At 33.3% G+C, this 71,255-nt stretch overlaps 7 protein-coding genes and 1 non-coding gene across 14 annotated transcripts in view; 5 read left to right on the top strand and 3 right to left on the bottom strand.

Moving 5' to 3' along the window:
- Nucleotides 1–2,714, bottom strand: part of LOC140886586 (systemin receptor SR160-like) — a 4,032-nt gene extending 1,318 nt beyond the window's left edge. Inside the window, exon 1 of the mRNA XM_073293246.1 lies at nt 1–2,714. This exon is cut by the window's left edge and continues 1,318 nt beyond it. Coding sequence (XP_073149347.1) covers nt 1–2,546 — 2,546 coding nt within the window. The 5' untranslated portion in view covers nt 2,547–2,714.
- A 10,128-nt stretch (nt 2,715–12,842) lies between these two features.
- LOC140889929 (nuclear transcription factor Y subunit C-2-like) lies at nt 12,843–18,831 on the top strand. 5 transcript variants are annotated; one of them, XR_012152168.1, is made up of 12 exons: nt 12,843–13,066; nt 13,600–13,731; nt 14,437–14,854; nt 14,936–14,996; nt 15,966–16,107; nt 16,188–16,299; nt 16,369–16,439; nt 16,938–17,132; nt 17,252–17,368; nt 17,956–18,056; nt 18,365–18,457; nt 18,617–18,831. XR_012152168.1 is itself a non-coding variant. In XM_073297675.1 (12 exons), exons 5-12 carry the CDS (start codon nt 16,003–16,005, stop codon nt 18,617–18,619), a joined length of 759 nt encoding a protein of 252 aa, XP_073153776.1. In that variant the 5' UTR covers nt 12,843–13,066; nt 13,600–13,731; nt 14,437–14,854; nt 14,936–14,996; nt 15,966–16,002; the 3' UTR covers nt 18,620–18,831. The 5 variants fall into 5 exon arrangements, 4 of the variants coding, with proteins under 4 accessions (XP_073153776.1, XP_073153773.1, XP_073153775.1 ...); XM_073297675.1 differs by having other exon boundaries at nt 16,188–16,284; nt 17,979–18,056; XM_073297672.1 differs by having other exon boundaries at nt 17,979–18,056.
- Nucleotides 18,832–22,354: 3,523 nt separating this feature from the next.
- LOC140891195 (uncharacterized) lies at nt 22,355–25,767 on the top strand. Its single transcript, XM_073299556.1, has 3 exons — nt 22,355–22,600; nt 23,142–23,222; nt 25,126–25,767. The coding sequence occupies exons 1-3, from the start codon at nt 22,442–22,444 to the stop codon at nt 25,459–25,461; spliced, it is 576 nt and encodes a 191-aa protein (XP_073155657.1). The 5' UTR covers nt 22,355–22,441; the 3' UTR covers nt 25,462–25,767.
- A 1,112-nt stretch (nt 25,768–26,879) lies between these two features.
- Nucleotides 26,880–29,648, top strand: LOC140886649 (cyclin-dependent kinase A-1-like). Its single transcript, XM_073293346.1, has 7 exons — nt 26,880–27,188; nt 27,557–27,841; nt 27,941–28,258; nt 28,449–28,670; nt 28,882–28,976; nt 29,070–29,178; nt 29,304–29,648. Exons 1-7 carry the CDS (start codon nt 26,880–26,882, stop codon nt 29,646–29,648), a joined length of 1,683 nt encoding a protein of 560 aa, XP_073149447.1.
- A 2,568-nt stretch (nt 29,649–32,216) lies between these two features.
- On the bottom strand, nt 32,217–42,866 carry LOC140886647 (crossover junction endonuclease EME1-like). 2 transcript variants are annotated; one of them, XM_073293344.1, is made up of 13 exons: nt 42,547–42,866; nt 41,884–42,024; nt 40,965–41,123; nt 40,761–40,867; nt 38,860–39,033; nt 38,609–38,762; nt 38,339–38,448; nt 37,529–37,704; nt 34,541–34,604; nt 34,325–34,443; nt 34,102–34,191; nt 33,146–33,260; nt 32,217–32,617 (listed from the first exon to the last, which is right to left on the bottom strand). In XM_073293344.1, exons 1-13 carry the CDS (start codon nt 42,860–42,862, stop codon nt 32,435–32,437), a joined length of 1,908 nt encoding a protein of 635 aa, XP_073149445.1. In that variant the 5' UTR covers nt 42,863–42,866; the 3' UTR covers nt 32,217–32,434. The 2 variants fall into 2 exon arrangements, with proteins under 2 accessions (XP_073149445.1, XP_073149446.1); XM_073293345.1 differs by having other exon boundaries at nt 38,339–38,424.
- A 9,650-nt stretch (nt 42,867–52,516) lies between these two features.
- Nucleotides 52,517–58,561, top strand: LOC140891203 (protein BONZAI 3-like). Its single transcript, XM_073299569.1, has 16 exons — nt 52,517–52,739; nt 54,471–54,518; nt 54,603–54,751; nt 54,882–54,930; nt 55,572–55,628; nt 55,706–55,879; nt 55,978–56,112; nt 56,326–56,387; nt 56,482–56,581; nt 56,670–56,784; nt 56,882–56,958; nt 57,441–57,578; nt 57,665–57,829; nt 57,917–58,030; nt 58,110–58,209; nt 58,301–58,561. Exons 1-16 carry the CDS (start codon nt 52,593–52,595, stop codon nt 58,414–58,416), a joined length of 1,746 nt encoding a protein of 581 aa, XP_073155670.1. The 5' UTR covers nt 52,517–52,592; the 3' UTR covers nt 58,417–58,561.
- A 4,714-nt stretch (nt 58,562–63,275) lies between these two features.
- LOC140890071 (ubiquitin carboxyl-terminal hydrolase 27) lies at nt 63,276–69,480 on the bottom strand. 2 transcript variants are annotated; one of them, XM_073297828.1, is made up of 11 exons: nt 68,966–69,480; nt 68,709–68,838; nt 67,585–67,685; nt 67,275–67,505; nt 66,924–66,992; nt 66,705–66,833; nt 66,412–66,549; nt 65,215–65,277; nt 64,825–64,924; nt 64,538–64,746; nt 63,276–63,928 (listed from the first exon to the last, which is right to left on the bottom strand). In XM_073297828.1, the coding sequence occupies exons 1-11, from the start codon at nt 69,257–69,259 to the stop codon at nt 63,662–63,664; spliced, it is 1,731 nt and encodes a 576-aa protein (XP_073153929.1). In that variant the 5' UTR covers nt 69,260–69,480; the 3' UTR covers nt 63,276–63,661. The 2 variants fall into 2 exon arrangements, with proteins under 2 accessions (XP_073153929.1, XP_073153928.1); XM_073297827.1 differs by having other exon boundaries at nt 64,538–64,924.
- Nucleotides 69,481–70,559: 1,079 nt separating this feature from the next.
- Nucleotides 70,560–70,675, top strand: LOC140893678 (small nucleolar RNA snoR99). The gene has a single exon (XR_012153271.1). It is a non-coding gene; the product is annotated as a small nucleolar RNA snoR99 (small nucleolar RNA).
- Nucleotides 70,676–71,255: the final 580 nt, after the last annotated feature.

Below are 71,255 nucleotides of genomic sequence, written 5' to 3'. Positions count from 1 at the left end.
GAGTTGGAGTGATTCTCCATATAAGCCTCGAGTGCTGCCTCCTTTTTCTTCCTCCTTTTTTTTGTTTCCACAGCGACGATTATCAAACCAAATATGCAGAAGAGTGAGAATAATAACCCCATCGCCACACTGCCTGCAAGGGATGCTTGTCTACGGTGAGATTTCGGATGCTGGCCAGTGTCCGGGGCCAATGCCGACCCACAAGGTGGAAGAGGGTATCCGCAAAGTCCTGAATTATTCGCAAATCTAGAATCAGGAAATGTATCGAATGGTGCTGATTCAGGAATCGGTCCCGAGAGATTATTGTTCGACAAATCAATCTCTCCAAGCATTGCAAGGCTCTTCAATGCCACGGGAATCGTCCCATTCAACTTATTGTAAGACAAATCAAGAATAGCAAGACTCTTTAACCCCTGAAGCTCTTCAGGAATGGGGCCGGAAAGATCATTGTGTCCTAAATTTAGTATAGACAAGTAGAACATGGACCCAAGCTCCTTTGGTATGCTACCCTCCAATCTGTTGTAAGAAAGGTCGAAAAAAATCATCGAACCATTGTTGTTAAATGTTGGCTTGGTGACGCCTCCGTACACTCTGGTAAAGTTACAAGGATGCCTTGTTGAAATTCTGGGCAATTGTTCCTGTCGAATGCCCCCAAACTCAAGCAGATTGCCAGCTCCGTGACACTGCTCGCTTCCGTCATTCTTTATATAAATATACCGTTTCCCGGTGAGCAATGCCACATCAATATTGCCGGATTGCTTGGAAAGAGCAGGTGGAATGGTACCGTTCAACAAATTCGTATTGAGATCCAACCAAATCAAGCTTCGACAGTCCCCCAACTCGGCCGGAATACTACCCGATAACAAATTGTTCCCAAGTTTGAGAATGGCTAGATTAGCCAAAAGGCCTAAAGAAGCTGGAATTTCACCGGTCAATTGGTTATTAGACAAAGAAATCCAATTCAGATGGGTGCAATTGCTAAGATAATCTGGAACCGGCCCTGTCAAATCGTTGAAATCGAGGATCAAGTTCTCCAAACTCTGCAAGTACATGAACTCCTGAGGGATCTCACCTTGCAGTTGATTCAACCATAAGATAACATCCCTCAACTTCGACAAGGATCCAAGGCTAGGTGGGATTGAGCCATTCAAATAATTGAAACTAAGATCAAGTGACTCCAACAGTGAACAGTTGCTCAGACTCGAGGGTACCGTGCCTGTGAACATGTTATTCTGAAGGTACAGCTCTTTCAAACTGTTGCTAGGATCTTGGCAAAGCCCAGAAGGGATCAAACCAGAAATTTTATTGGAGCTCACATCTAATGTTTCCAAATTTACCAAATTTGAAAAAGAATCAGGCAACCCACCCACAAAATTATTGAAAGATAGAACCAAAGTCTTCAAATTGCTCAATTTCAAGAGGGGTCCAACAGGCAACTCACCAGCGAAAGTGTTGTTGGAGATATCAAGTAACTCCAAAGAAGAGCAGGTGCCAAGACTTTCAGGCACAGGATCTATCAAATAATTGTAAGACAAATCCAACTCCACAAGGGTTGCACAGAAATCAGTTAAATTTTGAGGAATAACACCTTGAAACCCATTTTTTTGGAGGTAAAGATACTGTATACTCCCAATTGGCAGCATTGGAACATCTCCTGTGAGCAGGTTACTGGTGAGATTGAGGAAACTCAACTTCCCACATGACAAAAGTGAGTTCCCAACTTCACCGTAAAATTTATTAGAAGATAAGTCCAGGTGTTGCAGATTGGAGCATTTCCCAAACGAGGGAAAACCCGTGGCGAAATTGTTGAGGGAAAGATCCAAATGCATCAGATTGTTGATGTTTAACTTGGACAAACTCTCCCCCAATTTACAACCCTTTAAATACAGTCGCTGCAGCTCAGAAAACCCACCCGAAAAAAGCCAAGAGACCACGTTCGAACCGGGAATGCTGTTGTAAGAAACATCAAGAACTTGTAAAGATGGCAACCCAGAGCCCCCGGCAACTTCTTTCAGCGGGGGGCCAATCGAATTCGTGGAGAGATTAAGAAAAACCAAACCAGAGCAAACCCCAAAGGCAGAGATATCAGTAATAGGACCTGAGACGGCGTTTCCAGCTAGATCTACAGAACTCAAGACACTGCCGCAGGAGAATCTTGAAAGGGAGGATATTGGACCAGAGATGGCAGCTTTATTAAGCACAAGAGACTCCAATCCCGGCAAAGAAAGCAAGAAACTCCCGACTTTCGACAAGTCCGCGTTGAGGGTGTAACCAGAGAGGTCAATAGAGGAAACTCTAAAGTTTTTACACGAGACACCTGTGAAATTGCAAGGGGAGACAGTAGGCTGCCAGCTGAGGAGCAGGTCGGGGTTCGGAAGTGAGTTTTTGAACGAAATGAGCAGCTGGGAGTCTTTGGTGACTCCATTCGCGGCGACAAAAGCCAGCTGCGGAGATGATAGAGTAATCAAAAGGAAGAAGTATAAGAAGACGGTGATAAAACGGCGATAACAGAGGAAGAAAGATTCGGCAAAGAGGCGTTGTTTCATGTTCAAAGATTGAATCTTGATGGTGTATTTTACTAGTTCTGATCAGGAACTGAACTGGGCTTTGGTTTCTTCCATCGCATAGAGGAAGAAGATGATGTGTATGAACAGAAATGGGAGTGAAGGTGAAAATGAAAGGAGTCAAAAGGGACAAGGTAAGGGACGTAGGATGCCTATTTATATTTTTGCCCAAACCTCTGTTACTGTTCAGTCTCAATGCCTCGTGCAAGGGATGATATATGGCATCCCCGTTGGAGTAAATTACATGTTTCATTTATTTTTATTTTTTTGATTTACAAGTGTGATAGTCTAAATATTGGTTAAGTCGATCTCATCCATAAAGTAGTGTATTGTTGTGGGTGGCGTGACGGATTTTGATTAATTAAAATCAGCGGGTTTTATAGGTTACATATCGCCCGCAGAGTACTATCCTGCGGACGGCATGAACAAAACCCTAAATATTTGAGTTTCAGGGTATCCGCTGATCATTTTGACCAGGTTTCGTGTATAAAGATTTTGCGGATCCGTTTATTCATAACATAACTAAAAAAAATGATATTTTAAACGTAAAAATTAATATTTTAGTCGATTATGCCTAAAAATTTCATCTAAATTTGATTCAATCGTTTTTTTTTATCTCCACTTTTTAAAGTAAAATATATATAATTTTAATATATATATATGAACTCGATAACTACCTTTTAATCGAGTCGCCTCTTATTATGTGACATTTATTACTGATTTTTTAAAATTATAGTAATATTGCTTCTTTGTTGGAATAATCATCACTAAATCCATCTTGCTCCAATTCATACGTGGGATTCTAATTTAGATAGCATTTTAACATTTTTCACATTTTATACTTTAATGAAGCTTCCTTTTGTTTTTATTTTAAATTTTATAAAATGATTATCTTTCTTCTTTGTACTTTTGAGTTCTACGTTAAGGACGGTGATTTAATTAATTTGTATTTTTTCAGGAATTTTTTTTTAAAATAAAAATCTATTTACTAATTCCTAATTAATAAAAATACATCGCTTTATTAGATTTAATGATATAATCAAATTTAGACTCCGAAGTCCATCAACATGTATGGAATTGGAATAAAGTTATACAAAACTTTATTAGTTAGTTATATATGACGCATGCGGATGGTCAGGTACATCAAACTTTGGAATTTCTAAATATATGAAAACAGATATTAAAAATCAGTAATATTAACACACACCAGAAAAAAATCATTCGTAAATAGCGGGAATAACACGGATTAATTTAGCGTAAAGCTTACATAAAAAACTTCACAAACCGCATGAAAAAAAATGCGAAAAGCACCAGTTTCATCAAGTAAATTTTATAGTTTATTTTATTTTTCACATGATGCTATAAAATTTTTTACACAAATTAAACACTCTAAAAGGCATCTAAATAAACATGACCCCAACCCTTCATGTCTTTGCGAGTGAGACACAAATACAATACTTGACCTAATGACGATGGGCGAAAATTTTCCTCCACACAATAAATAATTTTGAGACTTGAATTTTTTATAATTTGAAAATTTATATTTATTCTTAATCAAATTTAATGTCTAAGTGCTATATATAAATAAACTGGACGAAATCCTCTGTTACACTTGGTGCTACAAACCGTGTTACACTTTGCTAAAAACAACTTCGTTTGCACAAATGATTAAAAATTAAATTCATTAAATAATATGGATGAACAAAATATAATTAATCATTGATAAAATTTTTGATTCACCTATTTTTTCAATTAAAAAATCATCAATAAATTGTTTCACTCATTTATCGTGCTTGGGACACAATTTATTGCCTATTTTAATTGAAAAAATAGGTGAATCGAACATTTTATCAATGATTAATTATATTTTGTTCATCCATGTTGTTTAATGAATTTAATTTTTAATCATTTGTGCAAACGAGGTTGTTTTTAGCAAAGTGTAGCACGGTTTGTAGCACCAAGTGTAGCAGAGGATTTCGGGATAAATAAACATGTTGATTGTCTTCATATAATTGAAATCGTAATAAAAACTAAAAAAAAATCTTCTTTCACGTTTAACATCACATTAAATCTGCTTAAAATTATAAAACTTAAGTTTGATTTTCACATATTAATTAAACAAACTCCACGTATAGACCCACATATATTACATAGTGTATAAAATAAAATGTGTATTTTATTATATATAAATACATAGTTGTTCTACATATATACAAATAGAGCTGTGTTTGTTTACTGGAAATGGAATAAAAAAATTCAGAGAGTTTAAACGAGGAGATGGGAAAGAGTTGAATGGGGAGTGGACACAGCTGTTTTTTCACATGGCGTGTGGCTCCCTTCTCTCTAATTTCCTTCTCTACGCCATATATTTTTCTTGAAATTAATTCTCAACTTCCTGATTTTGAACATATTTTTGTTTTCAAAACTCTTATTATAATTGGATTTCAAATTCGACATATCGTTCTAAATTTGAAATTGTGATTTTTCATATATTTCACTTTTAGTATATTTAGTATATTTTAGAAAAATACTACATGTATACGGAAGATTACACGTTGGGTTACACGTTGCACTTGAAATTACAAAATTATCCTTCCATTTGATTTGAAAAAAATCTTTTCAAAATACATTAAAGATATTTATGTAATTTCAAGTGCAACGTGTAACCCAACGTGTAATTCTCCGTGTACATGTAACATCATCCTATATTTTATATCAGATAAAAATTTATAACATACGATGAAAATAAATACATTGAATACGAATTCATTTATTTATCAAATGGAAGAGAGAGTATAGGGTGGGGGGTGGTCGGAGGTGCGAATTGTTTGTCTGTATAGGTTTGCGTCCGTGTGATTAAGGAATGGATCCATCATTGTCTGTTATTAATGGTCCAGATTCCTTTCCCTTTATTTAATTGTCTTCATTCATTCTCTTCCTCGTCAAATTTAATTTAATTTAATTTAATTTAAAGCAACTAAGATTATGTATACCTATATATAATATATTCTTCTATTGTATATATACATTCAATGGCTTTCCATCCATTTATTTAATAATAATGTATATTATATTATATATTACCTGTATTGCCTGTAATAAGTTTAGGAAGAAATTAAAAATCTATCTCCAAATTATAATGTGGGATCACAAGCATCCCATATGATGTTTGTAATCTTGTTCATGATTATTATAATTTGAAATGTAAATGGAAATGCATTATCTTATCATTATTAAGAGTTTTTGTAATCATTAAAAAAATATATATATGAAACCAGATTTTGCTTTTAACTTTTTTTTAAAAAAAAGTTAATTGAAATTCAAGAGATCAAAAAATTAATATTAAAATTACTTATTTATCATACGATTGTGGCTAATAGTAACAGTATTATATGGTACGTACCAAAATAATGCAGGGATAGTACTGTTAAGTAATGGCCCCACGATTAGTCAATTGAGAGCATTGACGGACAGGATTGGACAGTGAATGCTGTCACACATTTGCATGTGTCCAAAACACTATCCTTCAGTAAATCTAATCTAACCACGCTGCGCTGTAAGATTTACTTTTCGAATTTGAGTTAGATTTATTATAACTGCGTCGTCAACATAAATTCTTATCATAAATTCGAGATTTTAGTGTTGAATGAGTTACAAGTTATCAGTTATATATCATTATTGCTAACGAATATATATATCATACTGTGTGCGAGTGCGACAATGATTGTTTGTGATACTAGGAATTGGAAAAAATGCAAAAAGAATTTACTATATTATGATTGATTTGGTAAAATTATTAAAAATTTGTCTAAACAAAGATAAAACGTTGATTTTGTTTAGAAAACAATTACAATAATTTTCAAACATAAATTATTTATGTTGCAATAAAATAACGGAATCGGACGTTATGTTTATACTAAAAATAATGTTAAATTATTGTTTGGGACGGTCTCGTAAATAATATTTATGGCATGAGTAAATTCGATCTCATATATAAAATATAAAATAATATTTTTCATATATCAGATCAAATAAAATATTCTATTTTATCAAATTCAATGTTTTAAAAAGTTTGATTAAACCTCGCTTAATCTCGCTTAAACTTAAAGCTTCTCTAAAACGCTTCGCTTCGGCCAAAAGAGGTAAAAAGCGGTCATACATAGATTGATTATGTTAAGTGTCATTAAATACACATAAATATGATTTTTTAGAAACCAAAATTGATTAATAAGACGAAAATATATCATAAATTAGCGTTTTTACTAGTGAGTGATCGTTAGCAATGTATAATATTGTATGACTAAGTGTAACGATGATGTGAATGCAGTACATATTGAGGGATTTTACAGCTAATGTTTTAAATTAGACCAATTAATTTAGTTTATGTTCGATGACATGAGATATTAAAATGATGAAATAAATTGAATTAGAATCTCACAAAAAATTAATGCATTACGCTTGATTTGTTTGAGATGACTAAAATTATAATTTAAATTAAAAACGCTTTCTTACGCTTAAGCGTACGCTTAAACTTCCAATAAATGCGTTTAAGCTTAAAAATCTTAAATTTGACTCCCACATTTCAATACATTTTACGCTTTTTAAAACGTTGATCATATCCAAACTTTTCAATACTTATCATGGTTTTGTACTTTCGGGGGCATCTATTTTGGCTCTACTTGGATGCCAAATTAGTAAAAATAAATGAAATATAATACATACAAAACAATAAATACAGTTAGTGGGTGTGGTTGGTTTACGATTGGGGGTAATATGGTAAATGTGGAATACGGAAGCGTGACGTGAAGTCGTGTGATTGTTCTGTTAGAAACAGTTCTTATCAGCTTGTAGTCTTTATATGGAAAAGGTGGTGGGGACATTATCGTCATTTAACGTACGCCTTTTGTCTCGATGCGGAAAGACTTCGCACGTGTGACCATGCTGTCACTTTCCTTATAAAGCATTTTTATTGTTTACCACCACTGTGAATTTGTCCTCAATTTTTTTTTTGTTTTTAAAATAAATTCAGTTGCTTTTAAAAGTTTAAACAAATAATGTATACGAATATATTTGGTTTGCTTACTTTCGGAAATTTTTTTATTAAGTTTCAAGCCAATGATTGCAAACACTACCTATATATATTTGTTTCAATTGTATAATCGTGTTTCATTTTTCACACCGATTAATAGATTTATTAGGAATATAAATTAACAAACAAATTTATATTTATTCAATGAATTTTTATATAAATGATTTGTTATAAATCGTTATTTAATTATAAATCCTCGATTTAAATAATGATATATAAGTAGAAGATTGTAGATTTCAATTTTGATAGTCTAGATGGCAAAAAAATTAAAGGATTTCACGTGGCATCAATTTTAGAAAAGGCCTCGAACTTTGGCGACCTTCTCAATTCTCTATTCTTTTCGAGTAATAATTGGGCACTAAAAATATTGGAAGGTATGGTGTCTTTACTTTATTTATGCAATCATATTTCTTAAATAAAATTCACTTTTTTGTGATGATTGCATATATTGATATACGGGGAAAACAATGCAATGACATTTAATGATTCCACGTTGTTATTATTTATTATTACTCGCTCCATTCCAAAGACAGCGTTTTTTTTTTATTGTTCCAATTCCAATTCCAAATATATAATATATTTTACATATTTGGTTGTTTTTTATCACTAATATATTTTTATCAACTAAGTTTTGAAAAGTGTATGACTATTCAATTAGAGATAAAATAGAAATTTATATGTAAATTTTTTAAAAATTATTTTCCTAATCTATATAAAAACAAATAAATCTCTATAAATATTTGAAATGGAGAATAGTTATTATTATCGTTATTATCACGCGTATAAATTGCTACATTTCCGGATAGTAAAAAGTTGAACAAATATACATTAAGCTTTCGAATTGACAAAACCATATTGTAATGTACATAATCTCAAATTGGAAAAAAGTAGATTTTTTTGGGCTGGAATTACTAATATTATTTAAAATAAAAATATTATTTTTTTTAAAAAAAATCATGTATAACTTGGAACTACAAGAATAATGAATGATTTAAGAACACCACACATGCACAAGCATGAACGTCATATATACTTAAATATAATGAGCTTATAGAGGTGGGGTGGGAGGGCCCTATTGTCTTTGTGATTAGATGATAATATTAGAATTGATCCACAGTTTAGGGGAGGTGTTGGGGGGATGATGGACAAACTCATAATAATGAATTATTTAGGGATAAGGTTATTAAACAAATTGGATTCACTATATATTAAGTATATTAATTCATTTATAATTAGGTTTGATTCGTTTGAAGACATAATTTGTGGGCCATTTTTGCTTCTTGGCCTTATAATAATAATAATTCTTAATATATGTATAGATAGATGGAGTTATGTTATCTTAATCGGCATGAGCACCATTAGATGTGCAACTATAATATCGTAAGATGTTCGTGCGAATATGTTAGTGAAACTTTATATTAGATTTAACTTTTTGCAAGACGTTCTTGAGAATATTTCATGGATGTTAATAAAATATCCAACATAAAATGTCTAACATATCAAAATTATATATATTTGTGTATGTCGCTGATTGATTTCTATGTCGGTTAGCGAAAGGAAATTAAGGATAGTGTAATAAACTTTAATGAGTCAAATGCAGGTACAACACTAATTTTAATTTGCTTGTAAAATATTATTAATAACAAGGAATGACAAGCATTATCAAATAAATTTTTTATTAACTCAATATACAAACTAGCTATTAATCTTAAAAAATAAGGCCTGGATATTAATATTGGCGTTTATGTGAGTATATTCATACATATAATTTCATTTTTAAAAAAATTTGGTTTCCGGAGATATTATCTTCCACACAAATGTAATCTCAATGTACAATTACAAACGACTCTTGACCCCCCCAAATCAATGCAATTTACTATGTATAATTTGATATGGAGTACTTTTTCACATTTCAATATCGAAATCGATTTAAACTATAACTGATAACATTTGGGTGAAAATTATATTTTGCATACAACAAATATCCTTAATTGGGAAGGATGACAACTTCATGCTCCCAATTAATTCCTGACATGCATTTTATGATAGATCTCGTGAAATTTACTCATTGTATTGATAATTAAATTATGAATATAATTAATGTAGTTATGTTGGTGAAATTATATTATTGATGCATGGGAAAAACAGAGTGGGCTCCGATGGGCAGCTGTAGTCTGTGCATCAACACATTGTCATTTCTTCAACAAATTCATTAATATTCATAATGCTTGCTAGCTAGCTAGCTATCCCTTTGCTTCTTTTTTTCTATCTAATCCTCATTTTTCAAATTTCCCATTGGCTGGAGTCGGCTTGCTCAAGACACACAATTAATTCTCATAAATTCACTCATTTAGCCTTAGTACTACACGTCAACTTTCACACATGCACACACACGCATACATATTCATAATTATATATTAAAAAATCATCACACTAAAGTTCATGCCATTTCAGTCACATAACTAAATCAAAATTTTCAAAACAAAATATTTACCAGACATATTGATATCTTACATCACATACATAACGTATACGTTTAGTCGATATATAATATATCTAATGTGTGACAACTACGTACCAATTCATCCGGAATGCTACGTGAAAGGTTGTTTCATGTACATACATACATAGATACATACACACATACACGTAGGATCGAGGGGATTATATATTCATGCATGTTGGAAAGACGTTAGAGGCATTCGCATGCATGTATGTATATACACACATTAAATTAAGTACTATTTAAAACTAAGATTGATTTGGACTTGCCATCGTGTGGAATTTAAAGCATTCATCTGCGATATATATATTAACAACGCCATAGCTCACACGCATGTGTGATTCCACCAATTAAGTACGTATACATATATAGATGCATGAATTAATTATAAGCATATGCATATTACACACACACCTCTCTTAAATCTAAACATCAACATCTCAACTACCGTAATTTTTGGAAAATATATATGTACTGTATTTATTTTGTGTTGAGTCTTGATACACAAATTAAAGTTAAACTAGTTGATTGCATAACTAAGTACGTCGGTCGAATATACAATCAATTTTAAAAATTCCATTTAATGAAAGCAAGTTGAATATAAATTTGACAAGCCATCAAATGTGTAGATGAGGTGCATGCACATATATTTATATATTGTTGCAGGGTATATACCATCATTTTATTTTATTTTAATTATTGGGTACGTGAGACAAGACATGACTGCACATATATATAGTCATATATGAGACTTAAATTATATTACAACTGCATTACCTAACTTTGATTTGATTTGATTTTCTATGGAGTTGCATGTAGCCTACAGGCCCGGATCTGGTATGAGGTGAGTGAGTTCACCGCCTCAGGCCCAGGTTCAAGAGAGGGCCCAAAAAATATATATAATACTATTATTATTGTATATGACTCATAAAATTTTTTAATTGTTGTAACTCTGTCCAAAACAGGCTCAGATTATATAATTCTATTATTATGTGACTCAAATTTCTTTGCCCTTCCATCTTCATCGTTTACGTCTTACGGACCTATCTTTCTCCCCAAATCACAGTTTGCATCCTATGATAACTGGTGAACAACTCTTGGGTTTCAAGACTTCCGTCACTCTCTTACAATATTGATTCTTTGATTTTATAGACATAAGACAATACATCTATACACGATATTTATTTTCTTTTTTTTTCTTTAACGTCACTTTTGTATGTTTTTTTGTACATTTAAGTCTAGAATAATTTGTATTTTTCTGTTGAAAGATTCTCTATAGTAATTTTAAAAATTGAAATATTTATTTGAGGGGCCCAAATTTTAAGTTCGACTCAAGCCCTGAAATTCGTAGGTACGGCACTGCTTGTAGCAAATTGAATTGGCATAATACGATTATATACATATATATACATATACATAAATATATATACATATATATAAATATAATGAATTTCGAGTTCACAAGCATCAGTAAATTAAACGTACGTAGTGTACATGTGTTTTTCACCCCGCAAGATTGTGACAGTACCAATAGAACAGAATATGAAGATTATTAGAATATGGTCTTCATGTGGCCTAGCACTTAATTGGTACGAAACGTTGCCTGAAAGATATTGAATTGGCTTAGAATTGTTCCTTTAATTTGTGCGCCAATGGAACACGCCATTATATTATTGCATAGACATTTGCGAATTGTTTAACAATACTAGCTAGTTCAAATTAATATATGCGTGTCATGATATCACAAGACACAAAACACAAACGAAAGTATCGGACCATCAATATTCATCATGGGTCATTCTTGAGTTCGAAAAATGTTTTAGTTAATTTGTGATCGACATATATATGAGCAATGTTTCATTCGTTCAAAATTCTATCCCATGGTTTTCGAGCTAATTTCTTTACATACGTCCTTGTTAGGTTCAATGGTCTTTAATTCTTGTGCCTCGATCTTTGGACTTGTTTGCACGTACGAGATTTTGAGGATCGGGTAGTCTACCATGATAAAAAATGAGTTCATGAGATGAAATGATGAAATTATCTATCTATGATTTAGAGATGATAAATCAATAAATATGGATAATATAATGATGAATTCTAATATATCTTTATAATTATTACGTATGTCCGAGTACTCAATACACACACATATATATATTTTGATAATTTGGTATAGTTGTACCTAGATATCATATGTTAAAATCATATTTCAATGTTTGCACCAATTTTCATACGTGAAAAGACAAATATGTCAGTAATATTCATATTTGTTATACATGCTTGAGCATTCAAAATCATACATTAGCACCAACTTTGAAATCACTAATGCTCAAATATCATATATACTAGTACTCAGATACACGTGTTGCATGCTTGCATAACTCATTTTTTAATGAAAAAAATAAAAATAACATTGTCATATATAAATATCTACCAAAAGAATATAACATTTTCATAATTAAAGAACTATCAAAAAAATATTAAATTAATGTATGATAAATTTGATATTACGATAACGGACCATGAAATTAAAATGTTTAAAGTTAAATAATGTAATATAGATTAGTACAATGATTTAAATATTTTGTACCTATTTTCATAGAAAAAAAGATTTGTGAGCCGAACGTATAAAAATATATTTCTGGCGGATGAGGGATACAAACAATTACTTTTGTCACGGGAAAGTTTGGCAAATTTACGATAAAATAAAATAAATTGTTCTAAAAATTCGACCCCGTTCTTCATTTGGACCCTCTGTAATCTGCTCCGTTCATGGAAAAACAGGGAATACTTCGTTTGCCAACAAGATTTTGTTCATTTATCATGCCGGATTTTGCTTTCGTCGGCGGCGGCGGCGGCACAACTAGTCAAGCATCAAGTCTTCTTGGGCTTGTGTTATTCCATCAAGAGGTATTTTTATGTCTTCTCTCTCTTTTTCCGCCGAGTAATGCTTTTCAGCGGTGGGTATTGGTGATGGGTGGAAGAATGAGCAGAGATATACCAAGTGCTGGTTTCATTAAAATATTGAGCGATTATTGGAAGAAGACGGGCGGGTGACGACAATGGGGAGGAATTGGCAATTCACCAATGTATATTTTACGGCCCATAGAGGTCTTAAAATTATGCACAATGTGTCCGGACTCCACTATAAAAGAAACTAGAAGTTCCCCGATTTATGTAACTAATTTTACTATAGGCGAGGATAAAAGAAATAATGTGTCTGGTCGAGCTACTTTTAGTTGAAACTCAAATATTATTTATCCAGCTCAAAAACTTATGATGCCTATTCAGTTGGTGCAGTGTAAAACCACTGCTGGGTCATGACTCATGTATTAGAACATTACAAGATTTCCATAAGAAACATGTTTATTGCCATAGGGGTAAGCCCAGATGTGTCTTTTTACTGCCTGCTACTAATGATTAGTTGTAATGCTGTTGTTTAGCATTTTGCCAGCTGAGTCCCAAGAGGGTCACTGTAGCTGCTGCAGTTGACATGGTGGTGTTGTTCTAGTGGACTAATTAGTTAATTATCACTGAAGAACTGTGGCTGGTCCTTGGAATGATATTGAACCAATGTATGTCTGTGCCATTGCTGGTTTGCGTATCTGTCTCCGCACTTTCTTACACAAAAGTATCTGTCTCACAAAGAAGTATCTATGTTCATTTAAAATCATCAATAACAGGATCGATCAGTCAGGAGTTCAGATTTAGTTTGAGATTATGCATTAATGTAATTCTGCCTTAAACTGTCGGCTCCATCATTAAAATCAGGGGATCCATGATTTGGGATTCTAAAACTATGTTTCCCGCTTTGATGTCATGAAAGCTGGTGAGAGAAAAAATTATATTAGCAGATGAGGCTAAACACGGCCTGTTATACAAGAGATTGCATGTATATGCTGATTTTTCTGCTAATTATATTTTAAGTAGGAAATAAATCAATCATAAACTATTTCTTACTCACTTTAGGATGTCAATTATATAGATTCCAATATAACAAACCAAAATCATTGGTACATGCTATGCTGCACCAGGTGGAGTTTGCCAAGTGAAACTAGCAACGTTGGATAATTTGGGGCCCCAGATTTTCATGGGGCCCTAGCCCGTGTTTTGGGGATCCAGGGTGGGTGAAATCTCCATGGATGTAAAACATCCGGTGGAGCATGAATGTTACCCAAATGATGTCTCTGTTTTCCGACATGTTTACTCTATTTTTCAGTAGCATGTTGTCTACTTCAATAACTTCATGGTTGAAGACAAGCTATTCTATTCCTGTTCAGGCAAAACCCAGAGCTTCTCCACACAGAGTGCTCCTAACAGCTATAGAAAAATCGTAAAAGAACAGAATCATTTCTCGGATGATATCATTTGGAATCTTTTATTGATCTTGTAAGGGACCAAAAAATCCTAATTTAAAGAATGTGAAGAAGAGCTGGGGTCTGTGGCAGATTCTTACCTTGACACTCCATCAGGCAAGTGGTTGGTGGATTTTAAAAGGTGCATTTGGGCGGTGAATCAAGTTGCCAGGATAACTTGTACTGTGGGAACTAATTCAAAGCCAAGAACTTAGAAATGCTATATATTACTGTGCCTGGTATGAGGTTCATTGGTGAGGAAAGTACTAAGATTATGAGATGTACTCAGATTATCAATATTCTTTGTTCTAAGACACTGTTATGGTGTTCGGTTGCTCTGCAGGTAGTTTTGACTAAACCCTTTGATTATTTCGGTTAAGTTTCCATGATTGTCTTGATGCTCTTTATTTCACCACAATTATAGGGTGATGGTAGAAAAAGGTTGATTCCCGATTGTGCTGTTGGAACCAATGTGATGAACAACTGTAAGTTTATATAAAAAATGTTTTCTCTCTGTGTTTTTCCTTGATTTTCTCCAATGCTTGTGGATAATTGAACCAGTTATTACTATAAAATCGTTTTTATTAATATTCATATTTGTAATAGCGTGTTTATAAATATTTTAGCTTGTTTAAGTGACTCATCTATCATCTAGCTTCCAATGGTTAAGTTTTGTTTTACAAGGGTAAAACTTAATGTTAAAATGTAGGAGCAGCCATAAATCTCTTGCAAGGTACTGAGGTTATGTCATATGGTTAAGTTATGTTTCCTAGTATAGCCACTCCATGCTCCACTTCAAACATAAAAGGGATCTTGTATTTCTTTTCTTTCTGTTACATGGAACAAGTTCTTCAGTTGAAAGCTTTGAGTCAATAAAATGCTAGCTCTCTCTGTGCACGTGTGTGATAATATAATTTTATGTTATCATTTTATTTTTCAAGTGATCATCACATGTGAACCAGAGAAAAAATTACTTTTGTTTTGAATCATTGTATATAGATTTGTTTGAAATAGAAAATAGTGGAACAAATTCTTACTTATTAATTGTAATTGTGTATGGAAAACTTTGTTGGGACTAGTGGATACATTTTTGTCGTGAAATGCCATTACCAAAAATCGTACTATTTCATTGGTTGCGTTTTCATTTCTAAATTAAAATTATAATAGACATTAATGTTTGTTTATCATTTCTTTTCATTTGGAAATCTAAATATCTTCTACTTGACTCAGAAATTTCATTTAATTTTTATTTGAAGAATTTTGGCCGGTTTTTCATAATTATCCATTAGTAGTTAGAGCCGAGATTCTTTGTCCGTATTGATTGCTATTATCTGTCCCTCCTATATTTTTGTAAGTCTTACCTGTACTTGACATTACAAAATAAAATTACTTTAAATATTATTCCAGATTTAATTCTCGTCTTTCTCATTCCCGTTTGTCCTTTGATTTACAAGTTCATCGGACTTTGACAACCACTAGCAGAAATTTACCATGGACATGAATAATGGTATGAATTTCTCATCTGTGTCCAACGCATCATCGCAAATGCACGAGTTCATCCCAGCGCCTCCGTTGTCATCACTGATTAACCATCAGGTAATCGCTGAAATAAAATCCAACAGAATATTTTTGCTGTCTTATCTTGTATCAGAAATTTAATGCAAATGTGTGCGCAGGAAGGAGATGGCACTGATTTCCGTTTGAAGAATCTTGTTGCGCAAAACATGGAAAAGTTTTGGATTGAACGGCGCGAGGAAATATTCAATGCTCCAGGTCTTATAAAAAAAGGTCTAGGTTATACTTGTTTTCACCTTTATTTCCATTAATTGATTGTGATTGACATAATTTTTTTTATAGATGCTCGCCGTCCACACCCTCTCCCAATAGCTTGCATAAAAAGAATCATGAAATCCAATGAGCAAGTTAAGGTATTTTTTTCGTTACTGATTTTTGGTACCTCGAAGAATAACGCTATATTTCCTTAAATATAAATACGCAAGCATAGGTGTGTATGTGATGTGATATTCTAACATCAAATCATCTTATTTTAAGTCATTGATTTAATATTTAATTTTTTTAAAAAAATTATTGGCATACATTTGGGACTATTCATACAAAAAAATTATGTTTTTTTTTTTTTGTGGTAGACTAAAATGCATGTGTTTATATGCAAGTATGTGAGACTATGCATAATTACCCATGTGTGATATCTTGTTGTAGTCAGAATTATTTTTGGAATTATAAAGCTGAGTCATGGCGATGTGCATTCTTCTACCAGTGACCATTTTTATCCTAAACCAAATTATTTTTTATACATGAAATTTTGATAAGCATCTCCAAAAGCATCGGAAATAGTTTCTATTCATTATTATGTGTTCAAAAGACATGACAATTGATCACAGTTGCTTTGAAAATAAATATCCTAGATGGTCAGTGCTGATACACCAGTGCTATTTGCTAAAGCTTGTGAAATTTTCATCATGGAGTTGACCCTACGTGCTTGGGTACATGCTCGAGATAATAAGCGACGAACGCTACAACGTGGCGATGTTGTCGAGGCAGTAAGGGAAGAGGACCAATTAACCTTCCTCACTGACTTTGTCCCCATGGAAATGCACCTGGTTATTCTTTATTTTCTGATTTTTTTTAAGTTTTATGTCCTTTTCATATTCAAATCAATCTAATTATCCTATCCTTACTGAATTCATGCCTAAGAATTTCTATTGATCCCTGAGTTTAGGAGGCACCATTGGCACCACCGAACCATCCTGGAGTAAATGCTCCTCTCCCTGTACCAGATGCAAGCCCAACTTATCACCCAATCTTTCCTATGAATATGCAAACCATGAATCCATCAGTGAGTATACAATAACCAAAAACATTCATTTATTCCTTGAAATTTATATTTGTGATATTTTAGTGGATAACGTATGCAAATTGTTTCTCAATTTGGAGGAACAAAAGATTTTAACATGATTCTCCACATGCAATATTGGTGGTAGTTAATGAGCATGGATTGAAGTATCCAAGGATGAATTATGTCGTGTGAATTTCAAATCACTCCTTTGTTAATTTATGTCAATGTTGTGATGGATTTGGGTGCCATTTCAAATCCCTCTCCAAATTAAATGTCTCCTTTCTAATCAAATTTTTTTTATCTGAGCGCAACCTATGAGATGACATGTTAATAATGTTATTCGTATTTTCATGGAAAGTGTTGTTAAAGCACTCTACTTTAGATCCTCCAAGAAAAATTTCTCATTTGATGACACGTTCTTCTGTTACCAAAATAATTATTGTTCAACTACCAGTGACGTAATCTTCTCTCAATAGGAGACATACGTTGACAGTTTCAAACCCATTTTAAAGCAAAACCAACCCCCTCCCTCCATTAATGTGGTAAAAAAATATCATTGTTTCACAATTGCGTTTTCAATCTAATAGATTTGCACATACAATGAAATTAGGACATCGCGCAAGCAGGCCATGCTGTTACAATTGATCCACGCTTGGTATACGAAATGAATGTGCACAACATGAACCATGTAAGTATTATAATTCATAAAGATCAAGTGTGTGAGGATAGGACCGTAGCCTACCTCAACTAAATATTTGTTTTAGTTTCACTTTTAATTTTTTTTAAAAAGTAGGACCTTCTGTTTTTCCTTTTTTTTTAAAGAATTTTTAGTTTAATGCACACACCACCAGGTTTTATAGAGTTTACCTGTTTTTACAGTAAATAAGTGTCGCACATTGTGCTATTTTGTCATGAAATATTGATGTAATGTACCTTTATGACATAGTGATGTCACTGTTTCTTTGGGTTGACTTGTATATCTATTTCTCTCAACAGGCTTTTTTCATGAGCCAAGAAATGCAAAGAGGTTTCACCTTTCCATCGCCACCACCATCTTCTGATGAAACCAATCCTTACTATGGCTTAAAGGTTGGATTAAAAAACCATTTATGGCATCTTACTTCACGTTCTCAGTTGGATCTTATGTTCTTCAGTTTGACTCTCAAAATCTCTAAGCTGTCTTGCCAATAATTATAATTTCAAACCATTTGACTTGACCTAATTCTAAATGTTTTGATGTATGTGCAGTGAAATAGTGCTCATGGAATGTGGATGAGGCATAATAAATGGAACAAGGACCTGGATCCGAGTTTATTTCTTGTGTGTTCTTTGTTTTTGTTGTGGGATACATATTCATCTGAACTATTTAAACTTGCCGGAAAAAAAAGTACTTTGTGGTGTGTGTGCTTGTCTCTGCAACTATTGCACTGTGATTTCTGCTATGAAAGCTTGTTTCATGGTGATTTTCTTTGAAATTCTCTGTTTTCCATGTTTTAAACCGTCATTTCTTCCCTCATTTAGAATTATATTTGCTTTGGGTTAGTAATCTTCTTCCAAGCCTGTCATTTCCCTATTCTTCTACTCGGTTCGTGTGTTACTAGTGGCTTAATTAGCTTAGTTCTCGGTTTGCTATCACATATTTATTTATGGATGTATTTATTTATTTATTTAATTTTTGAGATAGAAATTATGGTTGTATTGGGACCCTGTGAAGCATCATTATATGTAGCATTCAACTATTAGTATATACACTTTGTTTCAATTCTCCGATCAACAAATTAATACTTATTCAACACATCACAAACAACAATACTTGTGTGGGTACTGGGAGGGTGCTTGCTGAGACCTCGCAAAAATTCAAATGTAGCTTTTGCAATTTCAATTAGAGTTCACGTAATAACAAGTGGCAACCATATATGAAACTTTTTCAATAGAACATATATGAAACATTCTAAAATAGTGTTTACAATCTTTAAACACAAGCGATTATAGATTTTTTTTAACAAATTTGTTAAGAAAAAATTCATAATCATTTTTGCTTAGAGGTTGCAGACACTACCTAAGTTGATCTTTGTAAATTAGTAATCCCGTTGACCCTATTAATATCCATTAGTTCTGTCACTATTTTTTCTTCTATGAAATAATACAATCTTTCTTTATAGTGACACTCTGACCATGATTTTTGGACCAAGCACTTGCCGCTTTAACAAAAACTATAGTTGTGGTAATAGTGCAACTCAAATATTTTAAATCACATGCAGCTCAAATCTAATCTTTTAAATCGCACATCAACTCAAGCGTCATGGTTCAATCGCTCTACCCAGCATGTACAATTGTTGCACTTCAACAATCTTCCTCCCAATAATTGAGATCCTTGCAATCAATGAGAATTGAACTCGTGACCTTGGCTCTGATATCAATTGTTGGACCGAGCGCTCGTCGCTTTACCAAAATCTATAACTGATGGTAATAGTATAACTCAAATCTTTTAAATCGCACAGCAGCCCAAGCATCATGGTTCAATCGCTCTACCCAGCCGGGACAATTATTGTACTCCAATAATTCTAATTGTTTTTGTATGTTTTAAATTGAAATGGTATTTCATTCATAAATAAAGATATAAGGATGACCATAGTAGTTAAGTTTTAATACGTTTCATTTAGATAATTTCATTTAACTAAAAGTATAAAACATCATTGGTTATACATAATTCTAATTCCTCTTGGATGTTTTACATCGAATTGTTAGGGTATGTGTTGAGATGGATGTTGATTCTTTTGCTAGGGTATGTGTTTAGATGGATGTTCTCTTGGCTCGGCCGGATCAGATTTGGGTTGGATGGGGAGATCATTGTCAAAAATTTGAGGTTGTTTTTGAAAATGTTCTCCATTTTTGTACTCATTGGAAGTTGTCGGGTCACTTCCTTGAGTTTTGCTCTCGGAGGGTCCTCTTGTCGTAAGCGACGGCCCACACATCAGGGTAAAGCTTCTCAGACTCCTCAAGATTCTGGTCAAGTCCCTGGGGACCAGCCTCAAGGTGGTCAGCACGATATGGTTCCTCCCACCAATGTTGGTCCTTCGATATCTGTGGATGGGTGGATTCAAAATAAGGGTAGACAGAGACCGCATAAGGTTCAGGGTCGTGTTTTACCTCAGTTTGTGAATTTTTTTGAGGCCCTCCGAGATTTAAAAGAGGATGTTGGTCATGATGTTTTTGCCTTTGGTGATAGTTATACTTTGGCACCTCAGGTGGTTGTTGAGGACAACTCTGTTTCGAGAGAGGTGACCGTTATGGTTCCGCCGCAGACAGATGTGTCCACTTTTGCTCATGATCTAGTGTATGTTTTCCCCGATCCCAATCGTTTTCTTGCTTTTGAGGTTGAGGCTGATAGTGATAAGAGAGTGAAGATTTTGGCGACTTCCCACGTCCCTGCGAGTCACTCTTCTTTTCTATCTGTTCGCACGCGCTCTCAGAAGCGATATAACTCTAGGCCTCAGCGGAGCAGACAAAGTTTATCTTCAGGGCGACCTCCCTGGGTCGTTGGTCGAGATAGTGTCCTCTTCTCTCTTGAGTGAAGTAGGTTGGCGTTTACTGCAGACTTCTCCTTGCCCACGGGTGTTTTGATTTGTATTTTGGACTCTTGTAGTCTTTTATGATTTATGTTTTGATGTAAATATTGTAACCCAAAGGCTCATAATCATAAATGGAAAGGTCATCGGGCCCGGTATCCCGACCTCCAGTCCCGTATTTGTCACGAATTACATCAATTATCCCAAAAATATTTTTATTCACATGCGATTAACTCAACATAAAAATATATGCATGAATCATGAATTAAAAATATATCATTTTTCCTTACAATTTTGCCGGTAAATATATATTTAATTTTTTTCATATAAATCATATTTATATCAAAATATACATATACAACTATTAAATATATATTTACGGACTATTTGATTTGGCAAGGTTGGTTCGAGTTGTTGCTTCTTAACTTAAACCCTTAAACTAAGCCTGACTCAATTACACTTATTTAATTTCTCAAGCTCACACTTATGCCTTAAGCCCAAATAATTATTTTGTTTAAGCCCTAATAAAACATTTTCTAGGCCCAAATAATTATTTAATTTAAGTCCTAAATTACTCAAGAGGCTTGGCCCAATAGGCTTAGGACCAATTAATTGTATTTGGAGCCCAAAATTTTACTCTTCAAGCCCAAAAATTAGTCAAGCCCAATATTAATTATTGACTCATTACACTTGAACCTTAAATTTACTAGACCGATTGGTCTAGTCTCTCTACTCTTCTTATATTTGCTTTTATTTTGTTTATATACAGTAGAGGCTGCCTAACGACCTAACCCTCACTATCGACGGTGTTTTAATTTAAAAAAATTAATTAAACATATTAAATAGACAAATATTATTATGCTATTATACAATTTGGTTTTTTTTTTCTGCTCTATTCTTATTCATTTCAATCATCACATTAAAAACTTCATCTTGTTAAACAAGAATAAATTCACAATTCTAAGTTTTAATCATAATAAGTACGATATAATTAACTTTAAAACATTTATTAATGCCGAATGACGTATCGATTAGTTTTAAAAAAATTAATTCGCCGTCATAGTATATCATTTTAGGATTTAGACTTGAGTTTTTTTATATAATCAATATAAATTCATTATACCTCATCTAAAAATTTATATTCTAAAATATCCTAATTGTTGCAAACTATCAATTTTAAGTAATTTGATGTAAATGGTTCCTAAATCATATTACAATTTGGTTTTACAATTTATTCGATTAATGATAAGCCTAATTTTATTATTCTAAACTTATAAAATTATATTACCATTCTAAGAATTTGCTCAATTTTTAATCCAGAAAAGTGTAACGTGTCACCGGCCACGTGGCATTTCTAACGCGACCTCTTGGGTTTCTCTCTTCTCTTGTATAAATAAGTTTTGTCACCTGCATTTCAATTGTAAACTTCCAAGCATAAGAAAAGCAAACCGCAAAGCAATATCTACACTTCCCCAACCAACCTAGGGTTTCTTCCTAAATTTCGATGGGGAGGAAGAGGAAATCGGATGCGACGCGGCTAGATGAGGTGGATCGGAGCATGTATACCACCTTCTGCGGCGCGGCCAACTCTCTCTCCCAGCTCTATACCCAGGCCATGCACCAGCAGCGGCTTTCTTTCCAGGCCGGTGAACGCCACTCTCTGGTCCGTTGTGTTGCCCTCTTTCTTTTATTTTCTTTCCTAATTCTTTATCATTTTGGTCGGTATGCAGTTTTGGTGGTTTGTGTAGCTTCTAATTATTCAACGTTTGTTAGGAATTGCCGGATTCATGATAATTCATTTGATGAAATGGGGATAATACGTGCTGATGTATGTTAATTGTATCAATACTGGGTCTAATTTTATAATGAGTGTGATTGTTAGTAATGTGTAACAGTAACGAAGTCCAACTTTTTAGGTGAGAGTTTACCTGTATGTAAGTTTTTCGAGTCTGTTTGGTTTCTTTGTTTTGAAAAGATTATTATTATTTTTTGTTTTCAATTGAATATAATTATGCAAATATTAGCTAACAAATTGTATTTTGGGATTTTGTGAGATGAAAATTTAGAAGCGCCGATTCGACAGGCGCAGTTGTAGTGCTGAAGGAATTGTAAACAAGTTTCTTTCAGTATTTATGGCTTAATGTGTCACTGTTTTGGTGGTAAATAACTGATCAAAGCTAGTGCTTGTTTCTCTTTTGTCGCAGGAAAAAGTTAATGATTGGATTTTGAGAAGGCAAGAAGATGGGTTGAGAGTCACGATTGGTGATATATTCTCATATCTACAGGTTTTTTCTCTTGCATTGGTGAATTTGTGATGCATAGTTGTTTTCATATATCTATCATCATGCTTATAATTTGATGCATTATATTGATTCTCATAGGATCATTGTCTTCTTTTGTTTGTTTGTTTGTTTGTTAATTTTGGTAGTGTTGTGTGATTGGCTTCAGCTATATTGATTTTGGATTGCATTGCAGATTACTAATGAAGATATGTTTTATTATATTCTTATATAACTATATATGATTTTGTTCAGTCACTTTTTCCATGAGAATGATCAGAGTGCATCTTGTTATCATTTGTGTTAGCTGCCTTCTGGTTTTTTATATGCTGACTTTTGCTAATGTAGCTTTATTTAACTTGATAGGTTAGCGTATCCAGTGGGCCTGAATGGTAGTGCTTTGAATTTTAAAGAACGCTCATCAAAAGCTCAAAATATGTAATAGTCATAGACATAGTGCCAACAATCTAGGGTGTCCTTTTCCAATCATCATCTTCATTCCCGCAAATAAACCCAATGATTGCTCTCTCATTTTTTTTTAAATGAATTTCATCTTCGCATTTTAACATAATCATTGGTAATAATTTAAATATTTTTCACCCCAAAATGTTATTTGTATGCTATCATTTGAAATTTTAAAATAACCTGCATGCAAATTTATGTTGTGACAGAACCGAGCTCATTCTTATGTAACAAGACATTAACAGACAAAAATATCTTGTTCTGAAAACAAAGCCTAATATATACTCCAACACCTTTCTGAGAAATACAGTTTCAGAAATGGTTGTCTTCTAGAAACATAACCCCTATTTTCTGGAGGGAATTCTCTATTTCGATCAAGGATGGAATTGTTACTAAGCTGGTAAAAATAGGTAAGTTTCAATCATTGTGCTGTTACAAGTGCATGGGATTTAAATCAGTTTAGTCCTCTTTGAGGACTTCGAGTTCGATTTTAGCTTATACATTTCATGATTTCTGTTTCTGCTTCTGATCTTGTATGGTCAGAGTCATTAGTCTGCAAAGGTACACAATGGTTCCTGCATATGTAATTTTCTAAGATGATATGAATTTTATATTCCTGCGTGTGGCATCCCTAAGAAGTTGCATTTATTTTCAATGATTTTTCAGGTTTTAGCAAGTTATTCTCATGAAATGTTGACCTTTTTATTAGATACCGTACTTCTGTGCAATCATGCATGAATTATTGTTGTCAACTTGTCTGTTCAATTTATTGTGAAATACAAACTACACTCACAGAGACCTTTTATTGGTATGCAAATGAACTATGTTTTAAATGGGAATTGGGTATAAATTCAAGAGATATTTTAGGGTCGTACTTATTCTGTTGAGAAGTTGGCTAGTAGGTCTTGCTTGATTGGACATTTGGTCTTTGCTTTTAAAATCTCTATTAGAAAGCAGACTTCAGTCGTTAGGGTTTGAGATGATTGGCATGATGGATGATTGAGAATTTTAGCAATTCAGCATCACATGCAACAGTTGAGAATGTTACGAGGCAGAAAAAGTGCGTAGAACAGATTTTCTTTCCAATGCAAGTCTTTGGTTTGTTAAGTTGGTGGATTAAATTGACGCATACTCATGCATGATGAGCTGTATTTCTGAAAACCCGCTTGTTAGTTGCACAATTTCGTTGGTCATAGGTACTTTTGACATTTTATTTAATTTTTCTTCAGAGTCATTTTGGCTCTAGTTCCCAACTCCTGTTTCCCCAATTTTGTTCCTTTTCTCATCTTTCACTCTTTTCTATATTTTGTTTCCCTGTAAAACCAGCTTCTGTAGTTTAGACGGAGGATGGGTCTGTTGGAGACCATAGAATCTTGTTACGTACTGGACTACAAGATATATTTTTCCTATTTTTTTGTCGAACTCCTTACATTTTACAAATTTGCAGAATGAGCTTGATTATGGGGCCGATGAACCTCCGTCATCGCCGAGGCTGCCATTCCAGCAGCATCAACAGACTCAAAATGCAATACCGGGAGCTGCTGCATTATCTGTTAACGTATTTGGCCCAGCAACTATAGGACAAGGATTCCGTTCGGGTATCTCAGACCAGACTAAAAACTCCGTGTTCTCAAATGCTCTCTCTAGTCCTGTCCGCCGTAGTCTCCAACACTATCACCAGTCAAACAGTTGTAACCAAACCCGAGATCCTAATCCTCCCAGTTCCAACGACTCTTCAATGGATATACATCCTGATAGCCCTGGACATGATTCTCCATGCTGAAACCCAATCTGCATTCTGTAATCGAAAAACTATCCCCGCGAACTTGGTACAAATATAAATACATGTGAAAGTTAAGTTTGTAAAGAGCCTGGTTCGCACTCAAGCGTGCGACGAGAATAACCAGTTTATGCTACTAATTGAAGGTGTGTTTAGCTTGAATATACTTGATATTGGTTTATTTTTCATGTTTGTATTCATCTAGTACTTTACTATGTTTCTTGTTCATGAACAGTATCAAGTTGTTGTCTCTTTGCATATAGTTCAAGTAAATTTTTTTGTTTTAGTAATATTTTTACCAAGTACTTTGGGATTTCATTTCGTGCTTTGTTTTGTTTTGTTCTTCATATATTTACATAAGACGAGATGCCTTAGTAGGTGCTTGGTTGGTTATCTCATGTTATTGGGCTATTAGGGGGTCTAGATGTACATTCAATGGTATAGGATGTATCTAACTTTCTCAAATGAATATATTTACAAAACGTGTGCGAAGAATTGTGGTTTATTGATTATATCAATCTGAAAATGACTTAAATAATAAAAGTAATATTTATATAAAAACCAAAGAATGAGAGAAGGAAAATTGTTTTATTGGTTCTCTTGGTCGAAGGTGTGCAATTCGAACGGTCCAAGTTGGCCAAGTGGTTGAGTGATTTGTGGATATTCTCAACGTATGTTGAATGCTAGTCGACTATCGTGACTAAAATTGGTTATGCTCGTTAATCATTAGGATAGCCACAATTTTTTCAAGTTTATTTGTTTTGTTTCTTTTTAATATCTCTATAATATATTAAAGTCGAAGCATCGACGTATTGGCATGACCAAATCCTTTCAGTTTGTCTTTTACTATGTATTTAATTGTCAAATGCATTTTGTTTGGTTTTTTGTCACAAACACGTAACGCGTGCAATCGAAGACTAATGTATATTGAGAAAACTGATTTTATCTTGTGGACTTGATTAATTTGAGGATGTAAATCAAGATATGTATCAGGCTATATTTTGTTTTCCAACTCCAAAGTTAATAGCCATTAAATATATGACTCGATGGGGACTAAATATATTCAGTTTTTTAATTAATTAATTAATTTATTTATTCATCTTGTAACTAATAAACAGAAACTATATATTTCTTTTTTAACTAAAAAAAAAAGATTTCTAAATTTGATTTTTTGAATTAAATTGAGGTTTATTCTACGAGTCCAATATCCAGCTAAAACATAACTTTCTCGACGACACAGTCCACCTCATTGGGAATGCTAACAATGTTTTCTGACTCTATTGTTTTTACACACAACGCCGGCTTCAAGTTATTGTCTTTTTTCATACCAAACCTGCTCAACACAAAATGTCACCGTTTCATGCATCCTATGTTATGCTCTACATTATCATCATTTTGCTAACGTAGATTCCCTGTGGAAAATGGGGTGCGTTCAGGCCAAAGGGACCACCACCTACAGCCCACAAAGGGGTGGCCTCGATAAGTTGAAACTTGAGCATGGATATCATGTCAAAAGGCCCGAAAACGGAGAAACTCTAAATGTTAATAACTCAGTAAAGGGTGGTGATGAAGCTTACAATGCAGGCATTTCACAGAGGATATCTGTTAAGAACATCGCTGCTGACGAATTCGTTGGGGGATGGCCTCGATGGCTCATCGAAAACGTCCCCAAAGATGCTTTGGCCGGCTTGGTTCCAAAGACTGCTGATTCATATGATAAGCTTGCAAAGGTAAATCATTCAACTTTGAATTACTACAAATATAGAATGGATAAAGATGCAAAACAAAACATGATGTGGGCTTATATTTACGACATGATGGGCATATATTGAGCTAAAATTCTTATTCATCTCTCTTGGTTTAGATTGTAATCTATCCATTTTTCATATTGGTTTGTGTTAGATATGTTTTGCGAAAAATTAAAATCATTCATCTCAACAGTATCAAATGTGGTCCTATATGAGAATAACAAATTTGATACCTGCAGACGAACAAGTTTGTATTATCAAAGTGTACTGAGAGTGGTTCTTCTCCGATATTTCGTTTCGTTACTTATGTCATGATAGACCATATGATTTATAGATTTCTACGGTTGCAGGTAGGCAAGGGAACTTACAGCAACGTGTACAAGGCTAGGGAAAAGATTACAGGAAAGATCGTTGCCTTAAAGAAGGTTCGTTTCGATACATCAGAACCTGCAAGTGTGAAATTCATGGCAAGAGAGATCATAATGCTGAAGAAACTTGACCATCCCAATATCATCAAGCTTGAAGGAATAGCCACTTCAAGAATGCAATATAGTCTCTACTTAGTTTTCGATTTCATGCCTTCAGACTTGATGAAAGTCATCGCTCGTCCTGAAGGAAGGCTCACGGAACCTCAGGTGTTTAAACAAAAAGAAAAGAAAACTGTCCCTCTAAATGTTACTTTTGAATCACTGAAAATTTGAATCATGAAATGATAATGCTTTTAAATATTGAAGGTCAAGTGTTACATGCAACAATTGCTTGGGGGTCTACAGCATTGTCATGAGAAGGGGATCTTGCATCGGGATATAAAGGGATCAAATCTTTTGATCGACAAGAATGGTGTGCTTAAGATTGCTGATTTTGGTTTAGCAAATTTCTATAAAAATAAGCCGAAACGCCCCCTTACGAGCAGAGTGGTGACATTATGGTATAGAGCTCCAGAGCTGCTACTTGGCTCCACAGATTATGGAGTTGGGATCGATCTGTGGAGTGTAGGATGTCTTCTTGCTGAAATGTTTGTTGGACGACCTATTATGCCGGGTACCAATGAGGTAAACAAAATGCTCATGATTTATCGTTGCCTCTGTACCAAATGCTATAGCTATCCAAACATTATATTAGGCTAAAATAGGGAAATAAATAACAAAGTCCATAATGCTCCTATATTTGTAAAGAGAGGTGGTTATACTAGCCAAGTTAATCAAGTCTGATATTTTTTCATGGCTTTTTTTTGGTATTCAGATCGAGCAACTTCACAAGATTTTCAAGCTCTGCGGTTCTCCATCAGAGGATTACTGGAAGAAGCTGAAGCCACCGGCAACTTTTCGACCCCAACAACAATATAAACCAAAATTCAGAGAAACATTTTCGTATTTCCCCGAGTCAGCATTCAGCCTTCTGGAAGGACTTCTAGCACTTGATCCAACCAATCGTGGATCTGCTGCTTCTGCCCTTCAAAATGAAGTAAGTGAGAAAGAAAGTAATCATAGTACAGTGTATCCAGTGATTGAACTTAACGAATGGCAGGTTGATAGGCATCGTCGCTCCCTTATTCGTGCATATAAATTTTCATTCATTCCTTGGTATTTTTTTTTTATTTTTCATAGGTATCTCTCTACATAAGAAACTAGTTTATAGTGCAAAAAGCTTACTCTTGAGTGATTTTTGGACACAGTTCTTCAAGACGAGCCCATTGCCGTGTGATCTCTCAGGTCTACCCATAAATGAGGCAGAGGAAGATGGCCCTGTTCAATCCATGGATAGGAGAAGGTATGCTACATAACTGATTACAAAATGTGGCATGTTTTCTTGTTTCTCGAAAATGTTTCATTGTTCCCATTTCATTTCATTAATTTTCACCAGAAACAAGAACTTCAACAAAACGCTACAATCTCACGAAATCCAAGCACGCCATAAAAGAAAGGTCTCATTCCCTGAACACATTGGAGAATATGCTTTAAACACCAAGGAGGTGATGAGTTGATTCATGCTACATTTTCATTTAAGAAAGATTGATGATTTGATTCGATTACTTTTGTATATACCTTATTATAGTTACAATAACAAAAAAAAAAAAAAATTCAGAGTTATTTACAGGGTATTCACATGGCCAAGAACTCCTCCCAAATGCAAGAAACGTTCAATAGTTCAACTAGTAGTACATCTTCAAGCACAAAACCGATCAGCAACATAGAAATTCCTCCACGTTCGCCTACTCCAGCATTTCGTTCTCAGCACACTCGATCTGCAAAAACAGAGGCGCATCCTAATGCCTTGAAGAACATCAAGAACTATCCTCTCTTGCTAGCCTCATTAACCGAGGCTGCTCATCACCTTGAAGAGAGTAATTCGAGACTTTACCGAAGGTCTATCTCCAACATCGATTTTAGGAATCTTGATCTTGAAAAGATCTCCAAGTTGTTTGGATTAGAAGATCAATAAGCAGACACTATTCTTGTCAATCATCATACTTTTAGATATGCAATTCTTCATGTGATCATATGAATATGAGGCAATATATCTTTGTTTTTAGAAGCGGAACATCAACTGATGATAAGTAAATAAAGCTATATTCTTTGTCTTGCTTTATATATTTAAATTTGATCATTCATGCAAGTCTTTGTTCTTCTGAAATCTACTTTTAACGTCTCAAATTTCGTGCTGAGTTGCAGCTTTTCATCATACCGTACCCCAATGAAATTCTCAAATGTATATATTGATTCCAAAGAACATCACAAGTACACGAACCAAATATATTATATTATATATATTACAGATTCTCACAAGGGAGGGGGAAAAAAAGCAAAGGAGGCAAAAAAAAAAAAAAGTATTCAAAACTAGAAAAGAACTTGATTATATAATTATACACTTGAAGCAAGCCATGTATATATGTTGGAGCAAAACTTGTTCAAAAGCAACCGAACAACTCGTGCCAGCCCTTGTTCTATTACTTGACGATCATTCGTAGAAATTATCCGCGATCGAGTTTGTTCTTGATCCACTTAAAGCTGTTTCTTAACGATGACTTGAACTTACCTTCCACGGCGAACTTATTATATCCGGCCACCCTCTTCCTCCTCTTCATCTCCGGGTTGTCTGTCGGGCCATTGAAACTATAGGACTTGGCCCGATCTTCGAAGTCGAACCGTGCTTCGGCATATGAAGTGGAGTAATAAGGGAAAGATAAGGAAGTGTCCATGATCAAAATTATTAACACAAGCATCACAAGAACACAAGTTGGCTGAAATTTATAATACCAGAAGAGATCGACTAGGATAGCATTATGTGTTACTACTTTTAATGTTGGGTTGTATGGGCCATGATTGTGACATTGACAATAAGAGGATCAAAGATTTGAGTGCTTATATGAATGTAACGTCACATAGATTGACATTACATGAATCCAAAACCTCCCACGCTTCAATTGCATACAACTATTTAATGGATGCTTCTTGGCAAACATGTGCAAGTCACCAAATTTCATAAATTAAAATAAATCAAAGGCAAATCTTGATTTCACATTTGAATCCACACAAACTCTTATAAAATTTCATGAAACGAATATCGATCTGAACCGTGAAATTGTCTCACATGAAACCTATTATTCAATTTATATAGGAGTACTATAAATAGATTTAAATCTTTTATATGTTTAATTATATTTTATAAATTCATTGATTTACCATGGGGTTTGTATATAGTTAAATTATATTTTAGAACATAGATCATTTTAGGGATGTATTCTATTTTTAAAGATGAATTATTGATAATTTGTCATTATTACATGTAATATATATTATATTATAGTGGTGCAACCGTGTGGGAAAAGTTGGTCTATTTTATAGTGCTAGTGTTCATCACTTACTAATCGTCATTTTCTTTAATGGGTGATGGGGCCCAATATTTATGATACGATATGCAATGAGCTCCGCTGGGGCCCAATGGGCTCGGAACCAGACAGCAGAATGGAGATTGGTAGGGCCTACATAAATGGGGTTTGTTTTGTTCATTAACTAGTGGGCCTCCATTGCCTTCAGTTAGCATACCATTCATCCCACATATTGTAATAAGTTCCGAATGGTTAAACACATCATTTCCAGCTAATTTCGTGCCTCTTTTTTTTATTTATTTGGATTTTGGATAGTGAATTTCCATGTATTTTTAAAATAGCATAGACACAAGTTGAACTGTGCAAATTTCTGTTATATATTAATAATAATATCTCATTTACATTTATATAGTTCTTACCATATTGAAATTATAAAAATAATCTAATCGAAGTAAATGTTAACTTACATGAATAATATTTGGAATCTAGAAATAAGTACACAATTTTTTTTTAATAAAATTAATACTCTAGTATCAAATGGATATTAATGGAGGAAAAAATAGCTAAAATTTGACAGATGAATGTTTTATTTGGCATCAAAATCGTTGTAGATAAAAAAAAAATACCTGTTCAGATATTTTATTTTTAAATAATTTTTTATTTGGTTATATATATAAATATAAATATGATGGCTGGATCACATGATACTGAGTATTGAGCAGAACTCAAAAGATTCAAAGTAGAAACATTATGTTGGGAATGCTGGCGCACATTGTAAACCACAGCATTTAGTTGGCAGCAGTCTCTGCTGGTTCGAAGTGTCCTCCGAATATAATTGATTTGAGACTACACATATAAAAGAATTAAACATTCAACAAAATATCTTCCCTATAAATTAAAGGTGTTTGAGTGAAGTAAAGGATCTCCAACTCGAATTCGATGTATTTATGTTCATTGTTCCATTCCACCTGTTAGAATAATTATTTATTTAATTATGTTATTCCACCTGTTGACTTTTGTCTTATTGAATATCGTTTTGTGGAGATTGTGAATACATCAAACCATTGCTTTATTTCATCATCTTGTGAATATTACGTTTGTTCGTGATATTTGATCATCTTCAATTACAAACAAACAAACACAAAACGTATTATCTTTCAGAATAAGATAAGCCTGAATGATTTTAATAATTGGTTTTGTTTGCCAGATACACTAACACAAGGCGGGGGCGGACAGATTGGGAGGGACAATTAAAAGTGTCGAGGGGAGGGAGCTAATTTTGTTCTTGTTTTTCTCTGAAAAAATAAAATAAAATAATTGCATGTAAAAACTTTGGATTTGAGAGGGGTGCTAGCCCCTCGCCCCCAGTTCCTTCCACCCTGAAGATCACAAGCATCACTTAAGTAGCAGAGGGATAGCTAAAGAAATCGGCGCCATTTTCAACGTCTTCTGTTTTGATACTCCCGCACTGAGCCATTAGTATTCTGTATATTCTCTTGGAACAAACTTCACCCAATCTTCTGTCATCACCAAATAAGCCTTCCATTATCAAGTTCTTGAGCAAAAATTCCTTCTCGTACACCTAATATTTTTAGTAAGATACAATTAAAATAACACATAAACACTCCATCATAATGTCTCCAACAATATTCGAGCATTTAGCATTAGATGAATGAGATTCCTAATGGTAAACCAATAAGAGGGGTAAAAAACAGTAAAACTCCCTACACCAGGCTAAGGAATACTGGTGAATTTCTTCAGAAGACAAGAGTGCCAAAGTTGAAAAGACTGGTGAGGAAATTGGTACCATTAGGAAACAAGCATGAAATAAGTGATTTTTTTATATAATTTCTCATAGCTTATTGTCCTAATAACACGTGATAATTCTCAAACTTGATGAAAATTGCCTTGGAAAAAAATGTGTTTTTTGGTATAAAATTTTCAGTGAGCGTATTGAACTGTAATTGCAACCATCAAAAGTGAGAAGTATGGCACAAAGCCTTCTATACAAAACTAGATCGGCAAATCTAACCTGCAATACCAGGCTTGCAACATTGTAAAGCTAGAAAATGTCACATCAAAATCAAGGTACTTGATATTCAAGACTCACAGATTTAGTAGGGTCCATGTAAACTCTCAAAAGAGATTTCATCGTTGGGTATTTCTTCCATATAGCCATAGCAAACCTTGGTTGTACCTTGGGTATGGCTATCAGCGCCTTCAGCCTACATGACAAATGAATTCAAAGAATATCTAATATACAAAAGAGCTTTCGTTTGATAACATATTTAGAATAAGAACACATAAAAAGGTAGCATAAAGTTCTAAGAAAATATTTATATCGTACATCAAATTTGGAAAAAGGGAACAAAGGAAAGCAAAAACAGAGACTAATATAAAGGAAACAATAACTGGTACATGCCAAAAATACGCAACAGTAGTTAACATTCTAAAGCGTGATTAATTATTGATCCACTTCCACTTGAAAAAGCCTTCATTCCATCAGCGTAGCACATTCCAAATTTCAACCGAGAAGATGTCAACTAAAAGCATACAAGATGTTTCATTGTGATGTAACTAGTCATGTATTACTACTACCATTCAATGACTAGGACACAACCATTTTGATGCATACCTCTAAACATTTCCTCCAGTTTCCCAACAAAACATCCGCAATGCGTTTACTGGTTAGGCAGATTAGTTGGAAATAATCTTGTAGATAGTATTTGATTGATTTTGTCTGTAAATAGAATTGCATAAATCTCCAACCTCGAGCCATTAATTATTTTCTTATTTTCCGTCAATTTCCTCTATATATAGGAATCTAAAAACCTTGTATTATGTATCAATATTCAATAAATCTACTGCAGTTTTTAACTTATCCTCTCCTCTTTAGCCTTTTACTATGACTTACAAACTTGGAAAGAATCATGCATCCATCAACACTAACATTGAAAGAGCAAATGTTGATCTCATTAGGTGAAGATATAAATATTTCCACTCACTACCATCAACTGATCAATATGACCAATTTTTATTCGACAATTTTAGAAGACAACTACGTACCACAAGTTTTTCTTTATCAAACTCTTGTCAATACAATCATTAGGAATAATGGATCCATTAGCATTAACAGATAACCGCGTCAACTTTTTCCTGCATCATAAAAATGGAGAAGATGAGAGACAGCTAGAGGGACACTGAGTACTGCTTTGGATCAAACAGATAAATCATATACAAACATATACATGTACGTACACTCATAGGATCAAATATAATACTTTATTACCTATATTGGCAAGAGGCAAGGCTGCATGTTAAACCAACTACGTGTTCAGCCAATTCAGCTTCATCAACACACTGCCTCGAATGTACTTTGAAAAAATCAGTGGCTAATTTTGATAAAACCTATGAGAAGAAGAATATTCTTTATAGTTAGTATTTCACATGGAATAACCAAACATACGTCGAGACTCTACACACTCAAATTTTGTCATTCAGTAACCTCCTCTATCGCAGGGCACCTCCAACCAGTGCTGCTGACAGGATTCTTATACTGTGCTTGTTCCCTGTGAATAGAGCCAAAAATTAAGCACTAAAGTTATTAAGAAAATGAATTAATTATTAAATGATAAAACAACAGCAAGAAAGTTTCCAGAAGAAATGAATAAAGCTCACTTAGAATTGTTTATAATTGCACAGAAGAGCTACAATGCTTGCCGTCTATCAGTAAAGAGTTATGGATCTTGGTGATAGATTAAGGCCCACAATTAAATTTGTACACACTACCCAAGGCCCAAAAATAGGATCAGGCAGGGATGAGGGTAGCAGAAAGAATATTAGGGGAAGAAAGAGAAGAGTGCTAGTTATTCTGAAATTGGTGGCAGGACCAGAGGTGCAAACAGAGGCATGTTGGCAAGAAATGGAATACAAAAAAATAGAGAAAGAATAACATCAAAAAAAAAAAAGAGAGAAAGAAGAATATTCTCATCCCAAGAGCATTTGCAATGCAAGGAGAAAGGTTTATGCTTGGTGAACCTTACAATTCGTTGCATAAGTGTGCGAACAAGATGATGCAAGTCTCATTCATGATAGATGATGATGAAGAAGGAGAGGCTTTGGGTTTGTAGGAGACAGAAGAGTTTCGACAAGAAAAAATTTAGAAGTTGAATTCTCTGTACGAGGTATTTTGCAGCCCCAAACTATGAAATGAATGGGAAATTGAAGGGAAGGATGTATTAGTATTAGTAATGATAGATAGTGGGGCTAGTCACATTTTGTTATCACGTGAATTGGTGGAAAATTAGGTATTGAAGTGCATGAGTGGAAATTCCGGGTCATTTTGGAGCATGGGCGTGGCGTAAAATAGCAGGACAAGGGTGTGTCCATCATGGAGTGTGGATTTGGAGCTTTGTCAATAGACTATTGAGGGATATTTATTTGAGTTCCGAGTGTGAAGGTTATTTAAAGTGTTAACTGGCTAGAACATTAGGAGAGGTGGTGGTGGATTGGAACAAAATGAGGATGAAGTTTGTCAAATAGTTGGGAAGTGATTTTGCAAAGAGACCCAACTCTGCAGAGAATGTGGGTTCTTTGCGTTCAATTATCAAAACCGCAGAAATAGAGTTTTGTGGGCCCTCTTGTATCTTAATAAGCTGCCAAAAGAACAGAAGGGTGAACAAGTTGAAAAATATCCAATAGCACTACAAAATCTGCTAAGCCCGTATGCAGATTTGTTTGATAAACCTCAAGGTTTGTGTTACGATCTCAAACAATAAACCCGATTTCATAAACAGTAAACAGAGAATTGGAACAATCGAACAGTAGCAGCAAGAAGGAAAATTGTATTGCAGGAAATTATGAAATAATATGAAATAATCAGTGTTATTATTATTATTATTATTATTATTATTATTAGCGTATCAATATTATCATTAGTACTATTAAAATGATGATATTAATAATTATATTATATTATAATTAATTAATTATCATTATATTATCACTACATTATTATTGTTAGTATTATTATAATTAATATTATTAAATAGATCTTGTATTAATAATAGTAACATTTTCATTAATTATAAATTTTATAATTAAATTAATAAAAATACTATCAATTCAAGAATAATAATTAATATGATTATTATTTTCACAAAGTTATGACTTGTACCCTTTTGGTAATTATCATAACAAAAAGATCATATATGTTACAATACCAAACACGTCAAAAGTTTTAAGCTACAATATCTTATTTTATCTAGACATTTTAGCAGCTTACTTTTAAAATAAGACCATACAACATATAAGTTGTTTTAAATAACTTTAGCCAAACACGCTCTACGTAGAATATATGTATAAAGAGCCAATCATGTGCATCGAAATAACTCTACAATATGCTCTTTGCACGGGCCCATCCGACTTAAACGATGATACATTTGTGTTAGGTTTTTGTAAATGCTCAGGTTAAGATAAAACATTTGAATGGCAAACAGTTATATTTTTCTTGTAATTTGTTTTCATCTTTTGGCAAAGACAAAGAAGACTCAAGATTGAAACAGAGGATTTCACAAAGACAAGTAGCTCAGAAACTACTCAATTCAGATGATTATGGCTCAAAGGATATCAGAGATAATCTTCTACAAAGTACAAACTCAATCAAGACAATATGGCTCAAACTTTTTCAGTAATGAGTCTAATGACTGTGATCAGCGAGGAGGTTTCCAGTAAAGACTGTCCTCGGCAAGGACCTTAATGGCAAAGACAAATTGGTAAAGGGTCAAGGGCTCAAGGCTAAGAAAAAATGTTGCTTGACGTGTTTCAGATTATTTAAGTTTATCCTGCTAAGAGAATTCTATTTAGAAACTAAACAGTAGAGAGGTCAAAAGGCAAAAAGACTACTACATTGGAATTTTTACTAAAGGTGTGCTATGGACAAACACAGAATAGTATAGTTTCCAAAACCACTCATTAGAAAATACCAATTAGTGAACCCAAAAATTTATCTCAAAAGATACCATAGAAGCCACAACATCTGACATTCTAACTAGTCCGCTGATAACGATTTAAAATTCTCGCTTTATGTATTCCATTTCACAGACAAATTAGGGTACATTGATTCCAGACCACAATTAAAAATTCCTTAAAACAAGTCAATGAAAACTCACAGCATGCCTATTTGGATTTCATTAAAGTTTGAGTCAACATCTAATGGCACAGACCCTTGAACAAAAGCAAATAAGAAGTGGGGTATTCCAAAGATTCCAAACAAGCAATGAACAAATCAACTAACACCTACCCTCTATTTATAAGCAAAGCAATTAGTCCATTTTCATTTACAAGAAATTGTGAGTTTTGATGGGTCTATTAATGGGCTATCTAGGTTAGAAAAAATATTGGTGAATTGTGGGTGCAAGAAGGAAGGTTCAACGTGCCAATACAAATCAAGTTAATCTTCAAACTTATCATCAGGCAGAAAAGTTTCACTCACCTTTTATTGATGTAGGCCATAAGCCTATTTGTTAGATAACAAATAGTGTGATGAGGATAAAGGCGTTGAACACCATGGATATGATCCAAAAGAGACTCATTCACAATTTCATTACAGAAATCCTCGGCCTCGTATATAATTAACACATAAGAAACCTCAATTCGTTCAGATGAAATCTGCAACATGACACAAACCCTTTAAATATAGTCATGGAAGGTATAAAAAAGTATGAAGCCTATAATAATCTAACAGAACCACGAGGTTGTCATTTGACATCGGAGTTCTACAAAATCTAAAGTTAATCAAGCTGGAATAGTTGAAGAATCAATATCGTATGTGGTTCATAATCCTGATAGTCATATATGACTCGAAGATAGAGACTTCAAACCATGAAATGGAGGGCTCGATAAACCAATAGTACAAAATAATATTCATAGAAACTTTTTATTTGAACCGAAGTGATTATATGCATAACATGATCATCCTTTGACAATTTTCCAAATTCTGGACAAAGCATCAACGTTATCGAAATATAGACATCATAAATAAACAGTCAAATATGTGGGATTATTTTAGTCAGGTCACCAAGGTTCTTTAAATCTTTTTTTTATAGATAAGATGGTGAACAATGCAACCATAAACAAGAAATCAGTCATTGGTAACGTTCGAAGAGGACCCATAAACAGACATAGAACAGGTGCCAGGTGGTATAGCTATATGAGATGTCCTACATGGAAATTGAATAAAGAAAATAGATGTAGTATTTCATGATGTGAACCAGAACTAATCCAGGAAAAAACCAGCAATTACCGCAGAGATTTCTTCCGGAGCAACCATAGTCCATACAATAGATCTTTCAATTGGATTTGATGTTACACGGAACGAAAGCCCTTTTTCTGAAAACCTTGAGAGCAGTTGACCTAAAGTAAGAAAGTCGGCCAATGAAAGTATTTGCTATTTGCTAAGGAGAGCATCTTGCTTAGATAGAGGAGATGAGAGGGAAAAAAGAAAAAGAAAAAAGGGTAAAAGGAAATAGCATTACCAGATGAAATAATAGAAAATAAACTAAGGGGGCCTTACCTCCAATGGATCCCAATTCAACAACTTTTCTGTCAATTTCAGCCACAATAGATTTTAGGGCATATTTCCCCTTTTCCCACTTTTGCATTTCTTTCTGACGTTTTTTCAACTCGGCGGCTTCTGCTTTTGACACAGCTTTGAGCAACCTCTCTTGCTATTTTAGAAACAAGTAAACACAAAATAACTGTTAAAATGCAACCTTGCATACAAATATGGACAAACATATTCAACTGTGCACAATGGACATTTACTTCTTTCTGTCGTTTCTTTTCTTCCATCAGGCGATGTCTTTCCTCTTTTGATATTCTATTTGGCTTCACTGCTTTGGTTTTCTGCTTTTTGTAGCCTTCATTATTATCTTGTTCAGCCATGAGTTGATCCATAGTCCCAAAATTATTAGCTTTATAACCATTGGTGGCATATGCCTACACCAGAAATTCATCAAGGGAATTGAAAACAAAGAAAGATGAAAAACAGAACCAGTTTTGGCATCAAGCACAACGAAAGAACATAAAAAAAAATCTAACAGCAGTCAAAAACTCTTAAAAACCGCACCGATATTATAAACCATTTCAGCGAATTGATACACCAATGGATCCAAATATCAAGATTGGTATGAAGAAGGAATGTCCACCAGTTGACAAAGGCAGATATCAAAGACTATTATGCAAACTGATATACCTATCACACACTCGACCTGATATTTAGAGATGGCAACAGGGCGGATTTGGCCAAACCCAGGTCCTGCCCTAGAAACCCAACGGATTCAATTCGGATTAAACCTGCTAAAAATTATATACTTTTTAAAATATAGTCATTATACAATAAAAACTTTTAAAAATTAATAAATCACTAAATTTACTTTGCTTTATATTAATAATATTTAGGAAAAATAATTATCATAATAATATATATTCGACTAAAAAGATAAAAATTATAATTATATATTTTCATTTTAAACATATTATAAAATAAAATTATTTCAATCCTAAAATATTATGATCTAAAATTAGGGATTAAGATATACATTACTGAATAAAAAAATATAAATAGATTCTTAATAATATATACATACACATATATATACATGTATATGTATACATGCATATTTATGATAATTATAATTATAATATAATATATTAATTAATTATATATTTATATAGCGGCAGGGCGGGTCCATCGAATCCCAAGAATCACCCCAGACCTACTTGACTGGGTCTAAACCCGCCCCAACCGGGTTTAAAGTCGGCTCATTGCCATCTTTACCTATAATGGATTTGTTGTGAGTGTCATTAACCAACTCATGAACAATCAAACGGAAGAACATATGGATGCCGCATATCGGGTACTAAGATATTTGAAATGGACGCCCGAGAAAAGACTACTCTTCAGAAAAACATCAATCAGAGGTGTTAAAGTGTATTGTCAACTATGATGCGGGGATTGGACTGGGTCTCCTACAGATATCTTAACAAAAACTCTCTTTTGGCCTGTGTTTGAAGATTTATATTCCAAGCTGGACATGATCAATTTGTACAACCCAACTTGAGGGAAAGTGTTGAATATCTTATCTTATCAAATAATGAGTTTTGGATAGAAACTTGTCTACATTGATTTGTTTGTAAATTCTTAGAAAAATTAGGTAGGTTGGGATTTGGTTTTAAGATTGAGTATACTCTTTAAATACATTGTACGTTACCCATATTATTCAATAAAAATAATATTTTCTCCATGATCTTTTTCCCTAAAAACTACAAGTTGCATTACGGACACAACACAACTAGAAATAAATCTTCAGGGGAGCGGAGCTCAATTAGCTCATGGCAAGGAATGCAGGATACACAGTCCTATCTTTGGCTATTATAATTTTCACAATTATGGCTGAAAGTTTGGACTCACTTGACTATATTCTTATGATGTGAAGTTATCTTATTCACTAAACATACTCCTACTATAATCAATGAAGTTGTTTCTCATCAAACAAAAAATCAAATCAAATTTTATCACGATTATGAATAGCACATTTCCTGGTGCAGATAAGTAATCAGCTGTGTGCAAACAACTTCAATTAAGAAATGTGCATCTCGAGTCTCGACATTAAGCTACGCATAGAAGTAAGTATTAGTAAATCTCATGCATTAAGGTAACTCACCAAAGAAATGTCATCCTCCGAAACCCTTGGATAGGAACAGCCTTCTGAAATCTGCATTTTATTCACATTGTCCATTGAAAGTTTCTTCTGTAATTTTGTGGAAGAGCCTGAAAATCATTTCTGTGCAACTTAAAATAATGGTTTCAGCTTTTATGAGTAGGCTGACATCAGATGACATCGTAAAATCAAGTATTAAATACATACTAGCACTAAGAGAAGATGCACACTGAATAAATCTGGAATCAGATTCTGACTTCTCCGTCAACTTCGCTGTAAAATCATTTTCATTATGCTTCCAATCTCCAAATGCACCAGTATTTTCAGACTCGTTATCTGACTCCAAGCATATCAATCCATTGATTTCTAAAATTTAAAAAAAATTTGAGGAAATATTGGTCAAGCTAAAGAAAAAAATAAAAGGATTACATTCACATCACATGTTACGCCACATCAATTTTCAAAGAAGCTAGCATGTCATACTATATCATGTGCAAAAGAAAATCCGTAGATGTAAAAGTAATGATTTGAGTTATTTAAAACCATATTTATGATATATATATATATATATATATATATATATATGGATTTCACAATTAATTTGAGTGTAAAACAATAATACCAAATAGTGCACGAATATGCATGGCCTGCACATACAGAATACTGAACCATGGTCAATTGCCAACACCGAGTGAACCGGTTTGGGGCTAACGCACTCAATCTACTTGATGGATGATTGTCTAATAGAGAACAATAGTTCAAACATGCGCACAATAATCATAGTTGCACTCATATGCCACTTTTGGTGCCTACAAATGCCGATGTCTCTACTAATGGTGGAATTTAAAGGAAATAAATATTTAAGATAATAACCTCACCCTCTAAATTTTATCATAAAAAAAGTAGAAGACTACAAGAAATGGATGTATGGAAAGAATTCAAAAAGGCAAGATCGCAGGTTGTATTATCATCCAAATTCTGGTCTCTGATTCTGCTCCCTTTAGATTTTATGATACTGTATCGCAGAACTTTCAAAGATATTTTTTGCTTGAATTCATAATTTTTACACATTTAGAAACGCTGAGTACATATAAATTTGAATATGTAAGACAAAAATGGTACTCACCAGGACACCCATGGTTCAAAAGCAAAGAACAAGTTGGTTCGCATCCAGAGACCCCTGTATTGCATTTGACAGCAGTAACTTCTGATTTCAGAGGTTCAGACAGTGGAGTGTCTGGAACTATACCTAGCTCTGTAGCTAAAGCTTCACCAGAAATAAACCAAAAAAAAAAAAACACATTAATAATACACAGCCGATATCAATTAAACAGATTTGATTGCTCTGCATTTTGTGTGATTCTGAAATTGAAAATGAAATGGAGATGTACATATTTCATATTATGATAATATATATGATATTTTATCTCATGAAAGAAATCTAAACATGATCAAAACAGTAGAAGCTCAAAATAGAAACAAAAGAGCCCACAAATTAGGATGGACACAAAATAAGCTGTGAGGCCTATATTCCTCACAGTATAATGACATTTCGAAACGAGCCAAGACCTCCGAACCGGTAAATAGGAACATTGACAATGAGGTATACTTCCGCAAGTCCCTAACTTTGCGTCTGCTTACACGGGAAGGCTAGGCCCAAATCAGAATTCAAAAAATAAAATAAAATAGATAAATAAATAAATCACTTCCGAAGCTAATCGCGTTTCACTGACTGAATCTGATGCACAAAAATACAACTCTACGTTAATCACTGAAATCTTTGACTTACTGGCCGACGAACATTTCCTCATAGAACATTTGACAATGGACGCCATAGAGGAGAAGGGTGTCTCGGCGACGAAAGAACCGGAGGATAACGCAGTACCCACCGAAGACAATTGCTGTTTATCCGGCGTCGGATCATCATCGATGATAAGGACTGCGGAATGGCTAGGGTTTGAAAATGCATCTGTCCTCTGTTTCTTCTTGGAGAGAGGGAATGGCGGCGGGGTAGTAAGGTCTATGGTGTTGATTTGAAGAGGTCGGGTTTGCCTCTCTTCTTCCTCGGAGTCGGAGGGAATGTCCACGGGGACCGGCTGAGACATTTTCGCCGGCGAAATTCACATAAATCCGGTGGTAAAGTGTTTTGAGCGTGACTTGTTTGCGCGGGATCGTAAAGTGTTGGAATGATCGGGTTGGGCCTTTTGGGCTAGGAGCCTGGCCTCTCATTTTGGGGCTCCGCGTAACTTCACCGCGACCAAGGTTTATAGAGCACAACTTCTTCGGCCCATATCATCCACGGGTCAGTCCGTTGCGTTGCGGAGATTCTTTCTACGGTTAAAAAAATTATGACCCAAGGCTATTTAGTGAAATGGCCCATTTAATTTACCAACACTATAGTTTTTTTAAAAAATAAATTAAAAATTATGAGTGGTCAGATGAATCTGGCTGTTTAAGATCAACCACTGATGTGGTTGATATAAATATTATTAAAATTTTAAAACAATTTAAATTTTTTTAAAAAAAATGCCTAGTTCTTTTGAACATGAATAATGTTAAAGGCGCAACAAATATCGTATACAACGATATTTACAATAATTATATCGCGAGGTTTTGTATTCAATGTATCATTAGATTTTGATAAGTGAAATTTTTGTATTGAATTTTTTGTGTTGAGCGGTAGGGACCTGAGTAGAGAGCAACATGGTCAACCTTCAGAAAATATCTCACAATATTTCAGCACGGAATATGCTCCACACGAGGATCGAACCCGCAACGCTGAAAAATTTCTTCTCACATGACCCCAAGCCTTATCAACTCGTCTATACCTCTGTGGGCGGCTACATAATTTTATCGTTTTAGTTTTCCGTTAACTATAGGTTTTAAATTACGGGAAAAAAATTAGCATTTTACTCATAATAATCATTTTAATCAGCCATACACACTCATCTAATACATCTTTAAATCATATTCCAAATAAATTAATGGGTTGATATTTTTCCAGTACACCATACTTTAAATTATATTCCGTATAAATTTCAAACAATTAAACAATTTATAACTCGGCTTACCATAAAAAAATATGATGAAAAATATTTTTTTTACATGAATTAATGAATCATATATAAAACATTTTTAATATTTCATTCAAAACATTTAATTTGAATCAAGGATCTAAAACAAAAGCTACTAGAAAAAATTCAAGAATATGACTCTATATATATATATATATATATATATATATATATATATATTCATGTAAAATTAGTGCTACATTTTTCACAAAAAAAAAAAAAAAAATAGTGCTATATGTTACAACAATTTGCTGAAAAATAACTAGATGAGAGATAATAAACTCTGTATAATTGTTCGATTGCATTACTAGATACCTAAAATGTCACAAATTGTTTCACATTTATTCCATCGATGTGAGAATAAATATAAAAAAAATTTATAATTTCGACCATGTTGTGCAAAAATGAACACAATAATTTATGTCGAGTTCCAATGATTTGGTAAAATATCTTATATAAACTTCATGTGTCGTACATCATTAACCTTACAAAAATCTCCCCATTATTTCACCACATTTATGTGAAACCATATATAAATGATACAGAGCTGACTTAATTGATCTATATGTGTGTTACTAATAATTTTAATTAATCCATTTTGTGTTGAATCGTAAATCCAATTAATAAAATATTAATATGGTATTTTGATTATTGGACCGGTAGTTTTTCTCGATAGGAAGCACTTGTCTTCCCTGTTTCTATCTCTGAAGCATAGATCCTACCCAAATAATAATAATAATAATAATAATAATAATAATAATAATAATAATAATAATAATAATAATAATAATAATAATAATAATAATAATAATAATAATAATAATAAGGATAGAAAGATATAAAATCACGTAACACTATGAAAACATATGTGATTTTTTTTTTTTATAAGCATACGTGAATTTAAACATAGTTACAAATCATGATATTCATAGAAGGTCCAGCCTGCACATGGGCCTCTCATATTATATATAGTCGGGACTTGCCTAACTATGGGGTTGAAATTTCCTCTAGATGCTTCATCAATCGTCATTACATGGATGAAATAAAAAAATTTATAAATGGAATAAAAATCCATGTAGTTTCCAAATAAATGAGCCCACTGACACGCAATAGACTTATTTTTTGGTGGACTGGTACCACGCCTTAAAATTATTAAAGAAAATTCAGCAAGAAAACGACGTTTTAAAACCTTGAAATAAGGTAGATGTTGCTCAGATTTTTCCGAACATAACACTAACTATTATCAATGCTAGCGGGTCGTGCATGAATATATATGTTCTATAAAAATTTATATTATTAATTAAGTATTTTAAAAGAAATAAAATAAAATGAAATGGTAGAACAGAAAAATACATAAAATATGCTAGCTAATATAATATAGCAAAACAATGCAGTTAGTTTGATAAGGGTATTTTAAGCAAATATAAAATTACATCACAGCTCCATATATTAGTATAGGGCGTTCTTATATTATATATATACATAGATATTGTGAAACTTATTTTATGGATCTAATATAATATATTTGTAAGACAAACATATATACCACAATTTTGACATATATCCACTCACCAATATTAGCAAAGTCGAATAGATAGCACACAGTAGATGATTCTTTTAAAAAATGGATATAGTTATTATTTTGTGGAAAAAAAATATAATATAATGATTGAGGTAATTTTTCACTCTATCACAGTATGGAACTCTCCTCTCTATCGTATTAAAAAGGTATATTCCACTACTACGCATGTAATGTTCTCAAATATTGGTCGCAAATGGTTGGTATATTAATTCGAGTATAACACGGTATTTAATTGATGATCCGAACTTATTTAATTTGATTCGATTTCCACAAAGGTTTTCCTTAAAAAGATGTGATATCAGTTTCACAAGTGCCAATATGTTAATTAGCATTTAGCTTCAATTTGAATTTTTATAAATCGCGCGAAAAATATTGTGATTTCGTATTATTTGTCATTAATGTATACTAGCCACTTTGTTGCACGCATTGCGTGCTAAATAGTCCATGTTTATAATAAAATTATATTTCAATTAAAATTGTCAAATAAAATTATTTTATTATATATTAAATATAAAAATTGGTGAGAAAATTAAAAAAAAAGAAAAAAAGAAATCATAATTGAGGGAAAAAAATGAGATAGTGGAAGAAAGCGGTTGTGTTTTTTTTATTTAAGTATTATTTTAATGGACACACCAATAGATCACTAAAGGGCTCTTACATAATATATAGGAATAGATATTATTATGTTTTAAAATATAACGTTATTAAAAACTCAACAAGTAAAATGCGTGTCCAATTTAATGAACTTTTACATTATTTATGAAATTAAAAGGTATTTTTTGGGGAGCAAAACGGGAAAAAGCATGATGATACATTATCTAAAATCCAGAGATAGAGCCAAAATAATTTTAGCACCCTCTCCTTCTTTAATTTAATCAAAATCTCTCACAGTATCATCAATTCTTAAATTAAATACGAGTTTCATAAATTTAATAATTACAATCTATTTTTATAAAAATTACTAATCCACCTGATCGATATTATTCGATAAGGTACCGTTTGGTACGAGCTAGTAAATGAACAATGATGAAATTACTAATCCACCTGATCGAAATCCTATTTTTTGAAAATTAACAATGATGAAATTACATCTAATCTAATGAAATTTTCTGGCTCCATTACTTATTTTAAGGGTGTGAGTAAATGGCCAAAGCCAAAGATTCGAAGTCATTTGTTTCTTGTTTTGATTAATGTATACTCACTTGATTGTTATCTATACTCATATCCCACAATGCGTGCTAACTCGGTTTGAATAATTATCATTGATTTTTTCTTATTTTTTAAATTACTATTTAAAAATTATATATACTAGCGGTCATGCACACGCGTTGCGTGTATAGCATAATTGTGTTCTATCATCATATAATGAAATACACGTGTACATGGAGTGAGAGATAATTTGGTTGAGAAGTTGAGAAGGAGTGATTAAATTCACGTACATGGAGTGAGGGATAATTTGGTTGAGAAGTTGAGGAGAGAGAACGTGTGTATTGGAGGTTGAGGGGTCTTCAAATTTACACAAAAATCAAAAGAAGTTATTCTTTTTTATTATTGATATGAAGGATATATAGACAAATCACACAAAAATACCAAATATGGTTTCTATGACCTCCTCTTGCCTTATTAAATAGTAAGATATATATGTATATATATATATATATATATAAAGATACGATTTTGTTATTTTCTCATCCACCGTGCTCACATCTGTGCTCATCAATGATGTGGCTTTTATCTATTGGAAGTTATGAATTATATATATGTCAAATAATTGATTAACACATCAATGGTTGATACGAAAGTTGACACATTGGATGTACAGCATATCAAAACTCAGTTAAATAAACATATTTAAAATATTTATAAAAGTGGATAAAATATGTAATACCAAAAGGTACCGAAGTATTGGTTAATTTAAAGCTCTCATGCATGTTTTATAGTATAGTATAGTATATAATATAGATAGTGTACATAGATAATTAGATATATAATGATGATTGTGAAAGGTTTCTCGAATCCCTAGCTCCAAAAAATCCTTCCATCAATGCAATCTCAAATAATTTATTCGTAAATTTCATAAACAAAACGAGTAGGACTTGATATTTTATGGTCATCATAATGTATGGAGACAACACTGTGTCATTATCCATTAGATGAATAAGGCTTGTACGATAATTTTTTTTAGCAATAATAGGGCATAACATATAGGAATTTGCAAGAAACTACCACGTACGTTCATATAAAATAAAGAACAGTGAATATATGCATGGAATTTTGATACATTTGGAAATACAATTCAAACTAATTAAACATACGCGCTTTTAAATTTTAATGATAATGATATTGATAATGATAATAATAATAATAATAATAATAATTAATGTAATTAAAATTAATTAATAATAATAATTAATAATTAATTAATAATTAAGATCAGATATATCACACACACACATGTATACATATTTACGCACTCATACTTCTAAGTTCTAACTTCAAAATATATATATACTATACCATTATAATAACGCTTTACGCACTCGGTCTTTGCATTAATATTATTTTTTTGTTTTAAATAAATTTTGTGAAAAAATTACAGATTACATTAAAATTAAAAAATTTTAAAAAAATTTTATGATATTTTATTATTTTATGATGATATGATTATTTTAAAATAAAAAATATATAGATAAATATTAAAATGTGATTTATTAAGATATGAGAATTTTAGATAAGATACATATTTATTAAAAAGGCAGATCTCTTGTGAGACGGTCGGGTTGATCCAATACAAAGATGATTGAAAATGATAACTTTGTAAAAATAATATTTTTCATATACGGATTAAGTCAAAGATCCATTTCACAAACCCTAGAATAATTAACTACCTTTGGTCTCTTATGCATGGGACACCAAATATTTTCCCTAAAATATACAGTCCTCGCAATATCATTATTTTCTAAATCAAAAGATATAATAATAGAACAAAATTTTAAATATCAACTTCAAATAAGAAATTATTTAAGCTCATTATATTTCATACACAAATTTATTATACACTAGTGGCTCTATGCATTCATTGCGTTTGTGTGTTTATACATTTGAAATATTTATTTTAAACATGATCATTTATTATTTTCAAATTAATGATTTTCATTTTTTTATTATGAGTGATAGACTATCTAATTTTTTTTAAATATAGATAAATACATTATTTAATTTTAAAATATATATAAATATACGACTGAATTTTTTTTTAAAAAAAAATTAATATTTCAGGGAAAGAAGTGATCAATGAGATAGTAAGTATAATTTTAAATTAGACTTTACCAAATTAAATAAAAAAAGTTGTTATATATGGCTTAACTTTAATATTACTATCTTACTATTTAATTAAAAAAACGGTCCCTTATCTAACTAACTTTAAATTAATTAGATGAAAATCAAATGAATATATTACTAGACACTTCAATTAACTATCTTTAAACCAATTGGTAAAATTTAAGTTAAAATTACGATTATATCATAGCTTAATTTTTAACAAAATCAAATTTATTAAGAAAATTAGTCATTTTATATAACTTTTTTTTTTAGAAATAAGTTTTAGTGTTTATAAGTAAAGTGCTAAACTGATGGGATAAAATTGATACGAGATAAACTGAAGAGAGCTAAACTGAAACTATTTCAAAAAGAGAAAATGCGATTTTATGAGAAGATCGCTCAATCGAATATTCAAAGAAAAAAGCGACTTTATTAAGAAAAACGCTAAACTAAAAAGCACGTTTTCCTGACTAGCTCAACTGATCTCTCTCAGTTCAACCAAACTGAAGATACTAAACTGAATCATCAACTACAATGATAAACTGATCTTTTGAATGCATCAGTTTACCATCGCGATCATCAGTCTACCATCGTGATTATCAATCTAGCTACCAGCGCGATTTGATTGGATAAAGTTTTCCGTACTTTGACACATTCTGCAGACGTAGTGTAACGACCCACTGTATCAAGACGGGTCTTTTCAGCGTGCGTATGTCCTCACTCACACACACCCTGAGAAACTTCTCAGGGGGTCACCCATCCTATAATTGCCCCAAGTCAAGCACGATTAACTTTGGAGTTCTTATGTGATGAGCTTCCGAAAATAAGATGCACCTTCTTGATATGAGCAGTACATATGAAATCTTTTAAACCTTCATCAACTATGTAGTCCCATACCTACACAGTCTCAGAATCCCCTCTCATTCCGGCACGGGATCGGTTCATTCATGTCTCCCTCCGCCTAGAAGCCTACCAGGAGCCGCTCATTGTCCGTGCAACCTCTTGGCACCGGCGATCACTCCCTGCCTCTTCAGCCCCGGGCGTCACATGCCCACCAGCTTCCGCTTGGTTCGTCCCCGAACCATACCGTACTAAGAGAGGTCGGCTTTGATACCATTTGTAACGACCCACTGTATCAAGACGGGTCTTTTCAGCGTGCTTATGTCCTCACTCACACGCACCCTGAGAAACTTCCCAGGGGGTCACTCATCCTATAATTACCCCAAGTCAAGCACGCTTAACTTTGGAATTCTTATGTGATGAGCTTCCGAAAAGAAGATGCACCTTCTTGATATGAGCAGTACATATGAAATTTTTTAAGCCCTCCTCAACTATGTAGTCCCATACCTACACAGTCTCAGAATCCCCTCTCATTCCGGCACGGGATCGGTTCATTCATGTCTCCCTTCGCCTAGAATCCTACCAGGAGCCGCTCATTGTCCGTGCAACCTCTTGGCACCGGCGATCACTCCCTGCCTCTTCAGCCCCGGGCGTCACATTTTGTAATGAACTGGGCTGGCCCAGTTCATTCTTGCTCTCATGATCTTCTCCCTCCTGGTGGGGAGTTTTTGCCCTCCCCAGGATTCGAACCTTGCACTCCAGGTCATAAATGCAATGTTTCCTCAATCCTAGTACCATTGAGCTACCAGGATTGAGGGAACATTGCATTTATGACCTGGAGTTCAAGGTTCGAATCCTGGGGAGGACAAAAACTCTCCACCAGGGGGGAGAAGATCATGAGAGCAAGAATGAACTGGGCCAGCCCAGTTCATTACACGTAGTGCCGCGATCCAAAAGAATGTCGGCTTTAGAATATGTTCATGAAGGTGACAAAAGCAACGGGTATATTTCAAATTCCTTCAGAGATCCTTTTTAAATTTTTACACTTGACATCCGAAGACTATAAATAAGAGCCTTAATCTATCAAATGACAACTTTTGCCAAAAACGCTTGCTTGTGATAATATATGAGCTTTCAAGTCTGAAGAAGAAAATCACTTAAGAAACTCGAAGCACAAACACCTAAATTGATATTCTGAGCATTGAAGGATCATCTTTGTGCTAAGTTAAAATGAGTTGTAAACATCTGTATTTTATCAGTCTAGGACTGAAACTGAGTTGTAACTAGGAGTTATTGTTTAGGCAGTAGATAAGGCCTAAACCGGATCGAGGTTTTGCAAATTGCTTGTAAAATTCAAAGGTTTCTAGTGATATCCTTAATTCCGAGGAGGAAGAAGTGGTGACGTAAGAGTAATTGTAATCTCCGAACATTCATAAACATCTCACAGTGTCTTTCATCAGAGTTTACATACATTCTATGGACCGTACATACACATTTTCATCAAGTGTTTAGAATCTGTCTTTTGACATATTTTCGCACAAATATTGTTTGTCAATTTGCATCAGACACCAAGATAAATTTAGAATTTAATCACCAAACTGATTGAATTCGCTTTCAGCTCATTCGAATAATTTTTAAGTGTATTCACCCATCCTCTACACTCTAAACCGATGCTAACACTTTTTTTAGCCACTATATGTTTTTATATTTACCAAAATGACATTCACTTTATGTCATTTGATATGTTTTTATTTATTAAAATAACACTTACTTATGTCATTTGGTCTTTTTATCAAGATTCTAAAAAGCGCGAATCATGACAAAGTGTCACAGTCAGGCTTCAAGCTTCATAAGCTTAAGCGAGTTTAGAATAAGTTTAAGCATACAAAAATGTTTTTTATTTTTAGTATAATTTTAGTTAAATTAATTAATAGAATAACTAACCTATAAACTTAAAGATTTTAAGAATAAATACACAAATTTTCAAGTTATAAAAAAACGTAAGTCTAAAAATAACAAATTATCTTGAGTAAAATTTGTGTTAGGTCAGGTTTTATCTCTTATTCGCAAAGAAAAAAAATGTACGAGGAAAATTTAAATTTGACTCGTTGAATGCTTTTTTTTAAAAAAATCCTCATATTATTAAATATTTATCATTTAAAATAAAATGTAAAGGTTAAAAATATTTAAAAAATAAAAATTAAACTTAAATATTATTTTTTTAATTTTGTTTTCTCATTTTTTGTGCTTAATATGGTCAACCAAATTTTTTTTTTCACGCTTTTGCCCAAAGCGAAATTTTTTGCTCACGTTTCATGCTTAATCGCGCTTAAGCGACGCTTTTTCGCCCTTTTTAGAACAATGGTTTTTATATTTACTAAAATGTCACTCGTGGTGAAATTGTTATATCTATTGCATTTTTGTTATTATTTGTTTACGAAAACACTACAGTTTTATCTTTTTTAAAATTTACAAATTTTTTCATTAAAAAAATGGATCATACAAACACGCAACATAATACTAATTTTAAATATATTTTCATTTATACTATATTAAGAATGTTAAAAAATATAGTGTAACCAAGTTATTAATTTGTATTTTGTTTATAAATATCATATCTTTTTATCTGCTTTCAAAAGATTTTTAATTAGTACATATCTTTCATCTTAATATAAATTTTTGAATATTTAAATCATCATATCATCAATTTTGAAAATAACATGGAAATTAAACTACATAAATTTTTTAAGCATTCAAACCTTTTATAATAAAATTTAATTTAATTATGGTGTGCATGCTTGGTAGTTGAAAAGGAGCGCATATATTTAATTACTATATTTCCAAATTTATGCAAATTTCCATATACTGATACAGATACGCGTTTCATAGTATATCCATACATATTTTGTTCATTTACAATAAAATTTTAATTGTGCGGACTCCAAACCTGTGATTTTTGCGAACGATTGGAGGTTTTAGGGCAGATTCATATATATACTCTTATCGTTCGACGACGCCATGGGCAATTGCATTTCTGATGTTAAAGGTGGTAAGCAGGCGATTGGCGGAACCGGCGCCGGTGGCTGCTCCACCGCGGGGCGTAACGACGCGGTGGACTTCTTCTTTAAGGCCAGAGGTCAACAACCCCTTTTCATGCCGATACAGGTACTGTAAGCGTTAACAACAAACCCATGCTCATGCACGGCCCCAACGTGATTGGTATCGGTGTGGATTATTAATTCGTTCATTCTGGTGCCGATGCTTAATTTTGAAATAAATTATGCGTGAAACGCAGTTTTTCTTTTTCTTTAATGGTTGATTTCAGACCCGTTTTTATTCATTCGCTTCCGATGTACCAGTGATTTGTTTGTTTGTTGTGGGTTTTGGCTTGTTTTCCTATGTTTATTTCGTTTTTAAACAATGGGGTTGGGGATATGCTACCCCTCGCAGAGGAGAGATGATAATGCTGGTGCCTTGGTTTGTTGGATGCTACCCTTCCCTCACAGAGGACAGATGATATTGTTGGTGCCTTGGGCATCATTGGATGTTACCCTTCGGGTAGTGCCCACGAAGGGGTAGATCAACGCCCAGATTTTTTTTTCTAACAAGATTTTAAAACAAAAAAACAAAATATATCAACTTGCATGACCATGCTCCAACGACCACACGACAGGACGGTTTACTTGACCCTCAGATCCGCTCAACGTCCAGAACACACAACAAGATGGCTTACGAGTGAGGCTACAACTAGGTTACAACAGTGCTGCAACTATTTGGCTTGCTTATACAACATAATACACTATCGAAATATTATAAGTTTTGAGTGTGTTTGGATCAGCTAAAGAGCCTTGGGTTTTCTGATCGTATCCTTGTTGTTCTAGATCAAGCTAAAGAGCCTTGGGTTTCTGATCGTATCTTTGTTGTTCTAGACCCCTTGCTCATTTTGTTTTCTTGTTTTCAACTTGTGATCATCTTCTAATCAACCACAGTAAATGACCCAATAGTGGGTATTTTAGCGTTTGAATCTCCAACGCTCAGAAATCTTTATCTTCCAATCTGCCACAAATTTTGCCAATAGATATGTCACAAACTAATCCTTGTTCCAACTTTATTTTCCGGCGAACTACAACAAATGCTCATTAATTCTTAGTACGTATATGACCGTTGCTTTTCAAGTGTTTTGTTGATCTATTGATCTGATAGCCGTTAAGATTGCGAGTCACTGTTTAGGTTCGGCAGGCCATGAGATGTCTTCTTTGATATACTATTCCGATCAACTGAAGCCTTCTTCTGATAACGTCGCTTCTTCTAATAGATGTTGACTTCTCTAATCTGATTGACTTGATCTCTTCTGATAAGCTCTTGAGACTTCATTGATTGATCCTTTGATGAAGTCTACTGATATCATGAAGTCTTCTGATCGGGTTGATATAAAACTTGACTTCATGAAGTCTTGTTCTGATGAGTGTTGTAGAGCTCTGATATGATACTCTGATTGGTAATATGATTTTTTATTGTCTCGTACTGCTACTCTTCTTTTTTGCACTGACTTGGTTGTTTCTTAATCTATTAAAACAAGAGGGCTGAGTATTGTTAATATCCAAAACTCGTGAAAATAAACTACTGTTTGTTATACACTGTTTGCATGGGCTTAAAAAATGATGAAATATCGATAATATAAGATTTTGATGAGGCAATAGTAGTTCAAGAATGCTAATTTTTTTCCCTGAATATCAAATATGAAATCAATAGTTTCCACAATTAAGGCGAGGTGCAAAATCTGCTATATATTTTGATTCTCGTTTTTTAAGATCAGTTCCATTTCTCTTGTAATTTGCATGGAAGTTAATTTGACTTGTTTTAACCAATATTTTGTTATGTTTGAATGACCTGCAGTTATCTCTTTCGGCTTCTAAGCTTCTTGATTGTGATATCACATCAAAGGTAAAGGATAGCTTTTAACAGTCTTAAAAGTGTTGATGATAGTAATATTTTTTTATTGATGGATCAAATTTTTATTTCTTGCAGAGTGATCCCATGGCTGTGGTTTACTCCAAGAGAAGAGATGGGAAACTCGAGGAACTTGGTCGAACTGAAGTAATATTAAACAATCTCAACCCTGCTTGGGTTCAGAAGATTAATATTACTTATCAATTCGAGACTGTTCAAACATTGATGTATGCTACAATACTCTCAGTATCTCAACACATATATATATATCTCTCTCTGAATTTTCATACTGTTTTTTTTTTTTGCATTAATTTTCCTTCTAAAGATTATTTCACCCAACCTATGACTATTTTTCAGCTTTCACGTGTATGATGTTGACACAAAATACCATAATGTCCCTGTGAAGGTATGCTGAGTTTCCTGATATTAAGGATTATTTTACTTAGCTCACCTTTTTGCATATTGAAATGATTTGAGAATCTTCAATGGAATTTCATACTTAAGAAGTGCGTTGCATGGCACGATCTTTTTAACCGAGTCTTTAAAGTGAATGGTAAGAGTAAAGAACTATAAAGATGTGCATGCTTGTCTGTGGCCAAGTTGTGTTGATTACTTTGTCTTTCTAATTTCTCATATGAAAAGTATAAAATCCATTTTTAGATTGTTTAGGGAATTAAGACAAGTGTACTATTTCCCAAATGGCCGGGGATGTAAGAACCGTTAGTCACCACAATAAGATTTTGGTATATAACTTTGTTAGAAGGCTATATGAGGACCTTCAAACTGATATTCTCAGACTGATGAAATTATCATTTGTAAAGGCATTTAGTTTTAGGCTAGAGACATTTTTGCATTATCTATTGCTAGAACATAGATGAATCTTCCTTTTTATTGCTGTTACTTAAAAGTTAATTCGGTATAGAAGAAGTGTCAAGATGTATTTTCAGAATCATAACATTTGCTTGAACACACATTTTTCAGAAGTGTCAATGAAAAACAAAGGAAGCTCCGAAGGTTAACTTTCAATTTCTTTTGAACAAATTGTAGGAGCTGCGGTTAAAAGATCAAGATTTTCTCGGCGAAGCAAGTTGTGTTGTATCAGAGGTGAGTTGCTTGTACTCCATTAAATTTTCATTTGTGAATAATTTGTGTAGGCTAATTATTTCCAATGTTCGTGACAGATTGTGACTAAACGGGACCGGAGTTTAACCTTGAATATTCATAAAGCCGGTCATGGTTTAAAAATCTTGGGGACACTTATTGTTCATGCAGAGGAGACAGCTGCTTCAAGGAATGTTGTGGAGATGACATTTCATGGCAAGAATCTTGAGAATAAGGACTTATTTTCCAAAAGTGTAAGTATTTTGGAGAACCATTATTCGTTGAAGATTTGGTTTCTTTTCAACAAATTGCATCTTATACTCTCATAGTATTTATCGTTTATTATTTTCAGGATCCTTTCTTAAGAATCTCTAGGTTCGTGGAGATTGGAGGTTCTATTCCAATTTGTAAGACAGAAGTCGTGAACAACAACTTGAATCCTGTTTGGAAATCTGTCTCTCTAACCATGCAACAATTCATGAGCAAGGTATCTTCTTGAAAATTGCATTCTGGTACCTTTAATTTTGTGTCTATCAGAAATCAGATTTTGATATATTTGAATTGCATCATCTCATTCATATTGAGCCAGATTATTAACATTATAAACTTTTTACTTCAGAAATGAGATCTAAATGCTGATAAAAATTTATACCATGCCTTTTCTATTCCATTTGTCTCTTAGCAAGTGTGTGCATTGCAGGAGAACCCATTGTTGATTGAGTGCTTTGATTTCAATAGCAGTGGCAATCATGTGCTTATTGGGTATTTGTTGAATCTTCATATTTTCCTTTGCATGTCCATCTTTCCCACCTTCCTCTAGGTTATCATACAATATCTTCTCTTTTTTCTCAAACAGAAAATTACAAAAATCGATTTCTGAGTTGGAAACCCTGTACCAAAGCAAAGCTGGTGCAAATTTAATATCTCCATCTTCTGGATTAAGGCACCACGAAAAGGTATTCTCATTCTCCTCTAGTACATATCTGGATCCACGAAGTTGCATGTAGAAAAATTCTAAATTTTTGACGTTTGTATTTAATTTAGGTTCTGCAGAGTAAAATTTTTATTGAAAGATATGTTGAGAAACAAATTTACAGCTTCCTCGACTACATCTCCAGTGGATTCGAACTAAATTTCATGGTTTCTGTTGACTTTACTGGTAGCCAAATCTTCCATTTTAAAACTCTTTCCTATTAATTATATCCTCTATAATGTTTATAGGAGTTCCTTAACTCATTTGGTTTAACTCTTGAAAGCTTCAAATGGAAATCCGCAGAGTCCAGATTCTCTGCATTACATTCATCCTTTAGGCCACCTGAATGCTTACCAGCAGGTAACCACAAGACCAAATGTGCCTTTATTTTGGATACCAACTAGTTATTTTTATGTGATTTACGGCTTGACTTTTTCATACTGAATAGATTTATTGTATCCTCTTATCTATTTGTTGGCACTTAGCAGAGTGCCAGAAAACTTATGGGCTTGGACCAAAACACTGTCTTATGGATCATAATGACCATTAAAAAATATCCTCTACATTAAGTTCATCTTTATATAATATTTTGTTTAAACTAGAAAATAACAGAGCGCACTTGCTAGTTGTTAAGGTAGGAGTGGTGACATCAAAATAAACTTGAAAATGGTGGTATCTAAAGGAAACAGGCTACAACTAAAGTGCTGCACTGAAACGGGAACTCTTTGATTTTATTATAATGTTGATACATCCTAATAAATCTGCTCGTACACATGTATGTGTTCCTTTCACGTTGCATTTGGATTTGAGTTGGTGTTTATGCTGCTATACCATGATTTTAGGCTATATTGGAGGTTGGGGAGGTCATACAATTCTATGATTCGGATAGACGTTTTAATGCTTGGGGATTTGGTGGTAGACTTCCCAACGGCTCAATCTGTCATTGTTTCAACTTGAATGGGAGTCTGCCCGATTCTGAGGTGACACATCATGTACTTTCTATATTTATAGATACCTCTTTAAGGGGATTTACTGCAATATGAATTATACCCTAGGTTTGGTGCAGGTAGAAGGCGTTGAAGGTATCATGGCTGCTTATGCGAGTGTCTTGCATAATGTTGTTCTTGCAGGACCAACACTATTCGGCCAAGTGATAAATAAAGCCGCTGAGATAGCAATGCAATCTGTTTCTTGCGGCCATTCTAAATATTATGTGTTACTGATTATTACGGTATGATCATATGGTTCCCATTATTCGTTAGCAAAATCATTTGTAGATGCATTCATGATACTAAGTTCCATCAACTTTAATCTGTAGGATGGTGTAATAACTGATCTTCAAGAAACCATGGATTCCCTTGTCAGGGCATCTGACCTCCCACTTTCAATCCTTGTTGTTGGAGTTGGTGGTGCAGATTTCAAAGCAATGGAGGTAATTACTTGAATAATGTTTTCCAGGCACAATTCTAACACAAAAATAGTATTTTGATTATCATTAATGGAGTTGGTAGATTCTTGATGCTGACAATGGACGTCGATTAGAGAGTTCAACCGGAAGGATAGCTACACGAGATATAGTTCAGTTTGTTCCAATGCGTCAAGTGCTGCAAAGTAAGTGTATATATAAATATCTTGATTTGTAAATCAATAAACAATCCGAGACACGAAAATCAAAGCATATTTCTTGGTTGATTCTATGCAGACGGGGGCGGTTCGGTGGTTCAGACACTTCTCGAGGAGCTACCTTCTCAGTTTCTATCTTATGTACGCAGTAGAGATATCATACCATTGAATGCAGATCCAGCAATCAAGCTCTAGAGTAATTTACCCATATCATATAACGAAAAGGAACTATGCCTTCGCTTGCCAGCTACTTCCCCTTGCTTAATGTGCATACATGTCCATTACAACTAGGTTATTTCAATATTTTCTCACAAGTTTCTTGTTTCCAACAAGAGTATATTAATAAGTGCCAAAACATTAATTAGCTATTGGCAATGGAAATACAAAACCATGAAACCGTAGGAGTATATCGATTAATGCCAAAATATTAATTAGTCATTAGGCAATGAAATTACAAGATAACTCATAAAAGAAAACAATTTTTGTCGGCTGAAATTTATAAAAGAAAACTTGTTAACTAACAATTAGAAAACAACGCCCTTTCTATTCATGTACATATAGTTCCATGTTGCGACAAGATACACTAATTCCATGCCCTACGAGATGATATATCTATATTCTATATATATGAGTAGTGCTATTAGTTAGGGATACATATTCAAGGGTCGAACATGATTAAAACGAACGAATGTCGTTTTAATAAAATATTGAAATATTCACAAGTCTCCTAAGATATCAATAACTTTGGTCTCCAACTATATATTTCGAATTGGATTAATGATGAAACCCGAAGTAAAATATCTACAATATCATATATAATATAATACGTAGAATTAATGTTTATGATGGGGCATAGGGGCCAAAGCAAGGAAATAAATATAAGGCGAGACAAGTTGCAAAAGCAATACAAAGGAGCAAGAAAGATCATACATTAAATGTGATAGTGACCAAGTGATTGACCAATAGTCCGTCGCACAACACAAAGCATGCGACATTGCAGGATTCGCAATCCCATCCCAGGCACGTGATGGCCCCCCCCCCCCCCCCCCCCCCAACCAAATATCGTTCCAAACATTTCCCTAATCAACTCCAGAATATGTCTGAAATTTGTTGTCGATCGGGCTCTCCATTGACGTGGTTCGAACCTGGCCTTTTCTCTTGTATTGCCTCTTTCCACAGATATGATCCAGAAATATAGTTATAGCTAATGTATATTTCGATCTCACATAAAGATAAAATTCTTTCATCAGAAAACAAACGGATCGTGTGTTTGTTTAAAATTCGGTACGCACTGAAACAATAAACTCACGAGGTAATGTAATAACATGCAAACCACACTAACTAAGTAAATTGCGTTGAACAAGCTCTATACTACAGACTTGTCCCATAAGATATTGGAGTAACACTCCTGTGCAACGGTCTCATTCGTGAGACGGGTCAACCCTATCCATATTTATAATAATAAGTAATACTTTTGACATAAAATGTAATACTTTTTAATTGATAACCCATATAAGAGACCCGTCACACGAATATGACCCGTGCAACGGTTGCATACAAGTGTTTGCCAAGATATTGATAGGGGTCAAACTCATGACTATTAGTCAAACATCCACCTTACGTGGCTATGTCACCAACTCATACAATTATTATTATTATTATTATTATTATTATTATTATTTTCTATCATGCATGCATCAGAGTTTTTGTTAAGTTTTCTATTCATATAACAAAAACAGATTGCATTCAATGTCAAGATATTTTGTGGATATGTACGTGATTGAATGCCAAGATATTTTGTGATTGTGATGGTCTAATGGGTGTGCATAAGCTGTAAATTGAATAGAATAATCTATTGAACCAATTTAATATTATGATTTTATTACTGTTTATATCGATATATTAGTTATTTTAGCTTTTATAAATATATTCAATTAAGTTTAATTAACCTTTTCATTTGTAACTTCAATTGGGTAATTTTTTTCCTCAAAATTAAAACCGAACTTTGGAGGAAAAAATTTACCTTTTTTCCGTTGTTTTGCACTTGTTTTTTTTTTTTTTTTTTTTTTTGTTTATTTTTAAAAAAGGCATCTGCAAATGAAAAAATTGCGTGCGTGTAAGTAATCATAGTCCATAGATAACTGAAAGTAGAAGTCTTTGATGACAATTTAATTAGGGTGGGGTTTGTCCTAACTCCTAATATAAGAAAATAATAGATAAAAATCATATACCAATCAAGGATAATATTTTTTACTTAATTTGTAACATAATTTGTCATTTAAACATTTTCTTTTAGTTGGGATTTATTTTACGAAACAAAATAAAAATCAAAGTCACATCTTATGGGTCAATTTTATTTATCAAAGAAAAGATCGTCCGCGAGGCAAGCCATGTGATTTTTCACAGTAGAAAATAGGCGCTTTCGAGATGCCTTATCCCGATAATTAGCGCACGGCCCATGTCTCCAATTGTCCTTTTCAACTAATTCCATTTCACTTAATAAACTTAAGAACACCCCCATATAGTTTAAATAAAGATAATATCGTCGTGCAAATCCAATGATCTAATTTTAATTTAATTTATGGAGTATGATGTTTCGTATCTCGTGTATCCAAGTCAATTCACAATGATCTTATATAAGTATGAAATAATAATCAGCTGGTGGGATCCCAATGGCAAGAATGATATATACTCCAAAGGAGCCACCAAGAAACCATGGTGTGGATTTTTAAGTGAGCATAGAAAGGAATATTGAGCCATGCTTGGACCTCACATAATAAAGATGGCTTTTTTCTCCAAAATGGATCATCTCCCCCACGAGGGAAGGATGGGTCTTCTTCCATGTGAATTTGATTTAAAACTATTCAGGTTATGTCGTAATTTATATACATACATGGTTTGATGATTGGAATCGAAGTCAATATCACATACTATAAGGATTCAAGTCAATATATTAAGAATACACGTCTTAAAAAAGTTTGATTTTATATATAATCGTTGTAGTTAGCAAAAATATTTTACTTGACGAAACACACTTAATCAGTTAATCTTACATTATAATCTCAACTCATGATCATTTTACATATCCTACAATTTGTGAAAAACAAATTACTCATTCAATTCATGTACAAGTCAAATTATACACTGAAAAATCTCTACTCACTCTCTGGTCAGCCATCACGTAGCTCACCTAGTGCTGGGAACAAGGGAACAATTTGAATAGATTAAAAAAATAAAAATTTCAGGCGAGAAATTATTTTTAAATGAAAAAGAAAAGGGTACAGTTATAAGGAATAATATTATTTTTATCGATCATGATTTCACAGAATTTTTTTTAGAAATATTTTTCTAGGCATTTCTACTTGTCAAATTTGTGCGTAAGTCTGTCGAGCAAACAAATGCGCGCAAAAGAATTATTGTATGTAAGAAAGTGAGCAAACACTGATGGGAATTCTATGTCCCAGAAAAAGGGCCCTAAATATCTTATTCATTTGCTGACAGCAAACTTCCCGACATATTATTAATATTACTATAAGTTTGGTTTGTCTATAAATAAAAAAAAAGGACATTTCATTTCAGAATTCAGACACATATATATATAACTGAAATATCTCTACATATTTAAGTTAAAACTCAGTACCGCCAAATGAATATTCTTGAGATGGCTATTTGGCGAACCAAACAATATCTCCTTCTCGTCGTCATCCTTTTCTTGATTTTGTTCATCTCAATCAATGCTAAGTCTCAAGGTATGATCAGTCTAGTTTCTTAATAATGATCATGTATGCCTTTTATACACAACATTTATATATATATATATATATATATATATATAAATTATACAACCAATCCGAGTTATATATATATGATATACAAATATTTTGGTTTTCATGTAAAATGTCCGTGAGATATATATGGTCTATCCGATTCATATTGCAATGAAAAAAGATAATTTTTTTCTAAATATAAATTAACTAGCAAGCTAGACGTCTCACAGAAATTTCTGTGTTCTCTAATTATAATTACGATAAAAGATTCTTTCCGAAAATATTGCTCCAAGCTTTAACGGATATTTATCTAGGTATATATATATATATATGCAAGTTGTAGCAGCTAATTGTTAACAAATTACGGTTCTTCTGACACTAAAGTCTCGTATGCTCGAGATACAACTCTAACAAACACCAAAATAATAATAACAATAATAATAAATCTCACATGTACCCGGTTCCATACAACGTTACTAAATTCATTAATGTTGTATCATGTTTACCAAGTATTAATTTTATGGAGTTAATTTACAGTTTGTATGGCAGGAAATGTAGTACTAAAGAATCGCATTCGATTAACAGAGCTTACGGACGTAAATACGAATGGAAGAAAAGAAGAAGATGAGATGCCAAACAAAATGGACCAAGATTTCGGTGTCATGGATTACACTCCTGCGCGAAGAAAAACCCCCATCCATAACTTGTAAACTCTACGTACCACTATACTTAATTATTTTCTTATAATAATTCATAAATCTTGATATATACTCGATTTCCATTTCTATGCATAAATATTAATTAAGTATTAAATATAAATATATAAATATGGGTTGGACTTGGGTCAGTGTACGTGCTTGTGAAAGCATGCGAGATATATTATTTGTTGTACGTCGCCACAGATATGAAATATTAGCTTATGGTGCATGTAAGATCGAGATCAAACTGTTAATATTTTTTTTTTTAATTTGAATCCTCTGCAGTATACAACACCGTATCCATAAGTGATTTTGTTGTTAGGAAACATGTAATAATAATTTAGTTGTTGTTGAAAGAGTTTTATTTACATTTTAATTTTCTTTGATGCTCGAGTGTTCCTCAGACATTGATCAAATATAATACAGAGAGTCAAATAGTAGAAAACAGAAGTTTATGAAAACTTTGTTAAAATTAATAATATTTGTGCTGTGAAACTCCTAATACCATAATTGAAGTTCTCGTGACACAATCTCTTTCACCTATCACGATTAAAACCGAATCGATTTTGGATATTATAGCCTAAGTTATTAATTTTTATAAAATAATAAAATAAATAATGGAAAGTATTACAAATGGACGTTTACTCAAGTCTCAATGTACTCTTCTTTTGCGATTCCTGCACAAGCAAAATAAACAAAAGAAAGGCAACATTGGATCACCCTTACAATTTACGACTCTCGTTCAATCAATCAGCTAAATTTTACTCATCCACCGCGATTACGCACCAGGCGCGCCTCCGGATGATATTTCATATGAGCACTTCAAAAACCAGTGTGTCAAGTTTTCTCCAATTTCTGTATGATGATTCTGAGCATATACATTATCAACCAGCTTTTCTATAATCTTTTACCGCTCCGCCGTCTCGGAAAATTTTTGTAACAAAAAAAAATAATTAGCTAATCTAAAATCTTGAGTCAACTCATTCTCTCGTAAAACAGCATACTAGCATTTGCACCTAAAACATCTTTCTCCGAGACACTATACACATCTGAGTCCGAAATACAGTACCATTGCTGGATTGCAGATTCCAGTAGAGCTACTGGATCTTCTTCATCTATTTTGGCTGTCACCTTTCTGTAAACTGTATAATGCCCACCGTGCTCGCTTCCAAAGTGCTCCACAACAGAAACTAGACGATAATTTTGGCGTTTTAAAGGCATCGAGGGTAGATTAACACCCGACTGCAACAAGAATGCAATTCAACAAGAACAGAGTCAAAAAGATGGCGCTTTATTCATTTGCCAGACGTAAAAATGCAATTCGTGAATAATAATAAAACAAGGACGAGTATATATCAACCACCTTATGGGGAGATCATGTGGCACTCAATTCAATAGCTAAATAACTAATACATACAGCCCATGTAGCCCTGCCAACTGATTATGAGTTCCAAAATTCCAACATATTTTTTTTAAAAAAAAATCATACGGATAATGACTATTCGTCAAAGTACCAAAAGACATAATTGATAGTAATAATGCAACTTAAATTTTTTAAATTGAACAGCAGTCTATATAGCATCATGATTCAAATGTTATGCAATATGGGTAAGTAAAAAAAGACAACGGGTCAGTTTATGCTACTCGAAATTCCAATTTCACCCCATGCATCCATCCGCAATTTTTATATTTTTGTGGCATGGCTTACCATCCCCAATTTTAAAATTTTTGTGGCATGCCTTACTACTTGTCATTACCTTAGACAAGTAAATAATCAGTCTTTCAATTCTAAATAAATATAACACGCTAAATAAATATAACAGTAATCCAGAAAAGGAGAAGATAACTAACATTGCCTTCAGCAAATTTTCTAGACCTGGACGAGCTTGGTCCTGCCTCGGAAGCTTTCAAAGAGAAACTAGCATTGCCATCAGAATGTCTTCTAGAATTGGGGGAGCTTGATCCTTCCTCAGAAGCACATGGATAATGACCATCCTGGAATATAGTGGCATTTCTTCCATGTTCCCTGTAAACCTCTGTCTCAGACGAAAGACTTTTTGCTGCAAGGAGTGGCATTCCTAAATCATGTTGCAAATTTTGGTACTTCGAATGAGGAAAGGAGTGCTTAAATTTCTCACTTGACGGCTCAAATGGAAACATTTTCTCTCTTTTCTCATTTCCCACTTCAAAATTTAAAAATGGAGACACGTCCAATACTGAAGGAAAAGACAGATGGCCCTGGAAAAGGAAAAATGCATTCTCGATTACTAAAATATTAGAAGATGGCAAAATGAACTGAGGAAAACTTTTACAACAATTTATTTTTAAGACTTGTTCAAAGTGATTATCATCATTGCACCTAAGAAATGTTAATAATACATTGATGGGAGAAGTATACATAAAATTGCTACATCACACAGGCAGCCGGCACGAGTGAGGAAAGGCCTCAAAATTGAATGAACAGTGAGACGAATAACGAATTAATTAGGAAGAAATTCCTGTAAACTTAGTGCTCTTTAGCAATGTACCAGAAGCTTTACTGACTGCCCAAACAAGTTAAATGAAGCCCGTTGCAGATGAATACAGAGAATCTGCATGTAAAAGATCATTGTGTTAAAACGGGAAGAAGTGCCAAACAAATTTCAAAATAGACAAGTATGGTGAAAAATTCTTGTGTATACATTGCAATATCTTCAGTCCACATTATTTTCCATCAGCAATATTATGTAACCTGGTTTTCATGTCTTTGTATTGAATTTCCCTATTTTATTAATAATATATATGTTTCTTATCAAATAATAATTTTTAAAAACTTACTGAGAATAGCGAAATTGACAAATATCTGAAACTTTTGCCTCCTCAAAGAATTCATTTTCGCTTCCTAGTATTTTCAATTTTTTTATATCTTCATAATCTGAAATTTATTTCTCATCAACCCATGTAAATTTTCTCAAAAGCGATATATGGCGCACAAGATATAAGTCTACATAATAAAACTACGCCATAGGAATATAGGCATAAACAACAATATTCTTCTCTTTGTTTCCCTTATTTTTTCCTTCTTTTAGCTCAGTTGTAATCCATTGAATCCTCGATATAAGTCTACATAATAAAACTAAGCCATGGGAATATAGACATAAACAACAATATTCTTCTCTTTGTTTCCCTTATTTTTTCCTTCTTTTAGCTCAGTTGTAATCCATTGAATCCTCTATCGAGAATGATCGGCTAAACTAATCCTTGCAGTTAGAAGTGGGAACTAATGGTGTCCTATACTATTCCTAGCAGTTAGCACGTTGTAATACTATTTCCATAAAATTTTATTTCAAAAACAGTGTAAAAGAAAGAGTAACAAAGTCATGTGTGTCCATGTAATTCGTAGTTTCACAGAAAGAGTTTATTCATTCAAGCATTTGACCTGATTCACGGACTCAGTTACAGATTCCAGTGGTTGCACATTTCAGCCTGATTACTCTAGATTCATAGCTTTTCATATGATTATCCTCAATGGTCAAAGGTGATATTGACAAGTTAAAAATGATCACCTCCTCAAACCAAGTTGAAAATGATGTTTCAGTACACCTATTTATTAAGTCCTTAAATTTGTTTGTCACTAACAATAACTCATAGTTCTAGTTCCTACAAGGCCATAGAATTAAGTCCTACTTCAACTCATAAGCCTCTTCATTGAGATAGAACGTATTTTCGATTGGAAATGTTCATACCTTAGGACTCCGTGCCAAACTCTGTTTCTTGAAAGTATGAGAAGACGTATTTGACCAGGGAAATGCTTCAAGGGAGGAGAGAGTTTTGCAGTGGCAAGAATCATTCCTACTACAGCATTGGAGTGTTTCAATATCTGTCTATGAGAAGCAAACAAAATTATATGGGAGAAACCAAATAAAAATATCAAGTGTTGAATAATGAAGTGTAGGATCCAACATGTACCTTATTTTGTGAGTATAAAATGGTACTAATACAAAATAACAAAATGCAAAAGGGCCATACAGAAAGTTACCGTATCACCAGCTACAGCACAGACATATTTTATTGCAGCGTTATGCCAACAGTGGCAGCATCGATAATTCTCGAGATATTCTGCAGCAAAAAAGCGTTTAAGGCAATCCTCCAGAGTACACCCATCCACCTACATTTTGATTCCAGAAAAAATAAAACCGTGTAGGTGTAGTGAAATAAAGATTAATAAGGAAAACAAATAAAATTAGGGCCAACATACAATTGCACCATCGCTGCCGACTGGAGGTGAAAAGTGTAAACTGTGAAACTGCTGAAAATCAAGAGACATCTGTAGATAGAAGGCATAGACAAATATGTAATGTATTCAAAGGAACAGGATGAAAAATTGAGACAAACACCTTTTGTTTTGATCGTAAACACAGTTTAACAGTTTCATTTTGTTATTTCAACCATAAAATTTCACATCTGTAGCTGATCTAACAGCCTCTTGATTGCTTTTAGTTGAGCAATTGACATTCAACCGATCATACATTCACTAAGTTATCAAACCTAATGTAAGTTCCAGAAATTCTAATGACGAAATGCAATACTCTTACTAGTACCATTCAACCTGAAACGAGCAGCTTTGGCAGATTAAGATGCTCCCAAGAATTCCATCAAAAGGCCCAAAAAATACGCGCCTCCATCTTTGCCAGTCGCTTTCCTCTTCACTGCTCTTAGTGATAATTCTTCCATAAGGGAAATCAGGTAGATCAGATAAAGAACTTTTACTGGGGACATAATGTTCAGATAATTCTTCTCTCAACGAAGACAGAAGATAAGAAAATGCTTCCTCAGCATCCTATATTCAAACTAAAATGAGTTAAAAAGGATTATTTAGTTTTTATTCATAAAAGAATGTGAAATGCTGAAAAAAGCACCTGCTGTCTGGTTAGATTGAAATTTGGCAGATAATGATCTAATGCAAACATCACTTTTCGAGGACTGATTGCAGTTTTTCTATGTCGTACAGTACACAGTTCTGCAGATGTAATAACGTATATCTGTTACTGAAAAAAACTGATGATGGACTTCAAAAAAGAAAGTGGGATAAATTTAAAAAACTAGGACTTCATTTAAAATTAAAGGTCAACGTAAAAAAAAACAGAGAAAAAAAAACAACACACACACACATTTGCTTGTAGCCACTACTACATTCTGAACAAGAAATTAACAGCCCAGCCCAATCAACCCATTAAGAGAGGGCATAATGGTACAATACCAAAGATGTCAAAGCCAGCTAAACCAGAGCAGAAGTGGCATGCAAATAACACAGGCAATCATCAAAGCCTTTAAAATTTACTAAACTTGTACCTGTAAACAAGCTAACTAATTATTATACCTTAAGAAGAAATGCCAAAAGAGACTATGTAGAAGTTCCTTATATTGTCAAACTTTCCTAAACGTCTGCCATATCAATATGAACTAGCAAAACAGATAAATCTATGATGGGTATGAGGGTGCAAGACAACTTTAACACAACCATAATAATCCAGCATATTCACATATCTTAGCAAACGGATGGTGGACTAAACACATATTCAAGTTCCTTAAGCAATATGGGTCCAGCAAAAATAATCTATCACGACAAAATCGCACCACTGCAAACTAGTGTGTTACACCAGCCAGATAATACAACTTGAAACAACGCAATGGACAAAACCTTATAGATGAAAATCACAATCAGAATGCACTATGAAATTTATACGTTGTGGCCCTTCTCTATCAGGTTTGCACTCAACCCAGTTCAGTTTCAAGTAATCAGGGCCTAAATTTCATGCTTCTAAGAGCCCGTTTGGATTTCATAGACATTTTTTTAAAAAAAAAGTGTTTTTTTAAGCTATAATTTTTTGCTTTTGAAAAAGCTCTAAATTTGACTTTAAAAAAAGTGTTTTTTAAGCACTTAAATGACCATCCAAACACTTTGTAAACTAAAAAAACATTTTTTTAATAAAAAAAAAAGTGGTTTGGCTTTTGATACCAAACTGGGCTTGAGACTACTTACCTCCCACTAATGAAGTCAAGGAGTTAACCAGCGGCATAGTTTCGTCTCCTCCTTCGACCACCGATATAAGTTCATATTCCTCCAAAATCTCTCCAAGATACTTCCGAAAACTTGAACAGCTAGCTAGAGCCTAAACTCACAAAAAACTAAACTAAGGCCGTGATTGATAGCAAATAGATAGAGTGTAAACTCATACACAAGTGAAATAGAACAAAACAAAACCATTCAATTATTATTGAAAAATGGAATACGATTACCTGTAAGATTACATTCAAGAAACAATTGTTCCCGTGATTTTGCAATCCGGGTACAGCCCAGACCCTAGGAGAAGGAACCCCTTCGTTAGATGATAATATCACACATATAAAGTCGCGGAATTTATTATCTTTTGTAGCTAATATTATGCCAATAGCAGTAGCACTCAGCACGCCAACAATTGTTGAAATTTTCAGCCCGGATGAAGAAACCCATTGTACTTGCATTGGAAATTTAGATCGGTGCTTGAATTTGTCAGTAAATGAACTAAATTTCAAGCTCTCTTGGATTTTCATGATCGATCAATTGAGCAAAAGGCCGCCGCTCTTCTTCCCCCTATAGCTGACGCTAGAGTTTTCAAGAAGACTTTAAAATTATATTTTGCTCCGAATCCATATATATGTGTGTGCCTATATATATAATTATATAGATATAGATTTACGAGGAGGGAACATCTAGGAATATGAATCGAGGGATTTGGGGGAAAACAAGAACAAAATAAATATCACATTGCGATTATAATTTTAGTGTATCAAGGCTTTTACAAAGCATGGATGGGTCAGAATTTTGGTTCGAGTAAATAACATCACTCACTATTTTCACATAACTCATTTTTAGACATTTCCCTCCTGATTTTGTTAAAAAATCATTTTCAAAGTGATAATTTTTTTTAAAAAAAAAACACTAAACTCGTGTTCGAATAAATAAGAATACTCATTCTTATCTTCTCTTTCTTATTTTTTTTTTTTAGAAGATCTCTTTCTTATTCTTATGCAAGAGATTCATAAGAAAAGTGAATTGATATGATTGATTGGACATAAAATAACAAACAATCACTCGTTGAAAAACGTTGACTCTCATCTTTGAGGACACCATTCGTTTAAAGAGCCCCCATTATATTATGAAAAGTTTCAAGAATCACCCCATCACTCAAGTATAAGAATCTCTCGATTTTTTTTTTATTTTCATTTTAGTCGTCGTTCTCATGAGGACTGTTTTTTTCGCTGTCATTCACCTCCGGATATGTTTGGAGTCGTTTGAAAAGAAAAATTTGTAATCCATAAACTTATCTTCTCAACATTATAACTATTATGCAGATACATATTTGTCAAAGTCTCGGTGAAAATATCTGATTTGATAAAGAAGACAATTAATAAATTAATATATACTATATTTTTAACTTACATCGTGTGAAAACAATACCTACTTTTATAAATAGAATTCACAAACTTTGAATTGCTGGCAATATATTCACTTGAAAAAAACAAAACAAAAAAAAGGAGAAAAAGGTAATGCCAATTGCCAATGAGATTTCTAGTGGGCCGAAAACACAATTAAACGACATGAATCTTCTACTAAAAGCCCAAAGAAGAAACCCTAATGAACATATTATTTAATATATAAATAGATATATACAATCTCGACTATATTTTTCTCGATGCACAACAGTTTCCTCCTAATTCCCAGAACACTGGCCTTTGCCCAGAATTTTGGCCTTTCGATTAGTTTCTTGAATCTTCCTTTCTATGATTTGAAATACAGGGACTTTTGATCTTCTATTTCCATTGGGCATCGAATAATGAGTAATAATTCAGGTTGCCCGATGGATGAAAAAAGTCTCCGAAATCAAAAGCTTAATCCATCCATCACTTTGCCAGCAATTATATCGAAAGATTTTGTTTTTCTGCTGGACATTAAGGTATGGGAAATTTTTTTTTTTGTAAAAAAATGAAAAGAAAAGAAAAAGTAGATGATGAGAAATCCAAATACTTGTTTCTCAAAAACATTCGCAGTAGCCGACTGAGAGCTTGAGAGCTGATGTTGCCTTTCTCCTTCCTTGGATCTCTGACACCCCATATTTTCTATTTTTCCATTTTCTTTTGTTTCATTTATATATTTATTTATGTCCTTACATTTTATTATTTATTTTTATTTTTATTATTATATTATAAGAGATAAACTCATTAAAAAAATTAAGTTTGGCCATTTCTTGTAATTTTTTCAAATATATTCAATGATTAAGAGTGAAAAATATAATTTATGATTCAAAAACTTTTCACCTCTTATTCTCAACGTCCCATTAATTTTTAATTATCATTATTTCATTATTTAATGAAAGAAAACATATAAATAAATTCAATCTATAAAAATATATTATGATTGTATGTGCCATAAAAATATATTATGATTGTATGTGCTTAGTGTACTAGTAATTAATAATAATTACCGAATGATTGGATAATTACGGTGAGTAAATAAATAAAAAAATGTATTTTTGAAAATATTTAAAAT

Source organism: Henckelia pumila, chromosome 3 (genome assembly GCF_033568475.1).
Source record: "Henckelia pumila isolate YLH828 chromosome 3, ASM3356847v2, whole genome shotgun sequence".
In the NCBI taxonomy this organism is placed as follows: Eukaryota; Viridiplantae; Streptophyta; class Magnoliopsida; order Lamiales; family Gesneriaceae; genus Henckelia; species Henckelia pumila.
The sequence above is the reverse complement of the archived record's forward strand: the minus strand, read 5'-3'. Positions and strand labels throughout refer to the sequence as shown.

Bases quoted from the DNA above. Each gene is read 5' to 3' on its own strand.
- LOC140889929 (XM_073297674.1), top strand. From the start codon at position 16,003: ATGGACATGAATAATGGTATGAATTTCTCATCTGTGTCCAACGCATCA. The intron at 16,440-16,937 runs GTATTTTTTTCG...TAAATATCCTAG, and splicing joins AATCCAATGAGCAAGTTAAG to ATGGTCAGTGCTGATACACC. The intron at 17,369-17,978 runs GTGAGTATACAA...CAATGAAATTAG, and splicing joins TGCAAACCATGAATCCATCA to GACATCGCGCAAGCAGGCCA.
- LOC140891195 (XM_073299556.1), top strand. From the start codon at position 22,442: ATGGGGAGGAAGAGGAAATCGGATGCGACGCGGCTAGATGAGGTGGAT. The intron at 22,601-23,141 runs GTCCGTTGTGTT...CTTTTGTCGCAG, and splicing joins CCGGTGAACGCCACTCTCTG to GAAAAAGTTAATGATTGGAT. The intron at 23,223-25,125 runs GTTTTTTCTCTT...ACAAATTTGCAG, and splicing joins ATATATTCTCATATCTACAG to AATGAGCTTGATTATGGGGC.
- LOC140886649 (XM_073293346.1), top strand. From the start codon at position 26,880: ATGGGGTGCGTTCAGGCCAAAGGGACCACCACCTACAGCCCACAAAGG. The intron at 27,842-27,940 runs GTGTTTAAACAA...TAAATATTGAAG, and splicing joins GAAGGCTCACGGAACCTCAG to GTCAAGTGTTACATGCAACA. The intron at 28,671-28,881 runs GTAAGTGAGAAA...TTTTGGACACAG, and splicing joins CTTCTGCCCTTCAAAATGAA to TTCTTCAAGACGAGCCCATT.
- LOC140886647 (XM_073293344.1), bottom strand. From the start codon at position 42,862: ATGTCTCAGCCGGTCCCCGTGGACATTCCCTCCGACTCCGAGGAAGAA. The intron at 37,705-38,338 runs GTAATTGCTGGT...GTCATGTTGCAG, and splicing joins CTCCGGAAGAAATCTCTGCG to ATTTCATCTGAACGAATTGA. The intron at 33,261-34,101 runs GTACGTAGTTGT...TTTGTCATGTAG, and splicing joins TTGATAAAGAAAAACTTGTG to GCTGAAGGCGCTGATAGCCA.
- LOC140891203 (XM_073299569.1), top strand. From the start codon at position 52,593: ATGGGCAATTGCATTTCTGATGTTAAAGGTGGTAAGCAGGCGATTGGC. The intron at 52,740-54,470 runs GTACTGTAAGCG...AATGACCTGCAG, and splicing joins CCCTTTTCATGCCGATACAG to TTATCTCTTTCGGCTTCTAA. The intron at 56,113-56,325 runs GTATCTTCTTGA...TGTGCATTGCAG, and splicing joins TGCAACAATTCATGAGCAAG to GAGAACCCATTGTTGATTGA.
- LOC140890071 (XM_073297827.1), bottom strand. From the start codon at position 69,259: ATGAAAATCCAAGAGAGCTTGAAATTTAGTTCATTTACTGACAAATTC. The intron at 67,686-68,708 runs GTAAGTAGTCTC...TTACATCTGCAG, and splicing joins CTTGACTTCATTAGTGGGAG to AACTGTGTACTGTACGACAT. The intron at 66,550-66,704 runs GTAACTTTCTGT...TGCTTCTCATAG, and splicing joins GTGCTGTAGCTGGTGATACG to ACAGATATTGAAACACTCCA.